Source organism: Sceloporus occidentalis, unplaced genomic scaffold, assembly GCF_023333645.1.
Source record: "Sceloporus occidentalis isolate IW3139 unplaced genomic scaffold, rSceOcc1.0.p SCAF_5, whole genome shotgun sequence".
Taxonomy (NCBI): Eukaryota; Metazoa; Chordata; class Lepidosauria; order Squamata; family Phrynosomatidae; genus Sceloporus; species Sceloporus occidentalis.
This window is the reverse complement of record NW_028316985.1, coordinates 13,028,662-13,100,750: the sequence shown is the minus strand read 5'-3', so window position 1 is coordinate 13,100,750 and position 72,089 is coordinate 13,028,662. Positions and strand designations below refer to the sequence as shown.

Genomic DNA, 72,089 nt, shown 5'->3' with positions numbered 1-72,089 from the left:
TTACAAGAGCCTTTAAAAGAAAGTCCTTATTCTCTAGTTCTAGGGCACTCTGTGGTATAGCTCTAGAAACCCTATGAGAGTTCCAGAAATTGTACCATTTGCACTTCTAGGAAGCTTCCTAGACCACTGTTAGATGTGTGAAAAAGTCCTGTGTGTCCCATAGACAGGATTTTATTAAAGAAAGATTAAAAAGACATTGACAGGAAGGGGATTTAGCTGCAGCCTCCATGAGAAGTAACAGGGGAACCCATGCCTCCTTGCAGGATTGGGGAAGGCATAGTGTGGGACCTCATTTCTCCCATTCAAAAAGCAATGGCATGTGTCAGTTGTTACCCTGAGATGGAACAAATTGTATATAATGCATTATTGTGTGGCACATTATCTCCAAGATCTGTGCAAATGTAACAAATTAAAACGGAATGGTTCTCAATGTTAGGTGACTAGGGATGATTCTGGAGAAACTATGGGGGAACAACTGCCACTGAATGGAGTTCTGCTCCTTCAGGAGCTGCTGACAGAAGCAAATGATTGATTCTTACACTAATCATTCCCATGATATCAGCAAGTTCCCTAAATAGCCTTTAAAAGTTCATCTGAAAGCTAAACACTGAGTAATTGTTGCCCCTTAGTAACTTAACTATAATTATCTACCGCTGAAGGTGCTACCATGAACAATCAACCTAAGATCTTCTGTATATAACCTATCTGTATGGTCGTCACTGGTCACTTTACAGTGTTTTCCTGAGAGTTTCTTATGCACATTTTCTTATCCAAGCATAAAGCAGGTGATGATTAAATGCTTGTGGCGGTGATGATGTGCTTCCAAGTCATTTCCAAATTATCATGACCCTAAGGCAAATTTAGCATGGGGCTCTCTTGGTATAATAATAATTAATTAATAATTTGTTCTATTTATATACCGTTATTCCAAAGATCATAGCGGTGAACAGCAAGTAAGCTAATTAGCAAGTAAGCTAATTTGCCCCCAACAGTCTGGGTACTCATTTTAGCGACCTCAGAAGGATGCAAGCCTGAGTCGACCTTGGGCCCTTTTGCTGGTCTTGAACTCACAACCTTGTGGTTTTGAGTGAATGGCTGCAGTACAGGCATTTAACCACTGCGCCACCAGGGTTAAAACATTCCGTTTTAATTTGTTACATTTGCACAGATCTTGGAGATAATGTGCCACACAATAATGCATTATATACAATTTGTTCCATCTCGGGGTAACAGCTGACACATGCCATTGCTTTTTGAATGGGAGAAATGAGGTCCCACACTATGCCTTCCCCAATCCTGCAAGGAGGCATGGGTTCCCCTGTGGAAAGTCAAGTGCCAGGTAGTCAGAAATGCAGCTGAATCCCCTTCCTGTCAATGTATGATTTTTATTTTAGAGGAGTTTGCCTTTGTCTTCCTCTGAGACTGAAAGGATGTGACTTGTCCAAGATCACCCAGTGGGTTTCCATGGTTGAGTGGGGATTTGAACCCTGGGTTCCTGAGTCCAGCACTCTATACATGCTGGCTCTCAAAATAGTAATCCGCTGTTGTTGTTGTTGTTGCTCTGCTTTCAAGTCATTCCTGACTTATGCAACTTTAAAACAGAAATCCTTTGAAAGAGTTTGTTAACAACTTTTGTATATGCCCCAATAACAGTGATAGTGTTGCTCTGGATAAGAGTAAAAAGAGCTTACTTTTGCACTAGATAATAACAGCTTCAGAAAATGCAAAAATAAATTAGCATGCTGAAGAATCAACACCAACAAATCTTACAAAAGTCCTTTCCAAAGAAGCTAAAAGTGTGTGAATCAATCAAAACCAAGCTCATAAAATTCTGTGTATATGATCCTTGTCTACTGGAAGCAAAATTTACTTTGGGGTAGATGGTGTGAAAAAATATTTTCTAGAGCATGCTATCCAATAACTGGAAGAAAACAGAACAAATGTATTGGTTTTAATACAACAGAGATATTGCCATCATACACTGAGCTTTGGCATTCTAGTCAACTTTTCAGGGTGCAAGATTGTCCTCTGAAGACTACCATTACTTTGATGGAATTTTGTCAGATCCTGGAGTTTTTACATACCTCATTGTCATATGCTTTAACATCTCGCTTTAACTCTCTGCTAGCTTCTTTTGGCCTCCAACCACACTCCAACTCTTCAACTCATTCTCTTGGTCACTGTCTTGACCTAGTTCTTGCTGCAAACTGCGCCATTTCTGACTACCTGGCACTTGACTTTCCACTATCTGACCATCATTTAATCTCCTTTGCTCTCACTTATACTCCTCCTCCTCGCCATACTATTCAACGCCTTTTTCGTGATCTTCAATCTGTTGACTCTAACCATCTTGGTCTGACCCTGGATTCATCTCTCTCTTCCCTAAATCTCGGGGAGTCTGCTGATTCAGCAATGTCTTTATTTAACTCCACTCTTTCCTCGACTCTTGACCATCTTGCCCCTGTCTCTGTTCGCACTTCTTCCTCCAAGACTAGACCTCAGCCCTGGCTTACCCCCAACATTAAGTTTCTCCGGTCCTGCTCTAGAGCGGCCGAACGTCTTTGGAGAAAGTCCAAAGAGTGGGCTGATTTTATCCATTTCAAATTTGTTCTTTCGTCCTTTTTCACGCGCCCTATCTATGGCTAAACAGAATTATTACAAATCATTGATCTCTGCCAATGAGAGGTGCCCGCAGCGTTTGTTCTCCACCTTCAACTCTTTGCTTAAACCTCCCTCTCCTCCTGTCTCTTCATCTTTCTCTCCTAATGACTTTGCTAACTATTTCATCTCTAAGATTACCACTATTCGCTCTGAGATAGTCCCTCCTGATTCTTCTTCTGCTCTTAATCTATCGCCTTCGCCTAACAAATCTAATCTTCTATCGCCTTCGCCTAACAAATTTTCTGTCTTTCCTCCTGCCTCCTTGGATGAACTCTCTACACTTCTGAACTCTTCCAAACCTGCTACCTGTCCTCTTGATCCTATTCCTACTCGTCTTCTAATCTCTATAGCTCCCTCCTTTCTGCCCTCGCTTCTCCATATCTTCAATCTCTCTCTCTCTACAGGCTCCTTCCCTTCGGACTTCAAACATGCTCTCATTTCCCCAATTCTGAAAAAACCTTCTCTTGACCCCTCCTCTTTGTCTAGCTATCGTCCGATTTCTCTTCTCCCCTTTCTTTCTAAGGTTTTGGAACGGGTTGTTTATTCGCGCTGTCTCAAGTTTCTCGAAACCAACTCCATCCTTGATCCCTATCAGTCTGGTTTCCGCCCAAGGCATTCCACAGAGACAGCTCTCACAAAGATCTCGAATGACCTTTTACAGGCCAAGGCTAATGGCCTTTACTCTGTTCTCATTCTTCTCGATTTGTCTGCAGCCTTCGACACTGTTGATCACTGTCTCCTAATTGACATACTCTCTGACCTTGGGTTCTCAGACTCTGTTCTCGACTGGTTTAGATCTTACTTGTCTGGCAGATCTTTTGCAGTAGTTGCAGGGGGTCAGACTTCTTCTCCTGTTCCCTTATCTGTTGGAGTTCCCCAGGGCTCTGTTCTGGGTCCCCTTCTGTTTTCTCTCTACACACTGTCCTTAGGAAAACTCATCAGCTCTTTTGGCTTTTCCTACCATCTGTATGCCGATGACACCCAGCTGTATCTTTCTGCCCCTGACCTTTCTCCAAGGCTTGAACAGCAAGTCTCGTCTTGCCTTACAGCTGTCTCACAGTGGATGCGCCATCGGCGTTTGAAGCTCAACATGTCCAAGACGGAGCTTCTTGTCTTTCCTCCTAAGCCCAACCTTCAACACTCCTTTTCTGTCTCTGTGGACAACATTTCCATTCAACCAGTCCAGCAAGCCCGCAGTCTTGGCTTTATCTTTGACTCTTCTCTGTCGTGTATCCCTCAGATCAAGACCACAGCCAAGGCTTGTAGATTCTTTTTGTACAATATTGCCAAAATCCGACCTTATCTCTCCACCTCTTCTGCCAAGATCCTGGTCCATGCCCTAGTGATCTCACGACTTGATTACTGTAATGTCCTCCTGGCTGGACTTCCTCTTTCTCACCTCCGTCCTTTAATCTCTGCCCAGCATTCAGCTGCACGCATTATCACTTCCACCCACCGCTCTGACCACATCTCTCCTGTGTTGGCATCCCTTCACTGGCTCCCTCTCCCTTTCCGCATTCAGTATAAGCTCCTGCTGTTGACATTCAAAGCCCTCCATGGACTGGCCCCTCCTTACTTATCAGACCTTCTTTCTCCTCACCTTCCCACTCGGGCCCTCCGTTCTGGTAGTCAAGGGTTCCTGTCTCAGCCCAGGATTTCCTCTGCCCCATCCCGGATTCGCCCCTTTTCACTTGCTGCCCCTCACTCCTGGAACCTTCTTCCCCCACAAGCAAGAGTCATCACTTCTTTAACCAGCTTCAAAACAGAGTTGAAAACCATCCTGTTCAGAGAAGCCTTCCCAGACATCGCATAATTGTCGCTTACTATCTGATGTTCTGTTGTTGACTGTTTATTGATCCATTTCCTGTATTGCTATGTACTGTATATGTATTATCCTACTTGTGAGTATGTATTTTCCCTGGATAATGATTAACCTTCCATTTTGAAGCCAAGCCCTCCCTCCTGTCCATCTGCCTTGGTCCAGGCCTCGGAGGTTGAGAGGAACTGCTGGACCTCTTACCCTTTCCTGTCACCACTCCCTTCTCCTTCTGTGTCATGTCTTTTTAGATTGTAAGCCTGAGGGCAGGGAACCGTCTAACTAAAAAAATTGCATGTACAGCGCTGTGTAAATTTACAGCGCTTCATAAATAAAGGTTAATAATAATAATAATAATAATAATAATAATAATTGCTTCAATGATTCTCTTGAAAATAGGTGTTTTTGTGGACCTTGACCTCTACAGATTTTCCAGACTATACTTTTTATTATCAAAAAGAGGAGGGTGAATTGCCTCTCCCAGAAACTTCCAAGAGTGGCAAGTTACCTTCTCAGTAGGCTGCATGGATTCCCTGCATATGCTGCACTGATTTTCAAAAATATTGTTTTTCAAAAGTAATAGTGGCATTTGAACCTCTGTTTCTCTGTTTGTTATATGACATTTTTGGTAATCCATGTGGCCCTTGCAGGTTCATTGGGAAGAAACGTATTCCAGGGCCCATCCAGTAGCCTACTCCTGCTAAATGTCAAGGGAATGACAGCAAACAACATGGAAAAATTATTTTTTGGTCGAATGTTCCTCAAATCCTGTAGTTAGTAAGGGTCCTAGGAGTTATATTCTAAAAAGTAACTTTTCATGCTATGGACAAAAACAATGGGCCTTTATTTATTTGGTTGGTTGGTTGGTTGGTTGGTTGGTTGGTTGGTTGGCTGCTTGATTGCTTGATTGCTTGCTTGCTGGCATTTTAGATGTGTTGGTAGAATTCATAAAACTGTTTGTGTCCCATCCAAGAGTAGGGGGAAACCTGTCCATTTCAGTTCTTGTTAATGAACGTTTGTGACTGATAATACATGTTTTCATTTAAGACAATAACTTTCCATGTTTATGCATTAAGTATTAATGTGCATTCCACATTATTTAAAAAAATACTTTGAGTCAATACAATTCACAAAGGACTCCCCCAAATGAGTTCTCACAATATAGCTTTTTGGCTTTTGCAAGTTATTGTCGCTGCTGCATCCACTGCTTCCATCCTTCTGGGAAGCTGTTTGTAGAGATTTATCGGATTTGAAGTAGGGCTCTTCCAAAGGTTTTTTTAAAACTAGAGTGCGATTTACTAAGGTAATCCTACAGTTTGAGGAGCAAATTGTCTGCACTCTTAAAATTCTTAGTTATGGTGTTACAGTGCAAAAGTGCCAGTTCACCAATACACTGATGGAATATAACTCTATTTTTTTAAAGGCGGAGAAAGAGATTTTTGTTGTGATACATCTCAAAAGTAGAAAGAAACCCACACAAGAGTGGGAATAAAATATTATTGCCGCTGCCAGGAATTGTCAGAAAATAATCCCAGAAAAGAGGAAATCCATCTGGATATTTTTAAAAACCTTTGAGAACTACAGCAACAAATACCACACCTTCCTGACATATTTGGCCTATCTGGAGAAGCTCAAAATCTTTTTGTTGTTGTTGTTGTTTACAGAATTTGTACCCACTCAACAGAAAAGGCTCCCAGAGCCCTAAATCCAATTGCTAGTCCCAATTAGAGGTGGCCCATTGTGTCAATGGATTTACATGTGTCTATTTACAATTCAGTAATTGAGTCAGAGGTCTCAGATCTACTGACAAAAATAAACATGCATTTTAAAAGCATGCAGTGAAGTACACTGGTTTAAAACAGTGTGCAACACTGAAAGCAGAGGGTAATTTTGAGGGCCTGCTGGTTTTCACAAGGCTGTCTCTGTTTTATATTTCCAGTCACCGCTTGGAGAAACGGAGGTGCAACACTGCCACATGTGTGACACAACGCTTGGCTGACTTCTTGGTTCGGTCCAGCAACACCATTGGTGCTATCTATTCACCTACCAATGTAGGATCCAACACCTATGGGAAGAGAGACAAAGAACCTCCCAACTATCTACAGCTTTAATGTTGCAACAAGACAGTAATGGGTGCAGTCCTCCTCACTAGAAATTCTTCCTCCTTCCCTTCCTTCCCCCTAGCAATGTATAATCCAGGCCTCCACATATGTTCTCTTTCTTTTAGTGCCACTTCAACAAGTCATTTAATGATTTGGCTGCTTACACAACCTTTTGGTTATTGACTACCTGTTCATTCTTACCAGTGCCTTGTTTTCTTTGTGTGTATTTTATGTATGTGCATGGGTTTGTCATACTGCCTAGGTGGATGATGGCACACAGAGGGGCTCCCAAGTGGTAAGGCTCCAATGGCTAAGATGCTTGTGAAATTCCCCTGTTCAAAAGAAAATAAACCTCACACACCCATGCCACAAGAATCTGAAATGCAGAAGTGCCACAAGTCTTTGGGTTTTCTTTTTCTTTTGTCTTTTTTTTTCAAAAAATTAAAACTGTAAAAAACAACAACATGTGAGATGTATATCTTTGTATGGGAGCAGATTTCTGTCAGGGAAATATCTTGATACACTCACAATAAACTTATTCTTGGAATGTGGAAACTTATGACACCAAAATTGTACTACGGGTCACCACCACGCCGTATCTAAGTAAAACTGTGGTTTTACTTAGCCATGGTCTCTCTAGATATCTAGAGTGTCTCTCATTAGGCAGCTGGAGGTCCTACATGGCTCCATGGCCAATCTCTGCTAGTTTCCCACTGGAGGACCTCCAGATGCCTAGAAAGGTGTCCTCTCTAGGCATTTCCTAGGTCCTCATCACAATTCCATGCTGTGCTACAGCATTCTTCGCATCACCTGCAGTTTCATTTATAAACAGTAAGTCCAGGAACATATTCACTGCAGATACGGTGTGTGTGTGTGTGTGTGTGTGTGTGTGTGTGAGAGAGAGAGAGAGAGAGAGAGAGAGAGAGAGAGAGAGAGAGACTTGTATCTGTACTAAACAAATAGATTGTCCTAAGGGACATTTTCCATGGGCTGGATGATGGAAGCTAGTGGTCCCCACCGATCACATCACTGCCCTTACATCATTTGGGTTTCTGAGCCATCAGTTGAAGGAGAGCTCTTCTCAACTGGCTTCTTGTTTGGAAGCTGGGTTCTCTCTGCCTAGGACTTCCCCAAACAGAAAAGAATCAGATGGTGTGAAGAAGAGAGAAACTTCTACTCCTGTGTTCTCTGAACTGGGGTGGGAAATCTTTGGACTTTAAACCCTAGAAGCAGATGTATCTTGCTATAAAGCAGCAGCTGCTGCTGTTGCTGCTGTTGTGTGCCTTCGAGCCATTTCATATTTATGATGACCCTAAGGTGAACATATCACAGGGTTTTCTTGACAAAGTTTGTTGAAAAGGGGCTTGCCTTTTCCTTCCTTGGAGGCTGAGAGAGTGTGTCTTGCCCAAGGTCACCTAGGCTGAGAGGAAATTCAAACCCTGATCTCCAGAGTTGTAGTCAGGCACTCAAACCACTACAGCATGTTTGCTTTCTAGAGCAGCCACTAATACCATTAAATCTGAGGAACCTGTTTCTTAAATGATAGGTCTTCTTAAATAAATATGTACGTAAAAATGCAAATTTTCAGTGGAGATGAAATAAAGATTTCATCTCCTTCACCTTCATGAAATAAAAATAGGCAATCATTTCTTAAAACCTTCTTGCCATTCAGGCTTGCCATAGAGACCACTATGCATTTAGAAACCTGTCAATAGCATAAGGAAAAGAGGTAGTTACATAAATAAAGAACCAAATCAAATAGCACCAAAGACCCCTGAGTCCAATTTAAAACCTTGAATTGTGAGGTATTCATAAAAAGGTAGAATTTATGTCTACTTTCACTGAACACTGTAGTGCAAACCTGATCCCACATGAAAATGACTTGGGTGAGGTACAATGTAGAGGAAGCAAAGCAATACATTTCAATGAGAGATTAGTTTCATTTTGTAAGAAAAGCTATTTGCAGGATGAAGGAAGGAAATCAAAATACTTTCTCCTCTTACAGCATGCATATTATCAAACCTCTTTCTGCAGCTACAAGGGACCAGTATTCAGAGATCCATGAAGTCAAATACTAGCTGAAGTTCAGGGGAGGGTAAACTTTGAGTCTAATTTGACCTACAGAGTCATAGAATCATAGGCCTGTTACAGACAGCCAAAATAAAGCTGCTTCGAGTCACAGTGGAGGTACAGTGTTTCAATGATGCATGCATCCTAAGAGTCCAGAAGCCACACCAAAGCCACGCTCCAATTCTTAGGGCTGGAGCGTGGCTTTGGTGTGACTTCTGGACTCTTAGGACGCATGCATCATTGAAACATCATACCTCCACTGTGACTCGAAGCAGCTTTATTTTGGCTGTCTGTAAGAGGCCATAGAGTTGGAAGAGACCAGAAGGGCCTTGGTCCAACCCCCCACCATGTACAAATACACAATCCAAACATCTTGACAGATAGCCATCCAGCCTGTGTTTAAACACCTCCAAGGAGACTCCACCATTTTCTGAGGAAGTGTGTTCCACTGCTGAACAACTCCCACTGTCAGGAAGCTCTTCCTAATGTTTAGGTAGTATCTCTTTTTTCCTGTCGTTTGAATCCATTGCTCTGAGTCTTATTCTCTGTGCAGGCGCAGCAGAAAACAAACTTGCTCCATACTCAATATGACATCCCTTCAAATATTTAAGTATGGTTATCATATAACCTCTTAACCTTCTCTTCCCCAGGCTAAACATACCCAGCTCCCTAAATCACCCCTCAGAAGGCACAGTTTCTAGACTTTTCACCATTTTGATTGCTTTCCTCAGGACACACTTGTGGTGCCCAGAATTGGACACACTGTTCCAGGTGAGGTCTGACTAATGCAGAATAGAATGGCACTATTACTTCCCTTGATCTAGAGCAGCGGTTCTCAACCTATGGGCCACAACCCTTTGGGGGTTCAACAGCTCTTTCACAGGGATTGCCTAAGACCATCAGAAAACACATATTTCTGATGGTCTAAGGAACCAAGATGAAAATAATTTTATGGTTGGGGGTCATGACAACATGAGAAACTGCATTAAAGGGTTGTGGCATTTGGAAGGTTGAGAACCATTGATCTAGAGACTATACTGCTATTGATGCAGCCTTAAATCACACCAGCCTTTTAAGCTCCTGCATCACACTGTTGACTCAAATACACCTTGTCTCTAAGGGGCTGTGCAGACCACCTTAAGAGGCGACCTGCAGCCACCTTCTTTTTTGATGGATCGGAGCCACAGCAACCGCATGTGTGGCCCTGATCCAGCCATTCCGGCTCCTTTTTGCACCCTGGAAAGGGAGCAATAGCCACAGCACTGCAGCTTTGTGGTGCTCTTTTGGCAATGTGTCATGCAGACGCAGTGCCAGAGGAGCATCATGATGCCACGCATTGAGCAGTGTAGCTTGTGGCATCACACTGCCCTGGGGGCAGAGTCAGGGCATGTGTCATATGGACGCTATGCCCTGACTCCACCCCCAGGCCAGCCTTTCCCACTGGCGTTCACAGCTCCTAAGACTCCTATATCACCTTCATGTGTACTGTTGTCAAGACAAGTGATACCCATCCTATAGCTGTGCATTTCATGGTTTTCTGCCTAAGTTTCTAACATTTCTCCCTGTTGAACATTTCTCATTGTTAAAATTCATTTTGTTAGTATGGACCCAACTTTCTAATCTGCTAAAGTCATTTTGAATTATGATCCTGCCCTCTGGGGTATTCACTATCCCTCCTAATTTGGTATTATCTAAACATTTGATAAGCATATCCTCAATCCCATCATCCAAGTCATTCCCTATCTGCTCTACAGAGGTCTGAGGGAAAGTTCTGCACCTTTCCCAACCTCCTGCCCACACACACTCACCCTAGTAGAGGGAGAACCCTTGTACATCACCACTAGCCTTCCCAATATAGCACTGGTTTAAGTGGTTATAGGATTGTGGAAGTAGCAGACTAAGGCAAACGATTGTGGAAGGCTGGTACAGTGGACCCTTGTTATACGCTGGGGTTTGGTTCCAAGATCCCCCGTGTATAACAAAATCCGTGTATACTCAAGTCCCATTAAATATAATGACATAGCAAAATGGTGTCCCTTATAAAAAATGGAAAATCAAGGTTTGATATTTGAAATTTATACTTTTTTTGAACATTTTCAAACCGTGTATGCTTGAATCTGTGTATGAGAAATCCGTGTATAAGAAGGGCTGACTGTATAAGCCCACAATGTATTCCAAAGCTGATATCCATATTCATGATAGTATGAGTCCCTAGTAACCACGCTTTTGAAAGAGTGAAGATAGACTTTGAAGAGGGGAAAGACATAAATAACTGTGGGCTTTCAGAAGATGTAATTGACCACATTGTGTTACTTATTAGTAATGCTACACATTGCAACTAACATTATTTGGGGGCTGATGTTGCATGTGTGTGACCTCTTGTCTTACAACTCCATTCATCTGAGGAAATAGATTAGTCTTCGAAAACCTATGCAGCAACATCTTTCTCTCAGTCTCAAAGGTGCTACAAGATTCCTTTGCAAGTTGTGGATATTATCTCTCTCTCCTTCTTTCCCTCTGCCCTGTTTTGAAAAAGAAAAGAACTACAACTTGCATCATATTTCATGCACCAGTCAAATCAGAATCATCATATTGAAAGTCATTTAGTATTGTGTTAATCAGAATAACCAACAAAGACTAATTCAAACCACAGGGTGAGATAAATCAATTAAAAGACTAATCATTCTGCAGCTTTGTTCTCCTTTTGTGATGCTAAAAGGTTTCTCTAACAATGGAAGATATAGAAATTATTCCAGTCATGTCTGCAGGTTTGTGTCACTATCAGTGCTGAAAACTCATTTTCAGTTTCTCTTTAAATTCTCCAATTACTACCAAGTGTTAGTTACATTTTAGGATAGAAAAAGAACTCTCAGGGGGACTACAGGATAAATACTGCACTATATGTACTTTCTAGAAAGGTAGGGCACCTCATAGCCTTTATCTCTGAGGATATTTTCTTGCTAATGTAGAATGTGCCTGCACTACAGGAGATTATCACACTCAGAAGGGATAGGGATGAGACTGCTCTCCCATCCTTATCCTGTCCATGTTTTGGGGGGGGGGGGGAGGAAGGATCACGTGAAAGCCTTTCATATCATACATGCTGATGATATGCATGCTGATATCATACATTATCCTGTCATTGAAATGCATTCAATTAATGTGAACTCCCATTAATGCAAAATGCCAGGGCAATGCCACTTCAATGATGGGACAATGACAGGATCCATGCGATGTCCTTTGAAAGGCTTTCGCACGATCATTGTCACTCACACTTTCCGAATGGGATAATATCCAGATAAGCACAATGTCGTATGAAAGCCCTTCCCATAATCACGTGGGAAGGATGGGACAGAACAATTACGTCCCATCCCACGAGTGATAATCTCCACAGTTATAGCAGTTCAGTATCACTTTAGTGGCAATTGGCTCCATCCTATTGTATCCTGGGATATGTAGTTTGGTGTGTTACTCAGGTAAATCATGGTGGGGTAAGTGCAGCCCTTTGCATGTGGGAAAGCCCTCTACTGGACCTCAAATTGACTCCCATGTACCATAGGGCATTCAGCCCCCCCCCCCCCGCAAATTTGATGTGGGGAGGGTGCAGCCCTTCAACATGTTCAGGGGGCAATGTGGCCTTCTGAGACCCAACAGATCTGAGATGTGAACATAGGTGGGTAGGAGGGGCTTTCTAGCAGAGAATTTTAAATACCTCATCAAGCTGCAAGGATTCCAAAGGACAGGGCCGTGACAGTTAAAGCAGTACTGTATTAGATTCCCTCCAACTATTCTGATATGAGATTAACAGCCTCAGTTAATCTTCTGTCTTCCCACTTCCTCAGCTGTTTGTAAAATGTCCTGGTTTCTCTCTCTTCTTCCCATTTTTCCCCTTTGTCTTTGTCTTGAGTTCGGTCGGTGCAAACTGAGTTCGACACGCAAATTGCATTCGGTTTAATTCATAGAAGAGAAGGGCGTGGAACCTTATTCATCCCAGCAGACTCATGGAAAAGCAAACTGCTGCAGCATTTCCTTGCTTGTCATCTTCCTCATTAATAACATTTGCCATCTTGACGGTATTCTGATGTTGTCTTGGTGTCATCTGATGTGTCTTGGTTTTTATCTGTGAAATATTGGAGAATATGCAATCACCCACCCACTGTAACTGGACAGGAGCGTTCTAGCAGAGAATTCTAAATACCTTACCAAACTACGTGGATCCTAAAGGACAGAACCATGGCAGTTAAAGTGGTGTGAAACTGCTGTAACTCTGTAGTGCAGATACATGGTGTGAATGCAGGTTGAGGCTGATTGTACAGGTAGAAACCTGCCACTTGTCATGTGAGCCTGGGGGAGAGGAATCACAGTACTTTCATTTGGAAGAAAGAAAATGTTATATTTTACAATGGCCCATTGAGTCATGTCGGTCTCGCTTCCATTAAGCATCAGCAAGGAGATTCCGGTGAGATGGGGAAAAGGCCCATAAATGTCATGTCATCTCCATTGTATTAGATTTATTTCTATGACACCTTTGTTGTTTAAGGGAGCACTGAGATTGGGTAGCTCTGACTAATCCTATGCGTGCAAATTACTGGGGGAAGAAATCAGCTTCTTGTCAAGCCCAGATACTTTATAAACCCAGAACTTCCTTCTCCTCCTCCTGCATTTCCATCAGTGGAATTGCAACAGTGAGGTGGAAAGGGGGAAAAAAGACAAGATAGATATATGCCTCATTTGTACTTTATCTAAACAAAAACAACAAAACATCAGTTGCTATCTTTGTTGGTGTCAAACAGACATCCAATTTAAATTTCACACAGTTTTTAGTATAATCACCAACTGTAACTATTCTTTTACGTCATCTTTAGCTAAAGTTAGATATTGCTCTTGTTTGCTCCTGAAGAGTTACAGAGCTCTCATTTTCCTCATTTCAGTTCTTTTACTTTCCTACTTTTGCAAGTAGTAAGTAGGGTACAAAGGGAGACACTAATGTAAAGGAGTTCATGTAAGGGAGACACTACTGTAGTTTCTCAGGGCCCTTTCATATGACATAATTACAGCACTATGATTCCAGTTTAACTGCCACGGTGGCATAGTATGGAATCCTGAGCTTTGTAGTCTGGGGATGCACTTGGTCTCTCTGTACGAGAATTATAAATGCCTTTCCCTAATATGCTAAGGCAGGCTTACTGCTGAACATTAAGAAAACAAATAATGACCATAGAGGACTTATATAAATTTGCTTTAGATCAGGAAATTGAAATAAAGATTTCCCATATCATGGATCAATCACTGACCAGAATGGAAGGTGGAGCCAAGAAATCAAAAGAATTGACTAAAACTGGGTCAACTATGAAAGAACTAGACAAGATCCTGAAGTGCAAAGATACACAACTAAACATTAGTTAGGACTGTGCATAGCATCATAGCATCACATTTTTCATCACTATGTATGGGGTGAAAGCTGAACAGTGAAGAAGGCTGATAGAAAGAGAATGAAGTCATTCGAGATGTGGTGCTTAGAGAGGGGCTCTGTAGGTGCTGTGGACAACTAATATAATAAATGGGACTTAGAATAAATCCCTAGAGGCCAGGATGACTAGCCAGGGTTTAAAGGTCTTCCCAAATGTATCTTGGTGCAGAATGGTTGCGTTCTAGGGATAGAAAGAATATTCAACATTATTCATTCCCAGGATCAAGAACTAGTTTCCCAACAGTTGGTAATAGTCCAGCAAGAATTTTCTGTACAATTTTCTACTGTTATTTAACATCAAAGCAACAAAAAATTGACATGCCAGAGTGTTGCTCAGTAATTATTCTATGTAGGAAAAAAACACAAGAAGGGGCTGCGTTTTTTTTTTTTTTTTAAACTGCTTTCTGATAAGAAAATGGGTTTCTTGCCCAGAAAAGTCTGGTTCCTATGCAGGAAATTTATTTTCTTTACAAAAAGAAAAAAATTTGAGCAAGAAAACAGAAGAATTCTTGTGCAACACTTGGGGGTGTTCAAATATGGGGGAATACTGTGGAGTAATATTCATGTTCTCCTGCAGTGAGGAGAAAACTACTGAGGTGCAAGGATGAGATTTATATCTCAATTGCCTTCTCATCAATGAATACGCCTATTGTAATTCTGGTATGTATAAAATTTCCTATGTCTGACATGATGTCTACCAGCAAAGACCTGCCTGCTATCCCCTAGTGTAGAAATATTATTCATGAAATGGAGAATGATTCTTCAAGGATACCCATTACAAAGAAAATCATCTGAAGCCTTTTTTTATTTGAACTAAACTATGGTCCCGAACAGACAGGCCAAAATAAAGCTGCTTTGGGCCACTTTGGAAGTGTGCTGTTTAAATGATGCATGCATCCTAAGAGGTCTGAAACCACGCCAAAGCAGCTTTGGCACACCTTCTGGCCTCCTAAGATGTGTGTGTCATTTAAACAGCATACCTCCAAAGTGACCCAAAACAGCTTCATTTTGGCCTGTCTGTTCGGGCCCTTAGTTAACAAATTGATAGCTCATTTACAAATACATCCTTTATAAGCCAGAACATTCCCAATGAATAATAGAACATTCCTGATGAATAATTATTATTATTATTATTATTATTATTATTATTCTTTATTTATATAGTGCTGTAGATTTGCACAGCGCTGTACATAAAACAATAAATATATAAGAGTAAACCTGCCTATGGTGTACAATCTAAGAAATAATAGAATAACACATATAAAATACATAGGAATACAGGAAATGGTACGATAAAACAGGCAACAAAAAGAACATCAAATAGCAAGTGACAATTATGCAATGCCTGGGAACGCTTCTCTGAACAGGATGGTCTTCAACTCCGTTTTGAAGCTGGTTAAAGAATAAGAAGAGCACTTCTCTTGAGAGTCTGCAGATTTACTTCCACATATATGGAGACCTGTCTTAGCAAAGTACAATGTCCTTAAGATTGAAAAGCAGTTGCTTTGGGCCAGAAATCAATACAAATTATAACTGAACCAGAAATCAGATTAAATGTATTGGTCTCATTTTGTTTTATGTAATTAGTCATTGCTGGAGATTGAAGTTCTTTGTTGTTCAGAGTGAAGAACTGTACAATGTCATGAATTACACTAGCTGGCTTGCTCATGCCTTATGCATCACAATAATATAAGCCATTACTCATTAATGGGACTTTTCTTGAGATTCTTAATTTGGAAGGTCTAATGCAACTTTTGGTCTTTTAGATGAGTTCAAACTTCACACATCTAGTACATTTTGTACTTGTATTCCATTGGCTATAGGTGGTGATTCTTTAATGGACTAATCAAGTCTTAAATAACAGGGAAGAATAATGGACTATGGTCAACATGACCGATAATTGGAGAGATATAGCCACTAGCCCCCAACATTAATATGTCAACAGGACATTAAGATATTTCTTTTGTATATATAAAAAAGTCTTCCTATGTGACTTTTGAACCTAAGTATCGATGGCATATTTTAACAGAACATACTGTGCCAAGAGAAACATGGACAAAATTAATCACTTCCTTGGTATCACTTCCTAAATAAAGAAAGGAAAAACCAGATGGGAAGCATATTCATGGTACCTGAAAACATGGCTTGGTGGCCAATACTCAACTGTACATTGCATTTAAGTCTCTGAGCTCACAAAAAACTGCACACTTGAATGAGTAATCTCTATGGGTTATCTCTCTATAAATAGAATCATAGAGTTGGAAGAGACCCCAAGGGCCATCTAGTCCAACCCCCTGCCATGTAGGAACTCTCAATCAAAGCATCCCCGACAGATGGTCATCCAGCCTCTGCTTAAAGACCACCAAGGAAGGAGACTCCACCACACTTCGAGGGAGTGTGTTCCACTGTCGAACAGCCCTTGCTGTCAAGAAGTTCCTCCTAATGTTGAGGTGGAATCTCTTTTCCTGTAGCTTGCATCCATTGTTCTGGGTCCTGTTCTCTGGTGCAGCAGAAAACAAGCTTGCTTCCTTCTCAGTATGACATCCCTTCAAATATTTAAACAGGGCTATCATATCACCTCTTAATCTTCTCTCCTCCAGGCTAAACATCCCCAGCTCCCTAAGTCATCCTCATAGTTGTTCCTCCCTAAGTTGTTCCAGATCCTTCACCATGTGTAGTACCCCTGTGCCTAGTTCTTCATCAATTTTTACCAGTATATCTAGTGCTGGGATTCTGCACACATTACCCCCCTCTTGCAAAGCCAAGCTGAATATACCCTAAACTAACTGAAGAGACTACAAGCCCCATACATTTAGGGTAACAATGGGGACAGATATAGGACCAGTTAAAAATAGAGATAGTGCCAGTTAGGAAGAGGAGAGTGAAAGAAACCTGAATAGAGTTTTCATGGGAGCTGAGAAATGTGGAAACAGTTCAGGGAGAAATATTACTTTGTCTGAAACTGAGGTGCTACAATGTGCGGAACCAGCCTAAGCCTATATGAGGCTTATCACATGTATTATTAAACCAGCTTACCTCTATCTGGCTTAAGGGTTAATTCAGGCAGCACCCTGATCTTATCACACACTTTTTACTGCATCCCAGGGCCATCCTCACTTGCAGAGCCGCTCCTCCTGTCTTTTTGAATCCAGGCTTATGTCAACTTCCAGGTTTTGTCTGAGAAAGCTGTACCCTTTGAACATTCAGCTACCTAGGCTCTGCTATCTTGCCTTATGGAGTAGAGATTTCACTACCCTAATCTCAGTACAGTTGGCCCTCCATATTTGCAAGTTTGACTTTTGTGAATTTGATTATTCATGGATTATTTGCTGCCACCTCTGCTTCTGCTCTTTGCCATTTTTAATAGGGACTGGAAGCCTTGCAAGACAGAGAGACTGAACAACATTTGTAAGTCCCTATTAAAAATGGTGTAGGGCAGCAGTGGAGGTTTGAAGGAACCCTGTCACCTAGAAGGCATCCATGGAGGGTTGAATCTATGGGTCATATTTTTTGTGTATGTTAAATATGATCTGGGATGGCCTACAGTTATTTGTGGTTTTCCACTTTTTCAGGGGTCCTGTGTCCCAAACCCCAGTGAATGTGGAGGGATGACTGTAGTCCTAGTTCAGCACAACACGCTACGCATTCAACCCCTCTCTCAAGAACAGGAAACATTTTGCATCTAGCAATTGTAGGGCATTATGGTGAGGTAAATCAGGTCTAAATCAATATAATGAAATCAGACTTTTTTCTTTCTTTTTTAAAAAAATGTTTGAAGGATCACAATAAATCCTGGAGCTAAAAGCTGAAATTTCCATAAGGTCATATTTCCAGATCAAAATAAAAAATACAGAATTGCTAAGGTTGCTGTCATCCTGCCAAAAGAATTTTTTATTTGAAACACTGAGGTCCCATATTGGTTTGATTTTTAGAACGTTTTCTACAAGGTTAACAACAGATTGACCTTTTCACATAAATCTTGTAAAGTTGCAGGAAACCACTTATGATAGAGCCAAACAGACCCCCACAAATGCCTCCAGAGCTTTGGACTAAGTCACAACTGTATGGCTCTTGATGATCAGGAGCAAGGGAGGTAGACAAGAATGAATCATCAACACAAATGAATGGCAAATAAAAATATCTGTATTTAGTATTTGTCAAGAAGGGATCAAATATCCAAGCTTTGAACCAGACTATTTATAAATACAGATCAATCTGAGATGGATAACAGCTCATTTGGCCCATTGGTTCTGCTTCTATTGTCTTGTCTGAATTTAATTTCATATTTTTATAATGCTCACGTGGTAAAAGACATAGGCCTGTTACAGACTGCCAAAATAAAGCTGCATCGGGTCTCTTTGAAGGTATGCTGTTTAAATGATGCATGCATCTGAAGAATCTGGAAGCTGCACCAAAGCTGCACTCCAGTGCTTAGGAATGGAGTGTGGCTTTGGCGCGACCTCCGGACTCTTAGGACCCATGCATCAATTAAACAGCATACCTCCAAAGAGACCCAAAGCAGCTTTATTTTGGCAGTCTGTAACAGGCCATACTGTCTTTCTGATAAAGCACTCAGGGTAGTTTATGGCTCACCATCTGAGACATAATACCCCACAAACACACACACACACACACAGGAAGACATATGAGATGAGAGATTTTAGTTTCTGAAGTCTTTTGTTTCTGAAATGTAACTAAAGTATTATTTATAATAACCAGATGAAATGGTCACTGCAGAAGACAATTTGGGGAAAGGAAGCACCAAGTGGTATACTTTGCCCAGCTAATGAAGGCAGCCTCATTTTCAAACCAGAATGGCCATTGTGTAAGACAGTTCAGGGAGAGGAGAAGCCAAATGCAGCTGAATCGAATTGATCTCAGCCAACACGCTGCAGTGGTTTGAGTATTGGAGCAGGACAGGGACGTAGCCAGGATTTTAGGAAGGGGGGGGGTCCAGACTAAGTGCCACCATTATAATGGGGCTTGGGTGCGGTGGCACAGCAGCACGCACCATTCATTTTTCTAATGGGGGGGTCCAGACCCCAAGAACCCCCCCTTGGCTACGTCCCTGAGCAGGACCACAAAAGACCAGGGAGCTTTAGCACCACTAAAAAAAACCACCTGGTTTGCCTCTCCCAAGTTGAATTCTAATTCAGGAGGCAGTCGGGTTCTATCGCACATAATTCACATGTAATCCTCGCTTTTTTAGTTTGGTGAAAACTCCCGACTTTGAAAAGCAGCTTATTGAGTGCTCCTGGGATTTGGCCTGCAGAACTGTGTTTGTCCAGCAGATTCGGCAGCAAATTACATGTAATACAACCCGGCTGCCTCCTGAATTAGAATTCAGCTCAGGAGAGGTATGCCAGGTTTTTTAAGTGGTGCGATAAACTCTCATAATTTGAACCTCCATTCACCAGAGGAAACCTATTGAGTAACCTTGGGAAAGTCACACTCTTTCAGGCCCAGAAGATAATGGCACACCCCTCTGAACAAATTCAAGAAAACCTTACCAAGAAAACCCTAAGATAAGTTCATCATGAATCAGAAAGAATTTGAAAGCCTATTGCTCCAACCCTATGGAGCAATACATCAACAGAGGAAAAGTCTGGCAGTCCAAAGTCAAAGCAAAAACTAGGGCCCGTTCCGCATGGGCGGAAAGTACGTGCACGTCAAGTACTAGGGTTAGAAAGGGGCATCCTTTCCGGACACCCCTAACCCTAGTATGTGCCGAGCGCATACAAAATGGCGGTGCCCATTCTACATGGGCGCTGCCATTTTGACGTCACAGATGCCTAGTGTCCACACATCGTGCAGCAGAAATGACGCCGTGAGTGCACCACTGGCGCTTTGCGGCGCCATTTCCATGCTGCAAAAAGAAGCCACTTTTTGAGGCTTCTTTTTGCTGAGCAAAGGAGTCACACGGTTTGTTTGCTGCGGCTCCTTCACACAGCAATCACGGGCGCCAGCAGAGTGCCTTTTTGGGGCGCTCTGGAAAGCGCCCAGGATAAAATTTAACAAAAAAAACCACCCAAAACTCAGTCCTAGGCCAGATAATTTATAAACCATCCCAACAAGAAGCACAACTTACAAGAACCAAAACTCATCTAGAGACATTGGTTCCAGAAATTTGAGAACAGAATTTTTTTCTGTCTGAGTTGCCCAAATCACACTCAGAGCTCAGGTGCAGGTGCTCAAGCATTAAGGCTTCCTACAAGCAGACCCTTCACTTGAGAAGACCTCTTACTCATGAGGAGCCCTCTTTTATCAAGAAAGCCACCACTCAAGTTGAGCAACCATCCTGATAACCTCAAGCTAAAGAGCTGCCTTCACTTACTACTTCATCACATGAGCCCCATTCTTGCCACAATCAGGCAAATTAATGAGGCAAATCAACCTCCTCTGAAATAACTTGCCAAGGAAATCTCATGATATATTCACCTTAGGGTCACCATCAGTTGGAAATGACTTGAAGGCACATAACAACAGAGAAGGAGACCCCACCATTTCTCTAGATAATTGGTTCCGAACTGTTCTTACCATCACGTAAATTTACAGCGCTTTATAAATAAAAGTTAATAATAAATAAAGTTAATAATCACGTAGTTCCTTCTAAGGTTAAATTGAAATCTACTCTCCTGTAACTTAAAACCATTAGACTCATAGAATCATAGAATGATAAAGTTGGAAGATGCCACAAGGGCCAACCAGTCCAACCCCCTGCCATGCAGGAACTCACAATCAAAGCACCCCCCAACAGATGACCATCCAATCTCTGTTTAAAAACTTCTAAAGAAGGAGACTCCAGCACACTCCAAAGGAGTGCGATCCGAATAGCTTTTACTGTCAGGACTTTCTTCTTAATGTTGAGGTGGACTCTCTTTTCCTATTGAGAAGGGGCCAATGTGACCTGGTCCCACCCACTGGGGCAGCAGAGAATAAGCCTGTACCCTCCTCTCTGTGACAGCCCTTTAGGGATTTAAACAGTGCAGTTACATCACCCCTCCATTTTCTCTTCAACAGACTGAATAAACTCAATTCCTTCAACCTTTTTTCATGTTTCGTTCTCCATACCTCTTTTATCATCTTTGTTGCCCTTCTCTGTACCTGCTGCACATCCTTCTTCAAATGAGGCTCCCAGCCCTGAATGCAATACATCAGTCTGATCCGATGGAGACTGTCATCTTAATACAGTCAGTACCATTGTTTATATTCTTTTATGTATTCTAATCTATATTCTTTTTCTGTATTATAAACTATTTCCACAGAAACCTCCCATATAGTCTGGCTGACTTAAATATGCTTAGGGCTATAGATTTTAACAGGCTAGGTCTCAAACTTAATTCTCTCTGGCCCAAGTAATTTGCACGCCTCTCTTCAACAGTAATTTGTTCTTGTCTTTTTTTAAATCATTGCAAGTACTGTCTGAAACAATTTCCATTACCCCCTGAAGACAAGGAAAGAAAATGAAAAAAAAAATCCCAGGAGAAAAGAGTTCTGACTTTCCTTATTAAGGGCTTTATTGAAATATGCTGAAAATACTGAAAGCGAAAAGGACTGAGGTGTTTGTGACTGCATCAGTGTTTGTATTATTAGGGGAACTCAGTGAATGCAGGTTTTCTTAACCACACTCTGATGTTGCTTGGTTGGCCACATATGTCCCAGTTTTCATCTGCGAAATGCTGGAAGGTATGACGTCCTGAGACTCAGATTGTCTTTTACATCTGTTTCATTTAATATTTCCAGTTCTTCCTGCTTTTGTTACACTGAAAGTAATGTCATTTGCAACAAAGGCTACTGTGCAGGAACAACAGTAGCAGTTAAGCCCCCAACACACCTCTTTCACCAAATCCTCTGTATATCTAGAGTTGGAATTGCTGGGCCATTTTGTGCATGCTTGCACAAAAATATAGGCCTGTTACAAACAGGCCTAAAAGTGTGTGCTCCGCGCGTGCTAGGGTTAGAAAGGGACGTCCTTTCCGGACGCCCCCAACCCTAGCACGCGCGGAGCGCGCACAAAATGGCGGCAGCCGTTCCACACAGCCGCTGCCATTACGATGTCACGACCACGCTGCCTCTATACGGGGCGGCGCGGACATGACGTTGTCAAGCCGCACCAAGGCACATAGTACGCCCCTTCCCTGGCCGCAAAAGTAGCTCCAAACGGAGCTCCTTTTGCTGTTTGCGTCGCTGGGCGCAGCCTTCAGAAGCCCCAAGGACACCCCTTTCCAGGCTGCAGGGAAAGGGCCTTTTGCCGCTTCCCTGCAGTCTGGAAAGCAGCGGATCGGGGCCTCAGCGGCTGCCGCTCTGGCTGCTGAGGCCCTGATCCGGCGGGGAAAGGGGCGGGTGCAGGCCGCCGCTTTTCGGCGGTCTGTAACCCACCATAGAATCATAAACCCATAGACCCATAGAGTTGGAAGAGATCCCGAGGGCCATTCAGTCCAACCCCATTCCATACAGGAATACACAAAGTACCCTCGACAGATGGCCATCCAGCCTCTGTTTAAAAACTTCGAAAGAAGGAGGCTCCACCACACTTCAAGGCAGCATACAGTAGTCCATTGTAAAACAATTCTGACTGTCAGGACATTTGTGCTAATGTTGAGGTGGAATCTCTTTTCCTGTAGTTTGAATCCACTGCTCTGTGTCCTATTCTCTGAAGCAGTCAAAAACAAGCTTGTTCCATCCTCAATGACAATATGGCATCTCTTCAGATATTTAAACAGGGATATCATATCACCCCTTAACCTTCTCTTCCCTAGACTAAACATACCCAGCTCATAAGTCTCTCCTCATAGGATATGATTTCCAGACCCTTCCCCATTTTGGTTGCCCTCCTCTAGATACGCTCCAACTTCTCAATATCCTTTTTGAATTGTGATCCCCAGAATTGGACACAGTATTCCAAATGAGGCCTGACCAAAGTAGAATAGAGTGGCACTGTTATTTCCCTCGATCTAGACACTATACTTCTATTGATGCAGCCTAGAACTGCATTGGCTTTTTTAGGTGCTGCATCACACTGTTGGCTCTTGATTCTAGCCCCATACTGTTTATGCTATGTTCGTGTTTAGTATTTTCAAACAATTTGGAGTGTTTATAGCGTCTCACACCTTCTACGGTTTCATAGATGAAAACCAGGACACATGAGGGTGAGCAACACTAGTGTGGTGTCAAAAAGGTGTGACCAGGCCAAAAGAGACCAAAAGTTATTAATGAGGAAGAACACATAAAAACTACTATTTTGAGCAGAGAAACCTTGGAATTTAGGTAATGAGTTTAGAAAAAAAAACCAGGGGAAAAACCCAAATGAGCCTACTGGGAAGGGCAAAACCTTGTTCCCGCCTCTGCAAGTGAAAAGGTAAGCCAACAGAGGATTAACCAGAAGTCCCCCTCCTTGATCAGGACAGTTGGAAGATATGCCAACTTAAGAAGCCTACAAATGTCAAACTGCTCAATATATTTGCTTTGCAGCAGAACAACGTATTTTGAACAACAACTCCAAATCCCCTCCAATGTATTGGGAAATGTATTCCAAAAAGTAGCTTTTCCAAATTCTGCTCTAGTGAAAAGTTGAGACATTTGGCAAAAAGCGAAGGTTGGTTCCTTCCTGTAACCAAGCCACAACACCTACTGACATTTTATTCTCATTTCACACTAGTCCCAAAGTTCAATTTAGCTTTTATATTTGCAGATGCAGATTCAGCCTTCATAAAATTTTTAAAAGGCTCCTGTACCGTGAAGCTCATTTTACAAAGTATATCCAAGTCGGTTTGGCTTTGGGGATAGAAAAAGCTATATTTGTCCAAACTTGATATAACTATACAACCCTTTATCATAAAGGTTACTATGCAGGAGTAAAATACATCAATTTATCCAAGTGAGGGAATTCCTGATTATATTTTCGCCGTCCTATGCTGATGAGAAAAACCTCATTGCTGTATTTCATTTCTTGCAGTGCATGCCTGTCCAATTTCTTGTATTATTTAGATCAGGTTGTTTGTATTGGCAGCAGGGACTACAACTGAGAACGAGTAATATTTAGTTTATGGTAAACTGTCTAGCAATTTCTTCAGCTGGAAATTACATTTAGCCCTGGAAAGCAATGTTGCTTTTAAAATAATAGAACAAAACAAAAATATTTATGATTAACAGTGTACAACTTCTTGGGCCATAACTCACTTATTGATACTATTTTCTACTCAGCCCACTTCTGAACAGTAGAAACAGTCTTCAATTTCCACTGAGGAAAAAGAGGAAATTGAGAGTTTGGGTGTATTTTTAATAGCAAATATATAGATTAAGCAGGTATAATAGTGGGTGAGAGAACATGTTTACAGATAAGAAAGATCCAATATTATCCTGAGCATTTCTGTCAAAACCTGCCAAACACATAGAGTATAAACTGTTGTAGACCTTCAAGTGATGCAGTTGCTTTCCTAATTCGCTCCAACTTTAGGAATAGTGCTTTTCCAAAGTACATCCCTGGCAGAGTAGTGAAATTGCTAGGTAATATCATGCCAATGTCCCAGTCACCCCAAATGACCTGTTACCATTTCCTTTTGCTTACAGAAACTATGGCGCGTTACACACGCGCCGAAAGTGTTAGGTTTAGGAAGGGGCGTATTAGGGTTAGAAAGGGGCGTCTATTCTAGACACCCCTCAACTCTAGTATGGACTGGGTCCATACAAAATGGCGGTGCCCGTTCACATGGGAGCCACCAACTTGACGTCGCAGACGCATAGCGTCCGGATGTCGCACGGCGGAAGTGACACCGCAAGTGTGCAACTAGTGCCTTGCAGTGCCACTTCCAGGGTGCAGAAAGAAGTGCCATTTTCTGGCTTGTTTTTTGCTGCATCCTGGAACCACGCAGTTTGGCCGCTGCGGTTCCTGGACGCAGCAACCGGCGGCGCCGGCAGACCACCGCTTTCAGGCGGTCTGTAATGCGCCTATGAATCCTTCTTTTTCTGGGTTCTGTTTATGTGATGAGGATCATAGAAGATGGCATCATCTGGAAGGCACGTTCAGTCCTATTTAGTAAGTAAGAAAGCCTATGAGAATTCTGGCTAGACTGAACCTCTGCAGAAACACAGCTGGGAAATTCCATATTTGAATAATCTTCTACAGAAAGAAAAAACTCCCTATGCAACTCTTCTATGCAGTCTCTTATGTAAAGAAAGCTAGTGTGTCAAAAAAGTAGGCATTAAATGCATGATCCATGAGAGGAATGTTCTACGTACATTTTAAAGTATTCTACTCAGAGTAGTCTTCTGTCCGATAGAGAACACTCTTTTGAACTGGGTAGAAATTGGAATACAAGAGACTGTGCTAGAATGGGGCATTCTTTATAGCGAGGCTGAAACCAAAAGCAGTGCAATGCGTTAGAAATTATGGACAGATTGTTCAACTGATTTCAGACATTACTAAACAAAAGGTCCAACCCACCCCAGAGCTGCTTCTCTTGTCAATATTCCAATCTGCCATATATACTCGACTATAGGTCAAGAAATGTTTGACCCAAAATGGACTCCAAAATCATGGGTCGACTTATATATGGGGCAATAATACTGCTTATAAAGTTCCTAAAAGAAGTGCCCACCCTTCCTTCGTAGCCAGGGATCTTTAAGGTAAAGGTAGTCCCTTATCTTTACCTGTTCGGGCTGTTTGACAGTGGAACACACTCCCTCAGAGTGTAGTGGAGTCTCCTTCTTTGGAGGTCTTTAAACAGAGGCTTGATGGCCATCTGTCAGGGATGCTTTGATTGAGAGTTCCTGCATGGCAGGGGGTTGGACTGGATGGCCCTTGTGGTCTCTTCCAAGTCTATGATTCTATGAATGTCTAGTCGTAACTGATTGTAGGGGGAGGTGCACATCTCCATTTCTAAGCCGAAGAGCCAGCATTGTTTGAGGACTATTCTGGTGGTCATGTGGCCAGCATGACGGCACCAAATGCTGTTACCTTCCCACTAGAGTGTTACCTATTTGCATCTGCATGCTTTTGAACTGGTAGTTTGGCAGAGTGAGGGGGCAGGAAGGGGCTAGTTTTGAATTTTTTATTGCATTCTGTATGTATTTTTATTACTGTAACCTGCCCGGATTCCTTGTGATTGGGCGGGCTATAAATAAATAATTTATTATTATTATTATTATTATTATTATTATTATTATTATCTGGGACTAGTGATGGGAGCTCACCCCATCATGTGGCACTTGGGCCTTGAATTGCCAACTTTCCGATCCTCCAATCTGGTGTCTTAACCACTAAGCCACCGCATCCCCATTTTTAAACAGCTCCCCATTTGAGTCCCCGCATGCTCTCCTCTCTCTGTGTGTGTCTTATCCCTCAGCCTTCCTTCATGTTCGTAGCCAGAGCTAACAAACAGCTGGTGAGGCAAGGAAAAGAGAGATTATACCAAGGCTTGTACCCTCTTTTGTAAGCCATTAGTCTTGGAAATCCTGGAGGTGAAGGGAAGAGAGAGACAGAGAGGTTTGTACCCCATTTTGCAAGTCATGAGCCTAGGAAATCCTAGGGGTGAAGGGAGGGGAGGTGTGTGTGTACGCACGTTGAGGTTTGTTTCCTTATTTTCCATGCCGACACTGTGACCCTTGGGAGAGGTCCAGAGTGGGAGAAGTACGGAGGGAAGTGGTGCTTTGTTTCCCCCTTTAGATCTTTTGTAACATGCCCCAGTGTTTGACCCTTGACTTATCCATGGGTCATATCAAAATCCATGATTTTGGCCCCCAAAACTGCCCTCGGCTTATACATGAGGTCAACTTAAACACAAGTATATATGGTAATAATAAATGTCTCTGTCACAAAGAAAGCATAGCTTTTTTAGCTGCTACAGCTTGATTAAGTATTGCCAGAAACTGGAAGCTAGGTCATCTGTCCATGGATCAATGGTGGATGAAGTTCTGGGAAGGATGGTTAATGGAGAAGCTTACAGATGATGTCAGGGGAACCTTTGAGGCAAGAAACCGTACCCAGTTCAAGGAAAAGCTGCCTCTTATAGAATATATAAACTCCAACTCTGATGCTCATGTCCCACCACAGCATCACAGGAGATTTTGGTCTGGAGCACTGAATGAGATCTCAGTTTTGTAAATTTGTATTTTAGCTTGTGTTTTTAAAGCAGAATGGTGAGTTAATTGTGTTTTACCTTTTGCAAACAATAAATTTATTTAAATGTTTAAAAATGCCATTTTTATGCCACCCTCTGTTGATGAAGACAAAAACCTCTACCAAGGAAGGCTCACAAAAACACAAATACCAGAAAAGAAAAGAAAAAAGAAATCCTTGAAAAACACATTTTAGAACTCAATCACATGAAATGTTGTTCTTTTATTAATCTATTAAAGCCAAAAAACCATTCAGAACAAAACACAATGTCCTGGAATGGCAACTTCCAAGTAGGTCAAACCAGTTCACCAGTCACACATGAATGGATGAGCGTAATGCAACAAATAAACAAAAGTCCACATTCCAATGCCTATTCTGTGTGTGTGTGTGTGTGTGTGTAAATGGCCTGGAACATCAACTTTCCACCGAGCCACATGAAGCCAATTTGTGATTTAGATGATTGAGCTCTAATGTCAGAAACATTCAGGCCACTGTATTCCCAATTACCATGTAGAGATGTGAGAGCTGGATAGTGAAAGAAGCAGACAGAAAGAAAATCAACTCATTTGAAATGTGGTGCTGGAGAAGCGTACTTAGGAGACCATGGACAGCCAAGAAGACAAACAAATGGGTTCTTGAACACATCAGACCAGGGCTCTCCTGGGAAACAAAGATGATCAAGTTGAGACCATGGTACTTTGGGCACATCATGAGAAGGCACGGATCACTAGAAAAAACAATAATGTTAGGAAAGGTCGAAGGTAGAAGAAAGTGAGGAAGACCACAAGCCAGATGGATAGACTCGATCAGGGGGGTTGTGCGCAGGGGCTTGCAGGGTCTGGGCAGGGCAGTGGAGGATAGGGATTCTTGGAGATGTCTCACCCACGAGGTCGCTATGAGTTGGAACCGACTCGAGGGCAGCTAACAACAACAATGCAATATGTTTTTTAAAAACCTGCACAGAAACCACATTGACATACCCATTCCATAAGATCCATATTTTGGAAAACAACCTGGAGCACTAATGTCTGTATAGACCAAATCAACCATGGTCACCAGTCTTGGATACCTTGATGGGAATGGTGCAATAAGACATAAAAAATTCATTTTGGTACCTGTTCCGGGTATAAAAGTCCATGTTTCAAAGCAGCCCAGAAAGCCAGCTTTCCCAGTAAGGACACCAACTTGGTTGCCCACCTATGCGTAGATGAACTAATGCAACAAGCCAGAAAAAACAAATAGACAAAAACCTCCCCTAAGATCTGAAGTGTCTGGCTTGGCAAAATATTCCATAAAGCATCCTGGAATGCCAGCTTCCCAGCACCAACCAAATTCAGACACAATGTGATGCAAGTGGTGCAAGAAGCCATAAAACCACCAATGAAATCACATCTGTTCATTTTATTTTTATTTTTGGCAGTCTATGGCATGATACAATTCTCCTTCAGGACTGCATTTCAAATAAACTCTCTTCCTGTCATTTTTTTTCACTGCCCAGATTTTGCAAATACACAGAGATATCAGAAGTACTATAGTATGGATGATCCTGATGTTGGTATTTAAGCATATGCCTTTACACTTCAGGATCTTGTCTAGTTCCTTCATAGCTGCCTTTCCAAACCTTACTGTTCTGGTTCCTTAACTATAGTCTCCATTTTGCTTGATGTCTGATGCAGTGGATCCGCACACTGCAGAAATAATCCAGTTTGACACCACTTTAACTGCCATGGCTCATGCTGTAGGTATTCTGGGATTTGTAGTTTTGTGAGTTATTTAACCGCCTCTGTCAGATGGCACCGGTGCCACAACCAACTACAAATCCCAGGACTCCATAGCAAGGAGCCATGGCAGTTAAAGTGGTCTCAAAGTGGATTATTTCTGCAGTGCAGATGCAGCCAGAGAAGGCTAAAAAGCTTACAAACTACAAAACCCAGAATTTCATAGCACTGAGCTGCAGCAGTTAAAGTGGTGTCAAACTGCATTAATTCTGCAGTGTTACCACAGGCTGCATCCGCACTGCAGAAATAGTCCAGCTTGACACCAGTTTAACTGCCGTGGCTCAATGCTATGGAATTCTGGGATCTATAGTTTTGTGAGCTATTTCACCTTCTCCGTCAGAGAGCTCTGGTACCACAACAAACTACAGATCCCAGGCCTCCATAGCCTTGAGCTATGGTAGTTAAGGCTGTGTCAACCTGGATTATTTCTGCAGTTGAGCTGGACTGATTCACTCAAGGAAGCCACAGCTTCTCTCTTTCTTTCTTGTGGTCTTATGCCACAACAAACTACAGTTCCCAGGATTCCATAACACTGAGCCATGGCAGTTAAACTGGTGTCAAACTGGATTATTTCTGCAGTGCGTATGCAGCCACAAACTGTCATCGTTTCCCTTAAAAAAATTGTTCTTAATTCTCATTTAAGAATCTGGCCATTAGGGGGCAGCAGAGAGTCACCTAACTCAGACGAGCAAAAAAAACAAAACCAGAAACGCAAACGGAGCCTCATGAGCCTCGGAGGGACCCGTAGTCAAGGAGTGACGAGAAAGCAGTGAGAAGACTGAGAAGCAGAGGCTGTCATGGCCACCGGTTCTGGGCCTCTTCTTCCTGAAGTCCCCCGGAGTGGATTTCTCGTAGTGGGCGGAGGAATCGCCGGAGTAACGTGCGCCGAGAGGGTAATAGCTCTTGCCTGCGAGCTGCGGTCCGCTCTCGGTCTCCCTCCCTCAGCTCACCTGACAGCTCTGTTGCTTGGAGACGGCACTTCCGGGTTGCTTCATAGATTTAATAATAGCAGAGTCACGAGTCGCATGCTGTGCTTCCGAGTTGACTTCAGATTGCAAGCCTGACATACAGACCACTTTAACTGCCCCTGCCTCAGTGCTAGGGAATCCTGGGAACTGTAGTTTATTGTGGCACCAGAGCTCTCTGACAGAGGAAGGCTGAACGTCTCACAAAACTACAACCCCCAGAACTAACTCAATAGCACTGAGCCATGGCAGTTAAAGTGGTGTCAAAGTGGATTATTATTCCTGAAGTGTGGATGCACCCCCAGAGGAGATATCTAAACGCCTAAAGCAATCATCCATCTTGAGACCACTTTAACTGCCCTGGCTCAATGCTAGGGGATTTTGGGAAATGTAGTTTTGTGAGGCATTGAGCCTTCTCTGTCAGAGAGAGCTCTGTGCCCCAATAAACTACAATTCCCAGGATTCCCTAGCACTGATCCAGGGGCAGTTAAAGTGGTCTCAAGATGGATCATGTCTGCAGTCTTGTTTTGGCCCCTCAGTGAAAGGGAGAAGTTGCTAACATGAGCATTTGTAGATTTGAGCCTCTTTCCTCAGATGTAGGGACCAGGAAATGGCATCTCCAAACCCTTGAACCATTCAGTGCCACCTATAGCCTTTTTTGTGGGATTTTAGGGCTATGTGGCCGTGTTCCAAAAAGAGTTTGTTTCTGATGTTTCGCCAGCATCTGTGGCTGGCATCTCCAGAGAACACTCATCGCAGTATTCAGCTGAATGTTAATCGTGGGTGACGGCAATAGATGAGTTGTTTAAAAACTCCCTGAGTGTCTGAAGGGACATGGATCTAGCACTAGTTTCAGAAACTGCCTCTGAATGTTAACATAAAAACTTTTCTCTCTTCTTACTAGCTGGCTACAGAGTTTCCCACCGACGATATTTTATTAGTCACAGCATCTCCGGTTATAAAAGCAGTTGTGAATTACAGACAGGTAAGGTGAATTTAATGCTGCTTCTTTGGAATTTAGGGGATTATGCAGTTCCTTACAATGGAGTTTATCACACGGGAGGAATTTCTCTTAATTTCAAATGAAAAGAAAGTGGGACCAGAACGCATTCACTTGAATTCACTAGTTCAGCGAATTTACGTGAATTCAAATTGCATTCGAACTGACTTCCCATTGCCCAAAAATAGCTTGCCATTGCCTGAAATTGTGTGTGATCACTTCTCACGCAATAACGTGAAACCCCATGATTGCGTTTGGACTGACTCCCCATTGCCCGAAATTGCATGTGGTAGTCTATCACGCAATAATGTTAAACCCCATGATTGCATTCAGATTGCCATTGGATTATACTTCCAATTTCCCTTGTCTGATAACATCCAATGCTGGCACAGTCCACTTCTTGGATCAGCCATCCACCTCAAGCTGCCAAACCCAGGCCTGTGGAGGGCCGAAGCATCTCATAGCCAGTATCCCTGAAGGAATGGCCACTGAGACTCCTTGCACAAGGCTTCAGGAGTGAACCAGTGGCTAAATCAGAGGCCAGGGCAAAGGAACTGGTGTGGTGAGTAGGGATCAGAATGCTGCTTTGGGATTTGAGAGCTCCAGCATTTCATCTCCACATTGAGCCCTGAAAATGAGTGGCTGGCTTTAGGCAATTCTCCTTCTCTCTCTTTTTCTCGGCCTGATCTGCCTCACAGAGAGGTTGTCATGATGAGTGGAAAGAAAGAGAGCTGCTTAGATTGCCATTGAATGAAAGGTGGGATATAGATGTAACTATGGACCTTATCACACGGTGGCACTTACGTGGGTAAAATGTTGCTGAACTGTTGCAGAAGCGCAAAGTTGGGATTATCCGTCACACTTCTAAAATGGAACCGAGGCTTCCCGCTTTGCTTCCATTGATGAAGCGTTTGCAGAAAAGCCTTTTTTTTAAATAACGGGATATCCTATTATTAAAAAAATGGCTTATCCATGAACACTTCATCGACAGAAGGAAAACGGGAAGCCTCAATTATGTTTTAGAAGTGAGATGAAGAGTTCCACCTTTGTGCTTCTGCAACAGTTCAACAATGTTTTACCCACGTAAGAGCCTCTGTGTAATAATCCCCTATGGTCCAAAACACACTGCTGAAGTAATCCAGTTTGAGACCACTTTAGTTGCCCTGACTCAGTGCTAGGGAATTCTGGGAAGTATAGTTTTGTGAAGCATTTAGCCTTCTCTGTCAGAGAGTTCTGGTGCCACAATAAAGTACAATTCCCATGATTCCCTAACACTGAGTCAGGGCAGTTAAAGCAGTGTCAAACTGGATTATTTCTGCAGTGTGTTCTGGACCATAGGGGAAATAATTGTTCCGTTCATTATAAACTCCCAAAGTAGTTGCAAATTCTAGCCAGGGATGGCAAATGGCCTCAAGCAGCTAGTTGATTGCAGGATCTCACCTGCTTTGGTTTGTTTGATGAGTAAGGGGAAGGAATTGACAGTGTTTGCATTTGTGTGATGTGTGGCTTAGTGATGAACACTTAGAACAGAACATTTTTATTGCTACAAAGATGTGGGAAATGACACCAAATTAAATCTGGAAGGGACAGATTTTAAATCTAAAATTTAAGGACGTTTGGATGGTGGCCAGAAAGAGTGATAAGACGCAGTCAGCAGGTAGAGCACTTAGGGTAGGACAATATATCCATCCCAAGCTCTCCTCTGCTAGAGCTGCTGTTTTTGGCAAGAGCCAGCCTTCACTCAGCATTTTGGACATAGAAAGCTTGGGAGTCTTCATCATACTACATTTACTTCTAGACTAGATTATTTTAAAGTGTGCTACAAAAGTCTGCCTTTGCAAACAGGTGCAAACTTCAGTTTATCCAAAACAGAGCAGCTAGACTTGTGTTTGGCATTTATGGGTTGTATCGCATAACCCCAGTCTATATATCAGCTCCATAGGCTTTCTGTTTCTTTCCAATACTAGATAGTATCAGTACTTTCCAAAGTACTGATGCTACCTAGAAATGTCAAAATCTTAAATGTTTTAGTACCGGTCTACATTAAGAACAATTTGTTTCCATATTGACCTTCCTGAGAATTTAGTTCAAGTTGCAGCATAATGGTTTTCCTCTCTACCTCTTGTCCTTGCAACAACCTGTGAAGTATGCTAAATTGAGAGATGAAGAGAATGGGAAGCTAGGATTCTGCACTATATAGCCTCTTAAAATAATCTATACTGTGCATCTCCTGCACTTTACTTCCAGTTTATTTAAATTCATTTATATCCTGTCTTTTACATCAGATGGCATACATGGATTTCTGAGATGATCCCCTATCCCAGCCTCTGACAAGAACAAATTGGATTTAATGTTAGCAAACAGCTCATCCTGTCCTAGGAAAGCATGTTTATACATATGCTCAAGGCAAATAGTATGAAGACAAGTGCACAGATCTGTTTTATGATACAATAATTGCAATTCCAATAGGAAATCATATTTGTGCTGCTAAAAAGAAATAATTGTTACCAGGTGATGTAGCCAAATTAATCTTTTTACCAGCAGCATTCTAATTTCCCCCTCCATCATTTTGTTTTGATATTTATGAAAACTCATTACATGCCATATCATACACTAAATAATGACTGTCCTAAATAGTTGGTTGATAATTTATCCATTATGAAGATTGTCTAATGTATAGTGGTAGATCCTGACTGGAAACTGGAATAGTACTCAAAGTGGTTTATTCTTTTTAACAGGTCTCCAGAACTTTAGAAGAATTTGATGTTGAGGAACAAGCAAACCATGTCTTAGAAAAGCGCTACCCTAACATTAAAGTTATACAGTCAGCTGTAAAACGACTGAAAAGTGAAGAACATGTAAGGGGATGCTTCATCTTTACATCTTCCTGAGTAATACAAAATAATTTTCAATCTATTGTTGTAAAACATGGATAATTTAAATTTAATTATTAAGATTAATAAGTATTGTTGACAGTGCAATTCTGAATGACATGCTCTATATGCTTACTGGGCTGATACATAAGACAGAAGAATCATGGACAGCACTAACTGTTTGACAGAACAAAAATGCTTTCCCCTGTAGTAAGATCAATACATCTCTTTAATAGATGGTTTAGCGCTTTGGGAAAATAGAAAGGCCAAACTAACTATGCAGTATTAGACTTGTGATTGAATCTTCTGACGTCTTTCATCAAAGAGAAAGCTACTTTGGGAGAACCAGTTTGGATTGAGGCTGAGGGAGGGTGTTATTTTCTCCCTCTTCGAGCTGCTAAAACAGAGAATTAAGGTACAGGTGAGAGACAGCATAACTTGAACGACTGGTGTGATAAGAAAATGCTCCCCCCTTAGGGTTGCCATAATTCTCTACTAAAAACCGGGACAAAATGTAGGACAAAATTTAGACCAAAATATAGGATAATTGTAGGATAAAATTTAGTCCAAAATGTAGGACATTTAAGGTCCTCCATTTTTCTTAAATGTCCTACATTTTGGGCTAAACTTTATCCTACAATTGTCCTATATTTTGGGCTAAATTTTGTCCTACGTTTTGTCCCAGTTTTTATTAGAGAATTATGGCAACCCTATGCCCCCTCCCTCTTGCACTGCTCTATTTCTAATTCACATCCCCCCTCGGTTTAAATGAAATAAAAGAGAAAGAGAGTTCTGATCATGGATCTCTTACATCATGCATAGCTTGCCTCCCAATATAGCTGTGCAATATTCTGGAAAGAACATTCAGGGTTGCCAAGTTAAATAATGGACAGGGCTCTTGTGATTTATTAGCTGTGTAAAAAAGGAAATTCCAGCAGGTGATACATACATGGCAAGCAGTGCCTGCTGAAATTCCCTCTCTTACACAACCATTAAAGATACAGAAACCCTATCTGCTATTTAGTCTGGCAGCCCTAATTCAGGGTATAAAATGCAAAGTGATATCCAATTCACTATGTTTACTGGGGCTTCTTTGCATGTGTGTATAACAGAGGATTTGATGGGAGTTATTCATGCAAGAAGAAGGTTGAACATGGGAGAAATTAATGCACACATATTAGGGTTCCCTTCCTCTCTCAGAATTTGAGGGAGTCCTCCAGAGCAGTCTCTGATGCAGGATAACAAAAATGCAGTCTGAAGAAAGTACTGAGGAAGCTTGAAGAAACTCCTGGTGCACCGTACAGGGTTAATTGGATATCGGCCTTGATCTTTAAATTTGAAGTGACACTTGAATTAGGAGGTGAAATTAAGTTTATTAAATTACAGAAGCTGCTAAAAATCCAGAGTCTAACCTAGCACTTTCAATAATGTGTTTTCCCCCCACAAAGATCCATACTGCCACCAAGAGGAAATATTTAAGCATTGGATTTGGTGCTTCCCACCCATGAGACCATGAACCTTCATATTTGCTCCTATCACTTCATAGATAAGTCCTTGACCTAGAAACCAGGGAGACACATAAGGCTATTGAAGGAGTAGTTTCAAATAAATAATTTCAGATGGACTGTTTGTGAGCAATCAGCATGGTGTAAAGCAGCTTGGTGTCCTCCAGATATGGTGAACCGCAGCTCCATTTAGACCCACCCCACTTGGCTAATGGTCAGGACTTTGGAGAATTGAGTTCAGAATTGCCTATGGCTGGGAAAAACTGGCATAAAGTATTGCATACTAGAAGCAATTGCTGCCCAGTACACTTTAGAAAGCACTCTCAACAGATGGGTTACTTAGTTCAATACCAATTTTTCTAACTTCTTTTGTAATCAAATATTTTAATTCCTCAAATGTGGCCAGCATACAAGAAAAAGCCAATCTAGAAATATACAATCTGGAAAATGTTATCACAGCTATCTCTTTGAAAACTCTGTCAGTATGTCTGTTGTGTGATAGTATTATACATATCAGTTGTTCTGCCTCCTTGAATGAGGATAGACTCGTATCATTGTGTATCTGGAGACTTAGCAATAGGGAATTTGCCACCCCTTTCGAAAAGTGACCTTTAGAGGGAACTTTCTAAAGATAATAAATAATCATATATTAGAAAATAACAATTTGTTAGTGGTATTGTAAATATAATCCGATCATGGCTGTTGTTGCTTTGATGAAATAAAGTTTAGCTGGTAGATGGAAACATAAATCCACATCTAAATGCCATCTGTTAGCCAGATGTACATTCATATCTACATTGACAGTCCAACACTACTAAATGACAATTCCATTTTCAAATACCTTGAGAATGGGTTTGGTCTGACTGGTAATCATTAGCTTTGCCAGCAAAACTGGCAACAAAATGTATCACCACTCCATAAATGACATGGTCTTTTGAAGGAAGAAATATGCTTTTATGTCAGTTGTTTTCTATGATTTAAACAACAATTTAACAAGTGATTTGTAAATTCATTTTCGTTGAATTATTTTCTTGTTCATTAGAGTCTTTGAACCAACTGAACTTGCTTTGATTAAACTATTTACACCAATCATTCCCTTATTTATCTCCCATTTTATATCTGGTTGCAGAAAATAGTTACAGAGGCTGACAAAGAATATGTTTATGAAAAACTTTGTCTGTGTGCTGGAGCGAAGCCAAAACTGATTATTCAAGAAAACCCATTTGTGTTGGGAATCCGAGATACAGACAGTGCTGCGGTAATGTTGTTTGTCTTTGTGCTTTCAAATGTATCACAATTGAGAATATTGTCAGAAATGGCTAGGAATGTGGCAATACTTTGCTCAGCTTTCTTCTTTCAAATCTTTATAGGTTTATATACTGTAATGATTAAAAATAGTGTAAAGATGGGAAAAGATACAAAATGAGCAAATGAAACCATCAAGGGACTAGAGTATCTTACTTATGAAGATAGGCTCAATGCATTTGGATTATTTTGTGGTGGTGGAGAAATTATTATGGTGGAGAAAGCGTCTGTTCTCATGATTTGACCTCATTGGCAAAGCAAAATACTTCTCTATACATGATCTATGCAGTTAGTTCCAGAAAGATGAAATTCATGTCCTCTAATTTGCATCCTTTCAAATATGGATTAGACCAGTGATGGCGAACCTTTTACGGTTCACGTGCTGGGGGCGGGTCTTCTACCCCCAGGATGGGGGCTGGGTGCCAGGGGCGGGGCTTTCACCCTCCAGGGGTTGGGGCTTCTGCCCTCCTTTTCCTGGCCTCCAGCTGTCCAGAGGGAGGGAGTCTCTGGCTCCTCTCCTAGCATTTGCAAGCCTCTGAGGGTCCCTTTGGGACTCTCGGAGACAGCAAATAGGCCTTGGGGGACAGCAAGCTGTCCTCCGCAGTTTGCCGGCTTCTGAGGGTCCCTTTTGGGGCCGTCAGAGGCCGGCAAACAGGCCTCAGAGGATGGCGCCCAGCGGCGGGAGCTATTGGGCTCTGGCTTCTGCAATTTGCCAGCCTCTGAGGGTCCTGGGGAGACACCTCAGGACCAGCAAAGGCCTGTGAGGCAGCCCAGGAGCCAGCACGCCACCATTCCTGAGCCTCCCCATGGGCCTTTCCTCCCTCAGAGCTCTCCCTCTGGAGGGAGCCCTGGGTAAGGAAGGGCCCGTGAGGCAACCCAAGACCCGGCACGGAGCCATCCTGAGCAGCCCCATAGCCGTTCCTCCCCCAGAGTTCTCTGTCTGGAGGGAGATCTGAGGGAGGAAGGGCCCATGAGGCAGCCCAGGATCCAGTATGGAGCCATCCTAGGCTGTCCCATGGCGGTTCCTTCCCAGAGTTCTTTCTCCAGTGGGAGGTCTGAGGGAGAAAGGGCCCATGAGGGAGACCATGACCCGGCACGGCACCATTGCTCCACCTCATGGGCCTTTCCCTGCCCCCAGCTTTCTGGAGACAGTTGGAGGCTGGGAAAGGTCTCTGGGGAGGAGCAACTGGCATGCGCTGGTCGCTCTTCCTCCTCCTCCTCCCCCCGACCTTTTCCCAGCCTCCAGTTGTCTCCAATAGGCAGCTGAAGGCCGGGAAGAGGCTGGGAGGAGGAGTCAGATGCGCCACATCTGGCTCCTTCTCCCCAGTGCCATTTTCTGCCTTCCCGCTGTCTCTCAGAGACAGCGGGAGGCCCAAAAATGGCGGGGAGGAAAAGGAATGGGCACGCGCGTCCCTGTTTCTCCTTTCCCCAGTGCATATGCCTGGCGAAACGGCCCAGAGTGCCACTTCTGGCACGCGTGCCATAGGTTCGCCATCACGGGATTAGAAATTCTAACGGGAAGATGGGCCTGTCAGCTACTGCTAAGCAGTCCATAGACCTACCACTTGTATACAAACGGTTCCTAAAATAATCTCATATTACAAATTGTGAGCTAGGATCAATCTCTAAACTTTTCCTGAAGAAGACTGGTGTGGTTTGTGTATGTCTGAGTTTTATCAGCTTGCTAAAAGTAAAAAAAGAACATCCCTGGACAGTGGAGGCAGGGAGCCCTACAGCACCGGGGGGAAATGTAAATTATGGAGAAAAAGAGAGCAACAGGGAGTGGGAGAGGATTTTTATACATCCTTACAGTCCAGGCAAGCACATCACACATAACACTGTTAAGAGGGTAGTTTTATTTAGATATAGGCCAGAATTCAGATAGGAATAGCTGTATGTGTAAGTGTCCCTTACAACTACAGAGGTCTTTTCTCATGTGCTGGAAAGGTTGGTATTACCGTCCTCTCCATGCAACACTCAAAGCCTCTCTTCCAGCCTACTTTAAAGCCCCCAAACCATCTCATACAGGCTTTTGTGCCGCAATGTAAACAGACATGATTGGAGAAGCATCTGGTAATCCCTCCCTCCATATGCTGGTGGACCCCAGCTGATCTCAGCACCAATGTGACTGTTGTATGTCTGGATATGGAGGGATTGCCAGACCTTCTCCAATCTTGCCCGATCATGTTGCAGCACAGAGTGTCTTCTATGAGACAACTTTGGGGCTTTAAAGTAGGTGGGATGGTATATGGGTCAACACAGCATAAGATCCACAGGCATTTCATTACACCATGCTGAGATGTTGAACTGAGATAGATCAGAGCAAATGGTGAGTTGGGTCTTCAGCACTTGAAAGCTTAGGAGCAACTTCCTTTACTATTTGACCACTTATGTGAGATTCAGTTTAGTCTGTCTTGAAAACAAATGGAGCTTACTTGGTATCTAAAGCATGTTCATAAGGACTTTTTTGTTGCAAATGCAGGATTTTCAGAAACGTTTGGCAAAAGCAAAAAGAATAGTCATTGTGGGAAATGGCGGTATTGCACTTGAACTGGTGTAAGTAAGCTCTTTTTTTGGTTGAATGGATTGAAGAACTTAATGTGATAAATAACCAATTTGTGCTGCTAGAATCATAGAATCATAGAGTTGGAAGAGACCACAAGGGCCATCCAGTCCAACCTCTTGCTATGCTGGAAATCTCCATCAAAGCATACCCGACAGATAGCCATCCAGCCTCCGTTTAAAGACCTCCAAGGAGAGAGAGTCCACCACTCTCGGAGGAAGTGTGTTCCTGCCTTTACTGTCAGGAAGTTCCCTCCTATTGTTGAGATGGAATCTCTTTTCCTGTAGCTTGCATCCATTGTTCCGGGTCCTAGTCTCTGGAGCAGCAGAAAACAAGCTTGCTCCCTCCTCAATATGACATCCCTTCAAATATTTTAACAGGGCTATCATATCACCTCTTAACTTTCTCTTCTCCAGGCTAAACGTCCCCAGCTCCTTAAGTCATTCCTTATAGGGCATTGTTTCCAGACCCTTCACCATATTAGTTGCCCTCCTTTGGATACACTCCATTTTCTCCACATCCTTTTTAAATTGTGGTGCCCAAAACTGGACACAGTATTCCAGGTGTGGCCTGACCAGAGTAGAATAGAGTGGCACTATTACTTCTTTTTGATCTAGACACTATACTTTTATTGGTGCAGCCTAAAATTGCATTAGCCTTGTTAGTTGCCGCATCTCACTGTTGACTCATGTTCAACTTGTGGATGTGGTCCCACATCCCTTTCACATGTAGTCTCGTTCAGCCAGGTGTCACCCATCCTATATCTATGCATTTCATTTATACCATATATATACTCAAGTATAAGTCAACCTCATGTATACGTCAATGTCAAGTTTTGGGGCCAAAATTATGGATTCTGACATGACCCATGGATAAGTTGAGGATAAATCTTAGGGAGACTGCTGGGTCAGAGGAGAGCCCACACTTCCTCCTTGTCTCCAGCCTGGAGTCAGAAGACAGGCTTGAGGGGGAAGAGCCCACCCTTCCTCCTTCTCTCTTTAATATTTCATAAAATATTAAAATGCATTTTTAAAACTCATTTTTAAAATTTATAAATCATTCAATTTTTAAAAAATTATATTCATACCTTTTAACACTTTTGTATTCTTTTTGTTTAGTATTGTTTTTAAATTTATTGTTAGCTGCTTGAGTCCTTATTATCAAGAAAAAGATGGAATATAAATGAATATTAACAATAATAATAATAATAATAATCCTTAACCCTCACCATTTGCTTTGTTCCCCTATCTACCTACCACTTTCAGCTATAAGAATGGTAACTGAGCCAGTGTCTCTTCTTTTCTATTTAAAAATTTCCTTTTAGGTATGAAATTGAAGGTTGTGAAGTTATTTGGGCCATCAAAGACAAAGCAATTGGAAATACCTTCTTTGATGCAGGAGCAGCTGAATTTCTGATTCCAAAACTGAGTGCTGAAAAGCCAGAGCCTCCTCTTGCTTGTAAAAGAACAAAATATACAACAGCAGGTAGAGTCTCCACTACAGTACATGACATTCTAACTGGCTCGTGTGTGTATTCAGGATCTAAAATTGTGTGGAACCATCACATCAGCCCAGTGCATACACTTCCAATATTTTTGATCTGATCTAACATATCGTTTGAATCTATGTACTGGGAAACATTGTGAAGAAGAACCCAAAATCCCAATAGCATGTCACATAGCATATACAAAGGCAGAATATTTTTAAATGTCATAAATAATGGCATCAGGGTGTGAAATGGATCTTTAGTAACTTTGTTAATGTTCCAATGGCTTTACTATATATTAAGGGTACTTTTTAAATAAAATGCTCTAATTTTCACTCAAAAAGAAAAGGAAGTCATATTTTACATACAGCATATCAGCAGTGGTCCCTGGGTTTTCAAGAGAATGCCTCTGAAGGGAACAGAAAAGAAGAACATTAGCACCTGAGCCCCTCATCTATGACACTTTTATATGGTTATCTTAAAGAGTTTTTTTTTTTTCCTTTCAGAAAGTAAGATGGAAGAGAGAGCCACAGCAGGATCCGGAAGAACTGGCAGTGCCCTAGGCCCTGATTGGCATGAAGGCTTGCAGCTTAAGGGGGCCAAAGAGGTATTATTTTTTCTTTAATAAATTCTGGATTTCTCCTCTGATCAGTGATCACTTGAGGCAGTCTGTTGGTGAAAAGAGTAACTTATATAAACTATGAAATCCAAGCAGCTTATAGTGCGATAATATTGATGTTTAATGATAAAATTAGAGGGGTATTGGTTATGAAAAGCTTAGTAGAACAATATTGTCTTTCTCAGCTGTCTGGAGGATAATAAAAGGAAGAAATGAGCCAAATCTTCCTGGAAAGGGAGTTCCATAACAATGGTGCTGCTAACAAAGGCCCCTGTTTGGAGCACTCACCTACCTCCCCTATCAAAGAAATGGGAGACTTAGTATTTAAGTGAAAAACATATTACTTTTCTTTCAAAGCCCCATTTGGGCATTCAGTTTCATGTAATTAACAATCAGATGATGAGGAGAGCAAGGTGGCATCCTCTGAGCCTGACCTGAAATGTTGTATTGCTGTTTCACTCTGTCACCTACATTGTGGAGGGAATGTCTGAAGGAGGAAGCCTACTCTTAAGTAGTTATACATACGTACACACACACACATCAGTACCAGTGATAGAGAGCCCTTTTGCATCACAGGGACAAACATTAAATATAAAGCAGGTTCCCTTTCTTCAAACATTTCCCTACAGCACTTGGCTAGAACTGATGAGTGTGGCCCCACATTCTACCTTAGGCTTATTTCTCAGTTACTTTGATACTAGTCCATCAGTTACCAGCATCATGTTACTCACTTAGGTATGCGTGAGTGCAGTTTACTTATGCCTAAGTTCTTTTTTAGAAGGGACACAGAGGGCTGTTGATTTGCCCTTGTGCTCTTTCCAAAAACCTTCCACCTCCTGGCAGCTATCAAACCCTGGAAGGATCTACATCTGTTTCTTCTTGCCAGAGGGAAGAGAAGAAGACCCCACACATACTGAATGGTGGATGAATGCAGAAGTGTATGTGCCAGAACTATGCACACATGTAGGAACTTGACTGGTGCGTGGGGAAATACAAGCACTGCAGCTGAAATGGTTTGACAGTCAAGAATTGAAAATATTGGTTTCTTCTAAAACAGGCATGACCAGACCTCACATTTCTGCATCTTGTTTCCCATTCAATCTACTTGCTTTAAAGCTGTGTTCCTACTATAGAAATCCCAGAGTTCCAAGAAAGATTACTTGATGTTCCTTGCTGAAAGAGATACACATCTTTCTGGACAATCTATCTTGGGTTCACCTGAGGAATAGATGCAGATTCTCTGTCATCGGAATGTTTATACATGTGACTCCTATATTTCACATACACCTTATCCATGTAATTTGTGTTCTGTAATGCTAAACTGGACAAATGTTGATCAGATTAGGCAAAGCAAATTTTTGGCCTAGAATAATAAAAAAAAGTCCTCTCTGTGTTTCATCATAAGCAACATCTTGTAAAGAATGTATTCATAATTGTGGTGTTTAATGAATATAATTGTCCATCTTATTTAGCTTTCCCATAAAGTTCATATTGAACATCTGTGTGAAATTAAGAATACATACCTCCAGGAGGAATTTCTTCAGTCTCAGAAGGTTTCCTTAGCTTTTCCCAAAGCTCAGCAGGACAAGAGGAATGTGGAAACAGATGAAGGTAAATAGTACAGATTTCCTTTTTTTTTAAAAAAATGCTTCTGTAGTACACAAGACAACATGAGCTAATTGACATGGAAGATTCATCAGACCTTATATATAGTGGGAACCCTCTCTCTAAACTGTCATTATAGCTGACAAGGTTTGTAGTTGGTTGGAGAGTAAAGTTCTGCTCCCTTTCTTGCCAGATGAGGATTTTTCTGCTGTGCCATTACAAAATTACAGGAAGGAAATTACCAAGTAAAGTATGGCCTGTGATCACACGCTGATTCTTGGAATTTTGAGGTTTCATCTATTTGTTTCCCAATCTAGCCCAATATCGTCCACTCTGACTGATATCAGAGTTTCTTCCCTCACATCATCATTTGGCACCTGCTCCTTTTAACCGGTGAAGTTTTACAATGAATTTCCCGGGAGAACCTTCTGTCTGCCAAGTGTGTGCTCTGCTACTGAGCTACTGTCCCTTTCCAGATAAAATGCTTGTTGTACGAGCTCACCAAATAAATAAATAAAAATCCAGGGTTCAACTGAGAGTTCTCAGATTGTTCCCTCTCAGTGACAACAGGTGAATGTTAGGGTGATTGCTTCAAGTTTTTACCCATTCAGAAACCTTTGCCATCATTCTCAGCTTGCTTCAGTTATCCTTAGTTAGTTTGGCTGTGTATTATCCCATTGACTAGGTTGCCAGGAGAGAAAATGTAGCCCACAGGCATGGGACTGTATTTTTTGTTCTCTGAAGCCCACTCCCCTCCCCCAAATTAAAAAAAATGTGTGGATTTTTTTTGGGGGGGGAGTCAAAATTGGCTCAAACGTGACAGTTCTGCATCCAGTCCCCCCCCCCCCCAAATTCTCCAGTGTTCTCCCTCCAAAAAACAAAACATTGACTGAAAAAGAATCCCAAAAGTGATGTGGCACCACATTTAGCAGTGTCAAAAGTGTTGGTATAACCTCTGCAGGCAGCACGGGAGTGACAAATGGCCCCTGCCCTCTCCATAGTTGTCTACCCTTGCACTAATTGGCTGGGATTGTCCATGTGACTAATCTGAGAAAAAGTGGATACTGTGATCAGAAGAAGAGAATAATACCAGAAGAAGAGAATAATAGCCGGCAGTGGTAAATAATGGCACTAAATTGCTAGGAGTGAAAGTTGTGATGCTTTTACAATTTAAGAAGGTTTTCGAGGACTGTTCTCCTCTCTCTCCACTAGCACTATTTTTGATGTGAAAAATGAAATAGTAACCTTAGGGAAACAACTTGAAGACATACAGCAGCAACAACAAGATTAGTAAAGCCATGCTGATATGGACCATTATTGTGACCTGTTCTAAGGCAATCTTAATGGAAGAGGAGAACATCTGGATGTATACCTTCTTAATACTGTGTCTTGTTTTATGATTGGATTCCAATTCTCTTACAGTGAGTCAGTCTTATGCTTGAACTTTCATTCTTTCAGAGCTTTGGCCCGTATATGTGGAATTAACCAATGGGAAGATATATGGCTGTGACTTCATTGTTAGTGCAACCGGAGTGCTCCCAAATGTCCAGCCATTCCTTGATGGTAATAATGTAAGTAAAGATTACTGTTGAAAATGACCAAAATCTGCTGTTTTTTAAATATACACTTATCCCTCGGCAATCGCGGGCTTTCCATTTCGTGTACCTCGGTCTTTTGCGAATGGCAAGCACCAAGGGACAAAATGGCATGTGTGCCCACAGTGCACACACAGGGCCGTGCGCAGGAGCACACAGCCATTCAAGCCAATGGGGACTGAATACTTGCAATTTTTCATTTTTGCAGGGGGGTCTGAAACAGATCCCCCGCAAAACAGAGCGGGGACTGTAACTTGAATTACATTTTCACTGCTTATCTGTATTATTTTTAGGGCAGTGGTTCTTAGCCTTCCTAATACCGTGACCCTTTAATACAGTTCCTCATGTTGTGGTGACCCCAACCATACAATTATTTTCATTGCTACATGCAAATATGTGTTTTCTGATGGTCTTAGACGACCTCTGTGAAAGGGTCGTTCGACCCCCAAAAGGGTCTCAACCCACATGTTGGGAACCACTGTTTTAGGGATACAAAATAATAATAATAATAATAATAATAATAATAATAATAATGCTGGCTATTTGATGTATATTATTATTATTATTATTATTATTAATCCCTTTAAATGACTATAATTGTAACATTTAATTGTAAGAGCTCAGTCTATTTAATAGAACAATTTATATTTATGAGTGCTTTTTTTGAACAGAACTCTTGAAATGTCACAATACAGTTAATAATAATAATAATAATAATAAAATTTTTATTTATATCCCGCCCTTCCTGCGATCAGGGCGGCTTACAACAGAGATTAAAACAATCCATACAATACAAAAGATTAAAATACAAATACACCAGCCCTCCATTTAAAATAACAGGCATAAAAGCCCCATAGCCCAACCTCTTGGCCACGGAAGAGGAGGGAGGCCCACAGGATTTTAGTCGGGGAATGCCTGTTGGAACAGGAAGGTTTTCAGGTCCTTCCTGAATTGGGCCAGGGTGGTAGTCGAGCGGAGCTCAGTGGGCAGCGTATTCCAAAGGGCTGGGGCAGCCGTGGAGAATGTCCTCCGTGTGGTGGAGGCTAACCTAGCCCCAGGCACCTTCAGTAATTGCTGCCCAGACGTTCTGAGGGTGCGAGGCGGAATGTACGGGGAGAGGCGGTCCTTTAGGTATCCTGGGCCCAAGCCATTTAGGGCTTTATAGGTGATCACCAACACCTTATATTGAGCTCGGAAGCGGATAGGCAGCCAATGGAGGTCTTTCAAAACCGGTGTTATATGGCTGGTCCTGGGAGCACCAGTGACCAGCCGGGCTGCCATATTCTGCACCATTTGCAGCTTCCGAGTTTGGTATAAGGGTTGCCCCATGTAGAGTACATTGCAGAAATCCAGTCTCGAAGTTACCAGAGCATGTACAACAGTTTCTAGGTCCCTCTGGGCCAGGTATGGGCGCAGCTGGCGAATAAGCCGAAGCTGATAACAGGTGCTCTTGACCGTCGCATTCACCTGAGCTGTCAGGTGAAGCGACGAGTCAAGAAGCACCCCCAAACTGCGCACGGAGTCCTTCACAGGGAGCGTGACCCCGTTCAGGACAGGTGGAACCACCGCCATTCCTGGACCAGGAGAACCTATCACTAGTACCTCCGTTTTCTCTGGATTCAATTTGAGTCGGTTTTCCCTCATCCAGCCCATTACTGACTCTAGACAGGCCACGAGAGGAGAGACGCCATCCCCAGTCACTGCATCAGTCGGAGACATAGAGAAAATGATTTGGGTGTCATCAGCGTACTGATAACCCCGCGCCCCATGTCTCCGGATGATCTCTCCCAGCGGTTTCATGTAAATGTTAAATAGCATGGGAGACAGAATGGCTCCTTGAGGAACCCCAGTTTTAAGGGGCCTCTCGTCAGAGCACACGTCTCCCAGCTGCACCATCTGGGACCTTCCGGAGAGGTAGGACCGGAACCACTGGAGCGCAGTGCCCCCGATCCCCACCTCTGCCAGGCGCCCCAGAAGGATACCATGGTCTATGGTATCGAAAGCCGCTGAGATGTCCAAGAGCACCAACAGGGACACGCTTCCCCTGTCGATGCCCAGACGGAGATCATCGACCAAGGCGACCATGGCCGTCTCAACCCCGTAACCCGCCCGGAAGCCAGTTTGAAATGGGTCCAGATAATCCGTTGTTTTTTGATGTGAAAAATGAAATATCTGACTGCCTTCGGTATTCAGAGAGCAGTGAAACCAAAGTCAGATATTTCAGTTGGCCCCACATTCACTGGAGTTAGGGGCACAGGACTTCTGTGAAAGTGAAAAAACTGCAAATAAAAAAACCACTGTGTTTTTACCTGAGAAAACACCTCTCTGGGGGTCTCTAGATTCTCCAGCACAATTCTATGCTCAACACCAGCCTGAAGATGACCAAGACTGTAGGACCTACAAATGCCTAGAGAAGTGTTTTCTCTAGTAATCTCCAAGTCCTCCAGTGCAACTCTGTGGTCAGTTTCCAACAAAGTTACTCTGGATGACCTAGAAATTCCTAAAGAACCTGTGTACAATTCCTAGTTCTGATCTAAGAGCTCATATATTTTGGGAGGCTTGTAGAAGTGAGTGTGCTAGGAAAACCTTGCCTGTTACTTACAGTTTAAGATATAGACCAAGAGGTGCTATCTGTACACAATGGTCTGAATCCTATTCGTTAATCCCAACTAGAGTTGTTCCATTTAATATATTGTTGACTAGTGAGTCATTTCCACTGATCTGATCGATTTGATTTATGCTGGTTGGGACCAACAATAGGATTCAGATCTGTATACTCATTGTATTTGGACCTTGAAAGCAGCTATAGTGAATTTTCTCTGCCTTTTCTTGCCCTGTTAATTGGTTTCACTGCTCTCTGAATACCGAAGGCAGTCAGATATTCTCTACCAATCAAGAGTGCATGACTGACACGGGTGATTGCCAAGGTATTTAGATCTTTCACAGGCCTGCCAATGAATGAGCTGGATGTTGGTAACTAAACTGAAATGAGATGCAGTTGCATCTTGATAAGCTGCCACTTTTAAAAACAGGCAGAGAAATCTTATTAAGTGACATGTTCAGTTTTCTGTGTTTTCAGTTTGCTCTAGGTGAGGATGGAGGTTTAAAAGTGGACAAATACATGCACACATCACTGCCAGATATCTATGCAGCAGGGGACATCTGCACAACATCATGGGAGCCCAGTCCACTTTGGCAGCAGGTAAAGCATGTGCTGATTGTACTTCCTAATTGTGGTTTATTTTCCTCCCCGCACACTCTACCCTGCCAAAAATGCTAGAGAGAGGTCTTATAAGCCTAGCATGGGTTGAGATGTGAGGCTGATGAGAGATGCCTGAATATTGTGGGAGCAGGGGCACTTTATTTAAACAAAACTCTACTCACAGCTGTGTTTCCCAATGTTCAGGGAAATCTCCCCACCCACCATCCTGGAGGGACAAGTGAACTCAGTTCTGAGTTTTGTTCCTTGTTCAGCCACTCCTACACCAATTGCACACAAAGAGGATGTTTGGTAGAAAATAAAACCCTAAATGTGGAGAACTCCCAAAACAGTCCAGTGAGGACTAAGCATGCTCAATGGGTACAAAATGCTTACTAGTTGAATAATAAGAAATGATCAATCTGATGTTGAAGGGAAGAAAACAGAAAGGTGTATTCTGGCAGATTGGCTGGAATCCTGAGTAGAAACACTGTTGTCTTATAAAAGAGTGCTCTTGGGGTAAAGCTTTACTTGTTAAGTTTCCAGAATGGAATAGATTTTTAAAGTACAGTAGGCCCTTCACATTTGTTAAGGGCACAGGACCCCTGTGAAAGTTCAAATAAAAAAGCACTACTTTTTTAATCTGAGAGAACACCTCTCTAGGAATCTCTAGGTCCTCCAGTGCAAATTTATAGTTCATGTCTGCCAGAAGTTGACCATAGAATCATGGTAGAGGACCTACAAATGCCTAGGGAAGTGTTTTTATAGTTATCTTTAGCTCCTCCAGTGCAACTCTATGGTCAACTTCCAGCAAAATTTCTCTGGAGGACCTTCAGGCCTGTTACAGACAGCCAAAATAAAGCTGCTTCGAGTCACAGTGGAGGTATGGTGTTTCAATGATGCAAGCGTCCTAAGAGTCCAGAAGCCACACCAAAGCCACGCTCCAGTCCTTAGGGCTGGAGCATGGCTTTGGTGTGGCTTCTGGACTCTTAGGACGCATGCATCATTGAAACACCATACCTCCACTGTGACTCGAAGCAGCTTTATTTTGGCTGTCTGTAACAGGCCAGAGATTCCTAGAGAGAACATACTAATCTGTAGTTTCCTGATGAGCTGAACACTTGATATTTGGCTATAGGAATATATGCATATCTTACCCAGTTTCCTGCACCATGATACATTTGTATGTGTTCCCTTGTTCATATTGTTTCAGATGAGACTTTGGACCCAAGCTAGGCAGATGGGATGGTATGCTGCAAAATGTATGGTTGCTGATACTCTTGGGGAACCTATCGACATGGATTTCAGCTTTGAACTCTTTGCTCATGTTACAAAATTTTTCAACTACAAGGTAAATTAATTACATTGAAATGACTGCAACACAAGAGGTGTGTTGCTGCTTTGCAGTAGCTTCCTGGCAATTTTGTATCTGCTTGGTTTAGTTCCAGGACCCTACATGGATATTCAAGCCCCATTAAATACAGTGGCATAATGAAATGGCATGGCATAGTGGTTTGAGTGTTAAACTACAATCCTGGAGACAAGGGTTTGATTTCCAGCTCAACCATGAAACGCACTGGGTGACCTTGGGCAAGTTACAGGCTTTCAGCCTCAGGGGAAAACAATGACAACCATCCTCTGAACAGCTCTTGCCAAGGAAAGCCCATGACAGGTTTGCCTTAGAGTTGCCATAAGTCAGAAATGAAGTGAAGGTACACAACAGCAATATAAAATAGCAAAATCAATGTTTGCTTTTTGAAATTTATATATTTTTGGAATATTTTCAAGTGGATGGTTGAATCCATGGATATGGAGGGCTAACTGTAATTGCATTTGAAGGTCAGCCAACCATGTCAGCGTGTAGCCCAGAAGTATACATTTGTAAGCATCACCATGCAGTCCATAACTTGTTTTTTTCTCTCTCCCTCTCCCTCTAGGTTGTGCTGCTAGGAAAATACAATGCTCAAGGACTGGGTTCAGACCATGAACTGATGTTGAGGTGCACCAAAGGACAGGAGTATGTCAAAGTAGTGATGCAGAATGGACGAATGCTGGGAGCAGTGTTGATTGGAGAAACAGACCTGGAAGAAACCTTTGAGAACTTGATTCTAAATCAGATGGATCTTTCACGCTATGGTGAAGATCTCCTGGATCCAAATATTGACATTGAGGATTATTTTGACTGAGCTTCTGAAAATAATAGCATCTGTGGCTTCCTATAATGTTTGATAAATAGAAGTTTTTTTCCAAAAAAAAAAAAAAAAAAAGAATGGGGGAGGGTCATTGCTTGTATGCCAGCATGCAAGCCCAGGAAAACCAGACACTGAAGAGTGATAGAGGACAATCGTTTATTTTATAATACAGAGTTTAAATGGAATTTACAGTGCCTTAATTTGTGAGGTTGTTCAAAAGTCACCTATTAGCATTGTAGAATCTCCTTTTCAGAGGAACCGGCACATAGCATGATACCCAAGTTAATTAGGTTAATTTATTTAAAGTGTTTGTATCCTTCTTGCTTATCAGATAGCATACCGCAAGGGTAAGTGTTTTCTTCAAACTCCACTATGGTAATATGGCCAAAAAGCCAATATCCATTTTGCTTAAAAGGTTAATGAATCCATTAAAAAAAGAAAAAAGAAATAAAACCTCTAGTGAAATAACAATAAAAATAATAAACCAACAATGCACTAAAAACAATTTAAAATGCAAAGAGTAAGTGTCTAAACAACTTACTTGAAAGATATAGGGGTGTCATGGCAACTGTCCCCTGAACAAATCTTGCCAAAAAACACCCCATGATAGGTTCGCTTTAGGGTCGTCTTGAAATAACTTGAAGGCACACAACACAGAGACATAAATCAGGAAGGACTGCAATTCAGAGATTAAGAGTGACATAAGAGAAATCCCCATATCATCAGGCAGTGATGCCCTCAAAAGGCCCAGTCCTACAGATCTTAATAAACAGGCAGGATCATAATGAGATAGAAGGTCTTTCAGAGACACAAGCCTTAATAACTTTTGCATCTTGACCACATGTATCTTGAATACATGTATCTTGGCTGTCATCTGTGAAATGTGGGATGGTATATAATAAGTGGATTTAATATAAATAGAAGCAAGCAATAGAGGTTTAAGGTGTGGGGCAGTCATCATGTTATGAGAAGTCCTGCCTGCATTATTTGGCACTGACTTGTAAAAAAAGAAGAGAAGATTATGTGAAATAAATGGCTCTCATGTTGGTCACTGAAGAAGATGAGATAAACTGAAATACATCTGGCCTTGTTCAAACTTTGTCCACACTGTTATCTGTCCATTAATCCATTAATACAGAGATACTTACTCTGATCTGATCTATACATATACGTGAGTATTTTAGCTTGTGAGTTCTTCCTTATTAATAAGTTTTGCCATCTTGACCACCATCCTGATGTTACTTGGTCACATGTGCCCCAGTTTTCATTTGTGAAATACCTGAAAGTATGAATCCATCCTGTCAGAATACTAGAAGTGATCATTCCAACCCGCTTCTAGGGTATGCAGTTTTTATTCATATACAGCAGGGGCAGGCACTTTGGGCAGATCCAGTAGCTGCGGCATCCCACACTGGGGTGTCATCCAGTGTGGGAAGGGGGGCTGAAAGGGCACACTATCACCTCCCTGTCTGGTGTGGCTTTACACACAAGTAAAACCAGGCAGGGCAGGGAGGAAGGGCCTGTCCCTCCCTGCTGTGTGTGGGCCTCTGAGCTGGGTGTCACCGCTCTTCTGGGATGTCACCCGGTGTGGTCTGTACCCCCCACCCTGGTGACACCATTGTCCAGTAGCCAGTCCCCCCCCCCCTTCCATAGGACTCTCACTGGCATTCAAAAAGGCCAAACAAAGTACAGTCAGCCTTTCTTATACACGGATTTTTTACACGGATTCAAACATCCATGGTTTGAAAATGTTCCAAAAAAGTATAAATATCAAATATCAAACCTTGATTTTCCATTTTTTATAAGAGACACCATTTTGCTGTGTCATTAATTTAATGGGATTTGAGCATCCACTGATTTTATTATCCAAAAGGGATCTTGGAACCAAACCCCAGCATATAACAAGGGTCCACTGTAAAACAGGAAGTCACTAGAAAAAATTCAAAGTGCCTTTGGGGGAAAAAATTAATCTTAAAAAGTAAGGTGTATTTAAAACATTAACTGTGATTCTTGGAGGCTTCTTAGGTTTTGCCAATTTATTCAGAGCTGTTTAAAAAAACAGTAAAAACAAGGAAAGACATCACTATTAGTAGAACAAAGAAAATGATTTTGTTTTCTTTCATGCTCAATAGTGGCTGGCACAGATAAATGACTCATTCCCATAAAAAAGAACTTTGGGTGGGGAAAGAACAGATACTGGAATGAACAGATACTGTCTTAAATCAATGTCTTCCTGGCACATAACCTTTAAAAACAGGTTAGGTGAAGTAACTAAGGAGTGAGTGAACTACCAGGATTCAAATCCCTGTTCACGTATGGAAACCTACAGGGTGAACTTATGTATGTCACATACTCTCAGCCTTCAGAAAACTCCATAAATCAGAAATGACTTGACAGCAGAGATGAGAGGAAAGGTTAAAAAAAAGGGGGGGTGGTTTCTGGATTTGTTTTGGTAGAGAAGACTAGAGAATAGTGATTTGGTTAAGCCTACATAGTAAGTTTGTTGCTGTGATGAGAATTAAATATTTCACTTTCAAATATGCTTCACTGGTTTATATGAGAGTTTCAGACAATATCTTCTGCTTATAACCAGCCTCTTGCTTTCCAAGTGCTTCTTTTATCTTTTTCTCCTGATCACAGAAAGTTTTCTGAGGAACAAGCGGAAACATTTGTAGAATACCATAATTGCAAGAACAGTAGGTTTACAGGTCATGTATCAAGTCCCTTAATTATACCAGCTGATTTCCTCTGTTCGGGGGATAGTCTGTCTTCTCCACCCTGCCTTCCCTTGGAGTTGGTTCCTCTCCTTCCTTCTTTTTCAGTGCACAACTCCATCACACGTCACACAACACTCCTCTCTGTGTCACATCACACACACAGAGAAAACAGAGCACAAGCAAGCGCACCAGAGGCAAGAGTGAGGTCAGGAGAGAAACGAAACCATAAAGAAGGGAGGGCAGGAAGAGTGGAGGGGGTTGGTCTGCTTTCTGTGATTTTCTGAAAAAGAGAAGTCCCTGTGACTACCAGAAAACAGCTGACTTTCTTGCTGGATGGCTGCTTTTTCTCCACTAGGGAACAAGGAAGAGCAGCAAGAAGTCATGGCTGGCATAGATGTCAAGTGTGGTGAGTCGAGGGTATGGCAGTTGTGGTGTAGCATTTTGTTTTTTGTTTGTTTGTTTTGAATATCTTTATTCAACATCTATAAATTCATACGTTTTAGAATAATCGTTATTACATATTGTATGTATTTACAACTTCAAATATTTATACTGTACATTGTATATTGTATATTGTATATACATGTATATTGTCATGTTGTGATTTTCTATAGTTAATCACTCCTCCCTCTCTCCCTATTTAACATACAATATATTTCGTTTGGTTCTTGTTAAAGCTGAGATAATCCATTATTCTTTCTATAACACTTACTATTCTTTCTTTGATCTGTGTTTTATCACAAAATATTTTTAATCAGTATCTGTATATCATGATAAACATCTATCTAACCTCTTTATATCATATTTCTATTTTAATGATTTGCTATTTTATCTACTATTAGTGTCGGAGGCAAACAGTAACTATTTTTGTTATGTTTAACCATATTTCTTTGTCGAAACAGGTGTTTATAGTTTCATTTCAATTTTCTTTAATTTTCTTTTTCTAATATATTATTTTTCTTTCTGTGTTTATACATACATTAGAACATACCTACCTACCTACATACATTAGTATTTACATTAATTTTTATTTTATTCATATTGTTTTTGGTAATTTATCCGATGTAGTTGTGAATTTTCTTTTTTGTTGTTTAAGTCCAACGTATTTTACAAAAATTTGTTAATAACTCCCAGTCTCTGTTCCATCCTTCTTTCCATTTTCCATGTAATACCAATTATGTCAAAACATTTTCTTAACCATTCCATCTAGTGTTGGTATTGTGGTGTAGCATTTTGAATGTGCACTTCACATTCAGAGTTGGGATGTGACAGTTTATTTGGACTGGGTTTTATTAAACCATAAGCTTTTTGTGGGCTATACATAGGGATGCCATATCTCGGCTGCGCCCGTGCTTGTAACGGTTTTGGGGGTACTGGCACGGTCACGGTCCGGTTCCTTCTAAATCACAGGTTTGGGCCCTGGCTGGCAGCCATCGCGCCTAAAGGGAACACTCATCCCCTTGAGGCTGGCTGGCCAATGGCACAGCAGCTGGGGCGGAGCTGTTTCCAGCCCCACTCTGCCATTGGCCAGCCTCAAGGAGGAGGTGGACCCTTGGAGGAGGAGGAGGAGGAGGAGGGAGACTCTGGGCCAGCCAGGGGGAGGGGAAAGTGCCCTTTCTTGGAGCATGGCAAGGAGGAGGAGGAGGAGGAGGAGGAGGAGGAGGAGGTGGGTGCCCATTTTCAAAGGTTTTTTCCCCCCCAAAGTGCACTTTCTGTGTACAGTAGAGTCTTGGTGAAGAAGCATGGGACATCGGATTGGGGACAAAAGTCCCTCGCCTTGCCTCCTCCCTCCCTCCCTCCCTAGTTCCCTACTTACCTTCCCTGCTTGGGTCAGGCTTCTCCCTTTGGCCTGAGGAAAATGAAGCCTCCGAGGAGAAGCCTGGGGCTGTCCTCCACAGCCGCTGAGTCCTCGCCTTCCCTGCTCCCTTCCCTTCCCTTCAAAGGGCTCCAAAGAGAGCCCTTTGGAGGAAACGGGAGGTCTGGGAAGAGCAGGACTGGGCCAGTGCCCAGGTCCCTCCTCTCCTTTCCTGTCTCCCTTCCCTTCAAAGAGCTCCAAAGAGCCCTTTGAAGGATAGGGGAAGTCTGGGAAGAGGAGAGCGGCCTCGGAGGACAGGCCTGGGCCAAGCACACAAGCCCCTCTGAGGAGCCTGCGTCCTCGGTCTAGGCTTGTCCTCCGTGGCCTTGGAGGACAGGCCTGGGCCGAGCACACAAGTCCCTCAGGAGCCTGCGTCCTCGGTCTAGGCTTGTCCTCCGCTGCCCAGGCTCCACCTTTCTGGGGATTTCCTCTCCCCCGAAGGGGTTGGGGGGAATAGGGTTGCCATTTCACGGTGGTGGGCGGGACTTTCCCGCCCCCTGGGGGGCGTGCCCGGTCCCTTCCTGCCCCCGCTCCCATTCCCAGGTGGCTGCCCAACTCTGAGCTCCCAGAGCTGCTGCCTGCCTTCTATAGAGTGCTGCCTGTGCAGCTTGTCTGGAGCAGCAGCAGGAGGACTGAAACCAGCAGGGGCGGGGTCTGCAGCCCTCTGCTTCCTTATTTGGGCATGATGCTCCAAATTCCAAGCGGAGAGGGCTTTGTAGGCAAGTTGCTTTTTGTTCTTCCCCTCTTTCTCTTTCTCTTTCTCTTTCCCCTCCTTCTCTTCTTCTTGTTATTCCGTTTTTTTCTTCTCCTCCTCTTCCCCTCCTCTTCCTCCTCTCCTTTTTCTTCCTTTCTTCCCCCTCCTCATCTTCTTTTTCTCTTTCTTCCTCTCTCTAAGCCCCCCTCCTCTTCTTCTCAGGGGTCCAGGGCTTCTCAAGGCTTTGCCCCCATTAGAAAAGAAAAAAAGGCTTTGGATCTGTCCCATAAATCCCTCCTAAGTTGAGACATACCTGGGAAAAAGAGGGGGTGAGGGGTTTGGGGGGTTTGGAGGGGGCAAGGAAAAGGAGGAAGGGGGGAATTCCTAAGAAGGCTTGGGAGTGAGAAATGTAGTTTTCAATGGCACAAGGGACTGCCTGTGATCTTGCAAATGCTATGCCTGCTTGGAAGTGGGAAATGTAGTTTGCAATGGCACAAGGGACTGCCTGTGATCTTGCAAATGCTATGCCTGCTTGGAAGTGGGAAATGTAGTTTGCAATGGCACAAGGGACTGCCTATGATCCTGCAAATGCTATGCCTGCTTGGAAGTGGGAAATGTAGTTTGCAATGGCATAAGGGACTGCCTGTGATCTTGCAAATGCTATGCCTGCTTGGAAGTGGGAAATGTAGTTTGCAGTGGCACAAGGGACTGCCTGTGATCTTGCAAATGCTATGCCTGCTTGGAAGTGGGAAATGTAGTTTGCAGTGGCACAAGGGACTGCCTGTGATCTTGCAAATGCTATGCCTGCTTGGGAGTGGGAAATGTAGTTTGCAGTGGCACAAGGGACTGCCTGTGATCTTGCAAATGCTATGCCTGCTTGGGAGTGGGAAATGTTCTTGTAGAATGGGGGGGGGGATGTTTGGCCAGAAAGAGAAGTACATTTCAGCCTTCTGTCTAGGAATAATGCCAAAATGTCCTCCATTTTGAGCATGCCTAAGAAACATGCATTTATATTAACATTTTAAAAAAATTATCAATTTTTTCATGTGTCCTCCATTTTTTAAAAAACGTGTCCTACATTTGAAAATGTGGCCCTACATTTGTCCTACATTTGTCCCGGTTTGGAGGTCCTGCCTTATGGCAACCCTAGGGGGGAAGGAAAGTGAAGCTGGGAGGGAGAGGCTTGGATCTGCTAAAAAAATAAATAAATAAGTGTCCTACATTTGAAAATTTTGTCCTACATTTGTCCCGGTTTGGAGGTCCTGATTTATGGCAACCCTAGCTATACATGATGTCTAGGAAGCAAACAGTCCTAGAAGGGTTGTTGCAGCCACATACAGAAGTGAATGGAGGGGAGAGTGTCAGATACACCAAACATCCCATTGTATTTTCCAGAAGTAGGCCAGGGGTAGGATGTGACACGAGACTGCATTGACTGGAGATCTTAAAAACTATTTTTCTTCAATTTCTGCATTTGATCCTCTGTGGGAATATCTGATGTCCCACTTTTTCAGATGCTTTTGAAATGTCCCAGTTTCTCTTGCCTTCCTCCCCTTTCCCCCTTAGTCTTCAGCTTACTTCAAGTGCCACAAACAGCGTACAAAAGTGCAAAAAGAAAGTAGTTTGTAGTCAGTTAACAGCAGAGAGGAGAGGAAGGTGTGACGTGTTGCTTTTCCCATTAGGTTTAGGTGACGGCTTAAGCCTTTTTTAGTTTGTGTGTTCCTCTTATCACAGAAAATTCACAGTGGCCTGTTACAGACAGGCCAAAATAAAGCTGCTTCGAGTCACTTTGGAGGTATGGTATTTCAATGATGCATGAGTCCTAAGAGTCCAAAAGCCACACCAAAGCTGCATTACAGTCCTTAGGACTGGAGCATGGCTTTGGTGCGGCTTTTGGACTCTTAGGACACATGCATCATTGAAATACCATACCTCCAAAGTGACTCGAAGCAGCTTTATTTTGGCCTGTCTGTAACAGGCCTGAGGAAAAGGATGAAACATCTGTAGAGTACCATCATCACGTGAAAAGCAGGTTAGCACATCATGTTCCTAGTCCTTAAATTATACTGGCTGATGTCTCCCCTGGTTGGGAGGAAATGTTCCCCACCCTGCCCTCCTTTGGATTTGGTTCTTCTCCTTCCTTTTTTTTTTTTTTTCTTCAGTGCACAACTCCATCAGACGTCACGCAACACTCCTTGCTCTCTCTTTCTGTCATACAGAGGACAGACCACAAGCAAGGGCTCAGGAGGCAAGAATTGGGAAATGAGAGAAACGAAACCAAAAGGGAGGGCAGGAAGAGGGGGGTTGGTCTGTATGTGGTGCGTCTCTCTGACAAAGATGATCAGATTGTGCTGTGATAACCAGAAATCATCTTACTTTCTTGCTGATTGACTCTTTTCACCCTTGTTCTGTTTTTTCTACACAGTAGGACATTGAGGAAGAGCAGCAACAAATCACGGCTGGTGGAGACATCAAGTGAGATGAATCTGGAGCGCGTGGTGGTATTGTAGCATTTTGAATGTGTGGTTCAACTTCAGGGTTGGGAAGTGGTGATTTGTTTAGATTTTTGTGGGCTACATATGCTGGCTGTAGAGTAACATTTCCTGGCTCTGACCAATTTATAGAAGCAATGGAGGTGGGAGTGAGTGGGGAGGGAAGGAACGAGCTTTTGTGAAAGAGAGTGACTAGAATGCTTCCAGAAGGAAGATGGTGGTGGTGCAGTCTCGTAGTCCTAACAAACAATAGTGTGGGTTGTTTTATTTTTAAATTATTTTTCTGCCTCATGGATATCTTTTGGAAGGACTAAGCTGGAGGGAGAAGTGGGAAAATACAGGAGGGTTAGCAGTGGAAGGTAGCAGTAGTGGATTGTTGGATCCCCAATAGTATTCCATGGGCAAGACAAGGCAGTTCAGTGGTACAGTTAGACCCTTCTGGAATTCAGCCTTGGTCTTACCCCATTTCTGAGACCCACTGATATCAATGGTATTCCTGAGTTGCCACTAACAAATCATGCTCATTTCAGAGGGTCTCCTTTAAGGACTATTTATTCCCTTATATAGAAATGCCCAGATTGGGCTCTGGGTTGTGCACTGGGAAGCAGCAACAGGGCACAAGAAGAAATGGGTGACACAGCTGCCAAGGTTAGTAAATAGTTCGCCTCAGCAAAGTTGGACAGTGCTGTAAGTAGAACTGGAAACCAACACAGACAGGGTTTTGGTTTTAGTTTTTGACTTGAGGAAGGAGCAGAGAAGCTTGAGGAAGAGGGGCAACCTTAACAGTAGGCAGAGTGAAGCCACCACCTCAGGTGACAGATGCAGGGACATCAGTAGCGGCCATCTAACCATTCCTCCTAATTCTCCTAAACTGTTTGCTGGAAGACAGAGCTATAGTGCTGTGCTACACCCAGCCCGTCTTGCACCATTTACATTCACTTGCTGTCTTTGGGGAGTCAGCATGATATAGTGGTTTGAGTGTTGGGATATGACTCTGGAGAACAAAGTTTGAATCCCCGCTCAGCCATGAAATCCACTGGTTGACCCAGAGCAAGTCACTCTCTAAAGAAGCTTGCCAAGAAAACCCCATGATAGGTTTGCCTTGGGGTCACCATAAGTTGGAAACAACTTGAAAGCCCACATCTACAACTATCCTTGGGAGCAAGGGAGGACATTATCCCAATGCTAATGTTGAACCAGTCCAGTTTGCTTCTATACATGGAATTGGGGAAGGAACATCATTTGCCTCAAGCAGCAAAATTTCTTGGACTAATCCTGTTAAGGAGGTGGAGGTGGAAGTAGAGTTGAGAGGAAGGACTATGACCTGAGGAAAACTTGGCAAAGAGGAGGCTTTCACTATTGCCATTCTAGAGCTATCTTAAGATGTGCTCCTCACTTCAAAAATCTCAAAGCAGTTTATAATAATGAAGCATTTTAAAAAAAACATGATATCACAACAAAACAATGATCCAACAGACCAAGATCTGTACAAGATTTGAAAAATCATTAGGGGGGATGGTCTTCTCATTGTTTTCTACTTTATCTCAGTTTAACTTCAGCCTTTCCATCCATTTACTTCCTCAAGTTCTAGCTGTTCTAGCTACAGAATAATATTGAGATTTTATTTAATTCTGGGTTTGTCCAGAATGGACAAAACTCACAGGAAGTTTCAAGATTTTACAGTACTCTTGTTTTTATCTGCCTATTCATGGCTTTCCATCCAAACTCTTCCTTGAAATATCCTAGGTTCTCTTCCCTGCCTCCATCCCCCTCCCACTGAGCACATGTCACATCTAGACTCCAGCAACATTTCAGAAATGGACAAAAGTCTTTTATAATCCCAGGAGTTCCCCGGGAATACTTCAGGATGGGTATAACATCATGTATCTCTCCAAAACAAAAACAGTTTGTATAGGAACAAAACTTTCAAATAATCCCCCCCCCCCCCCCCCCGGTCTGGATTGATTCTCAGAGTGATTGAATGTGAACTTATCTGACTAGATATATATCAGGCAAAGTGTGTGTAGAAGCAGAGACTGGAACTAAATTATTAAGTCATTGTCTAGAGATTTCACCTAACTTTATAGATTTAGCAATTAATGTTGAAGTAAAAAATATGCTTTAGTGACTCAGGTCATTAGGGTGGAAGGCTGGCTCCCTCAGAGAAGAAATATTATTTTCTGGAAATGTTCCACTTAGCGCTGTTGGTATGCAGGCTCTGTGATTGTTTTCAGATGACAGCAGGGAGGGTGGAGGGGAAAAAGAGAACTTTTTGCTCAGATTGCTCAATTGGTGATGCAGAAGAACAGCTAAATTTAGGGGGAAAGTCAAACAGAATAATGTAAAAGGAGGGGAAAGGTGTGTTTTGGAATGGAGTGAAGGTGAGAGGAATAATTTGCTTAGTAGAAGACCAAAGCCCTCAAAGAACTAGGGACTTTTCAGGGGTCTGCATGAAAAAGGAAGTGCTTAGAGTCTTAGGAGCATTACTCTCTTCAGTAACGTCTTTCTTTACTTGATTGCATTCTGGACTGGTTTCTGTTGAAAGCATTGTATAATATACAGTGCATCCATGTCATATGTGGGCGCACTATACACGGCTTCCAACTTATGTGGAAGCCACGCGACAATAAAAGCAATGGCGTGTGCACTGCCACATGCACGCACCCCGTTGTTTCCTATGGGGCACGAGCATATGCGGATTTGCCCTTATGCGGAGAGATCCAGAATGGATCCCCCTCATAAGAGGAGGACCCACTGTCTAATTATTATGTAATATTATTTTAAGTGAGCTGCAGTGAACCCAAATGTGAGTCTTCAGTGTATTACTCACACGGTGCCAAGATCTTGGAAAATTAAATGAAAGATTTTCCTCCAACCCATCTCCTGCTTCTTTCTCTTTTGGCTCCTCCATCTCACTTTCTTTCTCATTCAGACCCTTCTATCTTTTCCTTCTCCTTCCCTACTCACTTTTATTGATATAACAGGTAACATGAGTGCAGGGAAGATCATTTCAACTGAAGATGCCATAGATTGTTTTGGTACCCAAAAGCTGGGGGTTTCAGGAGGGCACCCACCAATTAATATATTTTAGGAGAATTGTAATAGCTCAAATAAAAGTACATCTTGGCTGGAGCAAAGTTCAGTCTGGGATCATTCCCTTTCTACATCGATTCCAAACCACACAGAACTCCAGAGGCAATTCCAAATAAGGTTTCTTATTTTTGTTAGGAAAGTAATCAACACACACACACACACACACACACACACACACACACCCAGGAACTAATGAAACAAAGGTGGGAGGAGTTAAGTTGTAGACTTTGCTAATGGGAATACTATTCTGAAGCATAGCTCCAATTGAGGGATGTCCAGAATAGAGATGCCTCAAGAGCCGCCATGGCGGGGTGATGGTGGTGGTGAGTTTATTGAGGAATCTAGTAGAAGTTGGACAGAGGTTCTGTTGTGCTTCAAACTAGACCAAATTGCTAGTGCCAAAGCATCTACATTTATACTCAAAATCATATCCCAGGCCAGTATTCTCAGGATGAATGGATTACCTAATTGCTAAATGGTTTTCCCAGGACCGTAGTAGTTTGAGTGTTGGAATAGGAGTCTGGGAGACAAGAGTTCAAATCCTCACTCAGCCATGAAAACCCACTAGGTGCCCTTCAGCAAGTAACACTTTCTTAACCTCAGAGGAAGACAATGGCAAACCTTCTCTGAACACATCTTACCAAGAGAACCCATGATATGTATGCCTTAGGGTCACCATATGTTAGAAATGACTTGCAGGCGCACAACAACAATAAAAGAGTGCATGGAACTGATTAATCTCCTAGCTCAGCACAGTGCTTTAGTGTTAGATGTACTTTCATATGTAGATTGTGGGATATCTGGTTTATTCATTCAGTGGTTAGGAAAAAGTAATTTATAGGTTTTTGTGGGTTTTCGGGCTATGTGGCCATGTTCACTAAGAGTTTATTCTCACCAGCTTATGTGGCTGGCATCTTCAGAGAATACTTCACAGAATTTCCAGTATTCTCTAAAGATGCCCACCACAGGTGCTGGTGAAACATCAGAAATAAACTCTTCTAGAACATGGCCACATAGCTCGAAAAACCCACAAAAAACTATGGATGCCAGCCATGAAAGCCTTCGACTTCATAAAAAGTAATTTGCTTTTCAGATGCATTTTCCTGCCTGCACAAAACCTACTTCAACAAGGTTTTTGGTAGCTATGATCTCTGAAACAGTTTGGATGGCTAAGATTATTCATTAGGAAGTGGATAGTGTTTCTGAGAGAAATGGACACAAAAATTCACAGGTGTGTTCTCATATGTGTATTACATGCAAGAATAATTTAAGATATGCATGCAGCCCCATTACAGCCCTATGAATGCAAGAATTCACCAGTCACTACTGCTAAGGCTTCTGCTTTTGCGTAATAAATGAAAAATGCAAGACACTTAGCCTTTTAAAGCTCTCTCTCTTTTCTTATAAGCCTGGTACAAATGGTGCTAAAGCACCGTGCTGACACTGTACTAGGGTTAAGGGACCACACAGCAACCTCACAGTCCCTAACCCTGGTATGGCACGGCGCCGTAACAATGGCAGCGCCCTGCGTACACGGGTGCCACCATTGTTACATAAGTGCTGCGCGGCATCCGCACATTGCCATGCGGCGCTTACATAACAAGTGAACCAGTGGTGCACTTGTTACACCGCCCCTGCGGCTTTAAAAGAACCCATTTTTTGCAGGTTCTTTTTTCTCCTCAGGGAAGCTGCGTGGTTTGGCAGCTACGGCTTCCCTGTGGAGGAAAAAAAGCCACCACCGCTCCAGTCATACAGTCAGATATGTACTGGGCCATAGTCTGTGAAATATAAGCTTCTGTTTTTACAATCCCCTCTTTTATATGTCTGTACTTGATGTTTTGTATTGACAATTAATGTAGTGTGTGTGGACGTATGTTTGTATTTAATAGGAGAAATCCAAATGCCAGTGAAATTTCCTCAAGGTGTGACAGGTTGGGCTGGGAACAAGTCTGGAAGGTTAAATCACTTTGGACTTGTAAAGATTTCTTGAGACTGATGTACTCTGTTTTCTTCCAAATAGGCTAAGCTTCCAACAGCACTCAACAGGCAAGGCACCCTCAGGTGACTGTTTGAGGAGAAAAGCAACAGCAAATCAAAGCTCCTTAGAACAATTTTTACTTTGAACTCACCACCTCCGAAGTCCTTTGGTCCAGAAGATCCCAATAAACAAAACACACCATTGGCTAAAGACATGATGAGTACAAACAGTCCTGAAGATGCTGTGACTGACTGTCCACTGAACATAAGGCAAAAAGAGGCTTTGGAGCCTCTCTCTAAAAAACAAAAAATGGACATTCTGGATAGTTCCAATCCTGATATTTTCTCTAATGAGTTCAAGTTGACTTTAAAGGGTAAGAAATTAACCGGTGACAAGGAAAATGCAACCCTCACAAAAGGAGTGAAGTCCAGACAGAAAAGTAGTGTAACAGCTTTAAACATTTTAAATAAAGTCATAAATATGGACAGAACTGGATGAAAGCAAACAAACTGAAGCGTAATCCAGACAAAACAGAAGAGCTCCTGGTCAGTGAAAAGACAGATCCAAGAACAGATATTCAGTCTGTGTTAGATGGGTTTATGCTCCCCCTGAAAACTCAGGTTTGAAGACCCAGATATCAGCAATTACCAGGAGCATTTTTACACAGTTAAACCTAGTACACTAACTGTGCCCATTCCTGGAGAAGTCAGATCTGGTCACGGTGGTGTATGCCTTAGTTACATCCTGTTTGGATTACTGTAATGTGCTTAACATGGAGCTGCCTTTGAAAAGTGCTCAGAAACATGAGCTGACCCAAAGAGCTGCAGCCAGGTTGTTAATGGGTGCTGGCTATAGAGAGCACTCAACTCCCTTGTTGCATCAGTTTCATTGGCTGATGGTCTGGTTCCAGGCACAATTCAAAGTGCTGATTTTGAGCAATACAGCCCTATGCGGTTTGGGTCCAAGTTATCTCCCTTTATGAGCCCACAAGAGCATTGAGATCATTGGAAGGGGCCCTTCTCTCTGTCCTACCACCCTCTTTGATGGCGGAGAAGAGAGAGAGCCTTCTAGTGGCTGCTCCCAGATTCTGGAACTCCCTACCTAGCAGAAAAAAACAGCAGATAAAAACATTCTTATGCCACCAGGCTTTTTCAATCTGATAAAGGTTGGACTTTAAATACTGTGTGAGGTTTATATAGAGTTTTGTATAGGGTTTTTAATATATTTTAAATTTTAATATGTAATATTTTTAACTTTTAAAAATTGTTTAATTATTTTTTAAATTTTGTATCTTTATTGTAATGCTTTTTAAAACTTGTACTGATATTAGCTGCCTTGAGTCCCTATACTGGAAGAAAGGTGGAATATACATAAATAAATAATAACTGTCTCTATTTCAGATCCTATTGTCTTCAACTGTAACCTTGCTGTGGAAAGCCCCAAGGACTTGTCAAATGAGGAAGCCCCTACCATCTTATCAAACACAAATACCAATGTTGGTGTGTCCAAGGGAGATTCTCCAGCTGACACAGAAAGTTCACAGTCACCAAGAATTCACCTGCAAAGGTTAGATCAGTGGGAACGCCATGCTTTTCAGTTACTAGTAGCCCAGTATGGAGTATCATTCAGGATTAACAATCTGGAACGATTAAGTGATCCCTTCCAAGCACAAGAGAAGTTCCATGACATTCTACAGCAACTGATTGATGAATTTAATGAGAAAGTACACTATGATGACTTAGTTCAACTATGTCTAGACAGCGATCAGTTAAGCGTTCCTTTTATCTTTGTAAAGAGGCACAAGGAACACTTGTCTGCTGTGGACTTCCTCAACAACATTGCAGATTTGTCACAGAGCAATAGAGAGATCCACCTTGATGGCACATTACGACTTGTTGTCACAGTGATCAGAAATAAGGGTGGGTGTGGGCGTAGAGTTATAGGATCTATACTTTACAGTGAAGTAATACGTAAGAAGAAAATGCATTTAGTGGATCTAAATAACAGAGGCAATAATCTGTGTTTTGCTGGAAGTCTCTATGCAGTTATGACAACTGAGAAGCACACTGATGCTAACTTGATGGAAAATGCTAGACGTTTATATGAGGAGCTTGGCATTTCAGCTGAGAGAAGAATAACACTGAGTGATGTAGTGACCTTTGAGAGACATTTAAAAGTAAATATAGGTGTGGTCCATAATGTCAATGATGAGTGGAAGATCTTTAGGTCAGAAGAAGGCCCAATATACGAACAAACATATTTCCTATTGCTATATGATGAACACTATTATGGGATTCGAAATATAAAAGGATTCTTCGGTATGAAAAACTATTGCAGTGTGTGTGGTACTGTCTACAGCCACAGCCATAAATGCAAGTACCAATGCTCTCTGTGTTTAGAAAGAAATTGTGAACCAGGATTTGGGAAATGTTGCCCTAATTGTAAACTGTTTTGCAAGTCTGAGACCTGCTTGAAAAGACATAATGTTTTGGCATCAGAAAAAAAGGTCAAGTGCAAGAAAACAAGGCGTGAAAGGAAGTGCTGCAAACAGTGTCAGAATCCAGTTGTCGATATCAACACTCATCTATGCTTCATGTACCCTCTCAAAAATCCTAAAATATCAAACAAATATATCTTCTATGATATTGAATGCTTACAGGAGGCAGGCAATCACACCCCCATCTATATTTTTGCCATGTGCTTAGAAAAGGGTGTTACATGGGTGTTCAAAGGAACAAAGTGTGTTTCAGATTTTGTTAGTAAATTTATTAAACCAAAATACAGAGGCTACACTTTCATAGCCCATTATGCCATGCGTTACGATAGCTATTTTATTGTCCGACAGCTGTTGACTGAAAGACAAAAGATAAAGCTCATAGCACAGGCTAGCAAGCTGATTTGTGTAACTGTGATTAAACTAGGCATAAGATTTATAGACAGTTCAAATTTCCTCCCCATGAAGTTAGCACAACTTCCTCAAGCTATGGGTTTTGAAGGAAGCAAGAGCTTTTTCCCACATATTTTTAATACAACAGAGAATTTAAACTATGTAGGGCCTATGCCTACAATGGAGAACTATGGTATTGATAGCATGATGCCACTGGAGAAAGCAACATTTCTTTCATGGTACAGGGACAATGAAAACAACACCTTTAATCTACAAAAAGAACTTGCATCTTACTGTCAGCAAAACGTCAAAATTTTGAGGAAGGCTTGTACCTTGTATAGAGAAGAAATTATAGCAATGACTGTTACGGAAGAAGCTGCCAACACAAATAGCAATAAACAGCACAAATCAGGAATAGACCCTTTCCAGTTAGTAACCCTTGCTGGTGTTTCAATGGCTATGTATAAATATATGTTCTTACAGCCAAACACCATAGCAATTCTTCCACATGACAACTACCATAGACAGACTAAGAGATATTCTACCCCTGCAATACAATGGCTTATGTATTTGGAACATACAGAAGGCATTGAGATTAAACATGCTCTGAAAGGTGGGGAGGAAAAAGTAGGCAGATACTTTCTTGATGGGTATGCAGAGGTCAAGGGGTGCCGTACTGCCTTTGAGTTTAATGGATGTTTTTTTCATGGTTGTTCCATCTGCTATGAACAGAATGCCCAGAATCCTATCACGGGCACAACATATTGTGAACTTAAAAAGAACATGGAGAAAAAACATAGCTATCTCAGTACAAAAGGCTTTGTAGTCAGAAATATTTGGGAGCATGAATGGAAGGAGATGCTAGAATCTGATAAGAATCTTAGAGCATTTCTCTCTAAAAACAAACTGCCAATCCCTCTGCAGCCCAGAGATGCTTTCTTTGGGGGCAGAACAAATGCTGTCTCCCTATACTACAAAGCAAAGCATGGGGAGGAAATCCACTATTATGACTTCACTAGTTTATACCCATTCGTTAACAAAACCAAAGAATACCCAATTGGGCACCCTAGCATAATTTATAAAGACTTTAGGCCACTTTCTGAGTATTTTGGAATTGCAAAAGTTAAAGTGCTTCCCCCACGACGCCTTTTTTTCCCTGTGTTGCCTACTAAGATGGGGGGTAAGCTTATCTTTACTCTCTGCCGTACATGTGCAGAAACCAAACAGTGGGAACCCTGTGCTCACAGAGATGAGGAACGAGCTCTTGAAGGAACGTGGTGCACTGTGGAACTCCTGAAGGCTATAGAGAAGTCCTATAGAATAATCAGCATTTCTGAAATATGGCATTTTGAACAACGATCTAAAGATCTGTTTTCAGAATATGTCAACAAGAACCTACGCCAGAAACAAGAAGCTTCTGGGTACCCTAGCTGGTGTACAGATGCAGAAAAGAAGAACAAATACATCAACACTTTCTATGAGAAAGAAGGTATTCAGTTACGTCCTGATCAGATTGTGAAGAACCCCACAAAGCGCCAAAGTGCTAAATTACTTCTAAACTCCTTATGGGGTAAATTTGGTCAACGTACAAATATGTCTAACACCAGTATTCTAAGAGAACCTTCAGAGGTTCTGAATTATGCATTTTCCACAAAATATGAGGTTACAAGCTTTGATGTTATCAATGATGATGCTGTTATCATTTCCTGGAAATATGCTAAAGACCATTACACACAATCCGGAGACACAAATGCCATAATAGCCTGTTTCACCACTGCTTATGCACGGTTAGAGCTGTATGATGTATTGGACAGATTACAAGACCGCTGCTTGTATTACGACACAGATTCTGTCATATTTGTGAGTCGGCAGGAGGACTGGAAACCACCTTTAGGGGACTTCTTGGGGGATCTGACCAGTGAGATCCCAGCAAATCAATATATTACAGAATTTGTATCTAGTGGACCCAAGTCATATGGGTACAAGTTGTCAGATGGTCAGGTTTGTATGAAAGTAAAGGGCATTACTCTGAATGTATCTAACTCTGAAAAAATCAACTTTGACACATTTAAGGACCTAGTCCTAGATTATTGCCCATATAATGACCACCAAAACCCCAAAAACATTTTGGTTAAACAAGATAGAATTGTCAGTACTAAAGGAACCTTACTTATTCAGACCAAGTCCTTTCAGAGAACACTGAGGGTAACATATGATAAGAGAGTGCTCTGCAAAGACTTCAAAAGTTTACCTTATGGATATTGAGGCATTACCTCTGTTATTATTGAAAATAAATGAGGTGTATGCATTTAAGAAACAAGCAGAGATGGTTTGATGTCATATCTGGAAGAGTAGCCAGAGCCTCCCCATCTTTAAGAAGTCTTGCAAAACCCAATCTCCATTACAAGATGGTTAAAATCCATACTCATTTCACATGTTTTTTTAAAGGCTTAATCTTGTGGAATGGATCTCCTCTGTCTTAAAAACATATTTGCTCCTGGCCTGTGGTTTTTGTTTTGTTCTTAATAAATGCACATCTTCTGTGGTCTTATTCTGCTGTATGATATAATTTTTTATTATCTTGAACCCTTAAAAAAAACTCTGGAAATTTGATACATGAAAAATGTTGTGTGAAATATGAATTGCACAGTCCTGTACATATCTGTTCAGAAATAAAGACTGTTCAGGTCACTGGCTCTTTGTTCTGCTATTAGTTGATTTTGACGTAGGGCAACCCTTTAAATGAGAGCCCTCCAAGGTCCTCATTCATCCACTGCCCTCTCAAATCTTGAAAAAACTGGGCCATGCCTTCCTTGATTGAATCAATCCACCTGAAATGTGGTCTCCATCTTTTCCTACTGCCATTGACTTTACCAAGCATTACTGACTTTTCCAATGAATCATGTTATCTCATATAACCGAAGTACAACAGCCTCATTTTAGTCTTTTTTGTTTACCCCTTATAAACCCCAGGTCTAGACTATTTGAAAGACCATATATCTCACATATGAACCCTAAGATTTTCAGGAGAAGGCTTCCTCTTGGCCCTGCCACCATCACAGGCTCACTTGGTGAGGACACAAGAGAGAGCCTTCTCAGTGGAACTTCTTAGTTCCATCCTCTGGAACTCCCTTCTGTGAAAGGCTAGACAGGCCCCTTCCCTTCTTTCCTTTCGCTGGCAGGTGAAAACTTTTTCCCCCAGCAGGCTTTTAATACATAATAGTGCACTTGAGGCTTCTTCTTGGGGTGTTTGTTTTGGTATGCTTTTTATGATTTAATATTTTTAACCTAGTATTTTAAAGGATTTTACATGTTTAACTTATGATATTAATGTGGTGTTTTAATTGCATTTTAAAATTGTACTCTTTTATTAAATCTTTTATGAGCTGCCTTAGGTCCAAGAAAGGCAGCATATAAAATAGATACAATTAAAAAGATATATGTAAAGTGTCAAATAAAACAAAACTTTAATAAAGTTGTTTTTAATCATTGGAATGTGTATCACTGGTGGAATACAAAGTAATCTAAGATCTTTTGGCTATTGTAACAAAAGCATTCCAGTACAGATTTTAATTGTTGTTCTTTGTGCCTAACAGTAACATTTATACTCAACAGTATTATTACAATTGCCACTACTAGCACAATTATTACAGTGGGCCCTTGCCCACTGTATGGGACGCGCTGCCCCTTGCACCTCGCGCGCTCCCCACGGCTTGAGCGCGTACACTCAAGTCCGCGTAAAGCGCGCCCGCATATAACGCGGGTGCACTGTACTTCTATTTAATCCTAAGACTAGTTTTGCAATTTGGAATGTTCTCAAAACGTACCACAGATAATAAATGTACTAACAAAATGTCTGTAACTCTATAAATGTTCTTCTTATAAAACATAGGCTTTTTGTTTCTTGATAATTCTGTCACAGTTCAACAGATACAAAAAGTTGAAAACTACTGCTATAATCTTTGCAGTGGAAAATAAACTTTAAATGGTTTTCAACAAATTAACTGTTGTACCTGTGTGACCTATCTCTGTGTGAGTCATAATAAAAATGGGGATGGGGAGCAGACAAGGTTTTTTAATCCTATAGGAGGGGTATTTTATTTATAAATGTGATCTTGAACATGCTTAGACATATTGCTTAAAGATAAGGCACCCGAGCAACCTAATGCAGTAGAATATGGATCCAAAATAAATTCAGCAGCAGAATATAAAATATTTCTGCATGAAAAACAAGACGGTAAAAATGTAGAAGTGCTGGCCAGTGGCACCACTAGGGTTGGTGTCACCCAGTAAGGTAACTCATGGCATCACCCTCCCATTGAGCTGCCCTTATTTAAACAAAAGAAAACAAAACTAACCCAGATGCCCACCTCTCAGAACCCATTATTAGATCCTACAATAGCCTGCTGTGCAAAATAATCATTTTGCAGAAAAAATATCTCAAATAAGAGCCAACTTGGACACTGATATTATAACAGAAGTGATAGATGAGGTGTCCACAACTCCATGAAAAAGACTATACTGGATTGGTTCAAGTCTGTGAATACTGAGGACGTGGACAAGCTTCTAGGTAGTGGGGAAAAGACAACATGCCCTCTCGATTGTTGCCTTTCATGGCTGGTAGTCCAGGGTGGAGATGTCATAGTAACACATGTGACATACATTATTAACGCATCTCTTAGGGAAGGCCAGTTTCCAAGTTGTTTAAAGGAAGCGGTTGTAAGGACACTTCTGAAAAAGCCTTCCTTGGATCCATTGAACATGAACAACTATAGGCCAGTCTCACATCTTCCATTTTTGAGCAAATTGATTGAGAGGGTCATTGCTCTTCAACTCCAAGTAGTCTTGGATGAAACCAATTATCTGGATCCATTTCAAACCGGCTTTAGGACAAGATATGAAGTTGAGACTGCCATGGTTGCCTTAGTGGAAGATCTTTGTCTGAGCATCAACAGGAAAAGTGTGACCCTGTTAGTGCTTTTGGACCTCTCAGCGGCTTTTGATACCATCAATCATGACATCCTGCTGGGACGCCTGGGAGAGTTGGGGATCGGAGGCACAGCATTGCAGTGGTTCTGATCCTTCCTCTCAGACAGATTCCAGATGGTGATGCTTGGGGACAGTTGCTCATCAAAAAGGGAGCTTAAATATGGTGTCCCTCAAGGCACCATCCTGTCCCAAATGCTATTTAACATATATATTAAGCCGCTGGGAGAGAGCATCCAGAGACATGGGGTAGTTGATGACACCCAGACATAAACTCCTGCTGACCCTCTCTCCCCAACCACACCATCTCTTTTGCTGCGCTCCAACATTTTAAAGGGATGCAGATGAACACCACTGTCAGCAACTCATCTGAGCTATATAACCAATGCTGGCATATAGCAGAGTATAACTGGCAAATTCAGAAACGTGGTTCACAGCCCTCAGTAGACATAACAGCAACAGGATGTCTTCCAGGAACTGAAGTATGCAGGAATCTCCGGGGACTCTCAGCAACCAATGCCAGGCTTCAGCTGATTAACGACCAGACAAGCCAAGTCTCCCGAAGTGCTACCTTTATTTACAGAGTGCTATCCAAATCACCAACGCTATAATACAGATCACATGAATACCAACTCCTACTACAACCCACAAAGCAATCACTGGAAGCTCCTGAGTTTATATAGCCTTCAAATCATGCAGTCTCCCAAACTCAGTTACTTCCTGTGTTACATTCTAAAGTGTACCCTGTGCAATCCAGCTAGATGTTTCATCATCCAGGCTTAGCGCACGCGGGCACCAGAGTGCCCTTGAGCCTATGAGCATCAGCTGTGTATGATCAGCTTTGTCCTTCCACTGCTGGATGCTCATGGTCAGACACACACACATCTAAGCATTTCCCAGTGTGCTGACTTTAACCCCTGCCAACCACAGCCCATTTCTGCCCAAAGGTAGATGTTTGAAGGCCAGTGGTGTCTGTATCCACCTAATGATGTTCCTCATGCTGAAATTCTCAAAATGGCTATAGATGGGGTGCCAGCACTGATAAGACCATCTCTGTTTTAGCAAGTGAACCTACACAATTTGGTGAACAGACATGTAAGAAAGCTTCAGAAGATGACTTTAGAATCGGGGAGTGTAAGAATGGGAGCAGATTTGTCCACAGGTAACCAAACTCCAACCATTGCAAGATTAAAACATTGAAACCAGCACTTTCAATTACGCTCAGAAATGAACTGGAAGCTGGGGCAGATATCAAAGCACAAGCATATGATCATATCAGCCATTCCATTTCTAGTTAGCAGTTACCAATTTAAATTTTAAGACCATTTTTATAGTCAGTGACACATACAATATCCCATTTGTCCAAAGGGTATATAGGCAGAGCATAGCAGTCACAAGATTATCGCTGTCCAGATAGCATTCCAGATAGTAATACCCAAAGATCATGAAATATACTCTTAGCCACT

The 72,089-nt window shown here is 42.1% G+C and overlaps 2 protein-coding genes across 7 annotated transcripts in view; both read left to right on the top strand.

Moving 5' to 3' along the window:
- The window catches only part of LOC149311669 (islet amyloid polypeptide-like), an 11,782-nt gene extending 4,802 nt beyond the window's left edge, over positions 1 to 6,980 (top strand). The window contains exon 4 of the mRNA XM_089526677.1: positions 6,417 to 6,980. Within this exon, the coding sequence (XP_089382803.1) occupies positions 6,417 to 6,588 (172 nt within the window). The 3' untranslated portion in view covers positions 6,589 to 6,980. The remainder of the gene's footprint in view (positions 1 to 6,416) is intronic.
- A 22,799-nt stretch (positions 6,981 to 29,779) lies between these two features.
- LOC149311668 (tRNA ligase complex-associated NAD(P)H dehydrogenase PYROXD1-like) lies at positions 29,780 to 69,126 on the top strand. 6 transcript variants are annotated; one of them, XM_089527633.1, is made up of 15 exons: positions 29,780 to 29,907; positions 30,884 to 30,964; positions 33,718 to 33,837; positions 36,487 to 36,615; positions 39,145 to 39,218; positions 40,550 to 40,710; positions 41,218 to 41,318; positions 42,803 to 42,941; positions 44,394 to 44,506; positions 47,610 to 47,732; positions 48,943 to 49,080; positions 49,667 to 53,044; positions 57,613 to 57,688; positions 61,866 to 62,003; positions 62,793 to 63,957. In XM_089527633.1, exons 1-12 carry the CDS (start codon positions 29,812 to 29,814, stop codon positions 49,913 to 49,915), a joined length of 1,524 nt encoding a protein of 507 aa, XP_089383759.1. In that variant the 5' UTR covers positions 29,780 to 29,811; the 3' UTR covers positions 49,916 to 53,044; positions 57,613 to 57,688; positions 61,866 to 62,003; positions 62,793 to 63,957. The 6 variants fall into 6 exon arrangements, with proteins under 6 accessions (XP_089383759.1, XP_089383754.1, XP_089383758.1 ...); XM_089527628.1 differs by lacking the exons at positions 29,780 to 29,907; positions 30,884 to 30,964; positions 33,718 to 33,837; ... (6 more) ...; positions 47,610 to 47,732; positions 48,943 to 49,080 and adding an exon at positions 64,151 to 69,126 and having other exon boundaries at positions 49,928 to 53,044; positions 57,613 to 57,662; positions 62,793 to 63,123; XM_089527630.1 differs by lacking the exons at positions 29,780 to 29,907; positions 30,884 to 30,964; positions 33,718 to 33,837; ... (8 more) ...; positions 49,667 to 53,044; positions 61,866 to 62,003 and adding exons at positions 57,200 to 57,219; positions 64,151 to 69,126 and having other exon boundaries at positions 57,613 to 57,662; positions 62,793 to 63,123.
- The last annotated feature ends 2,963 nt before the right edge of the window (positions 69,127 to 72,089 follow it).

Excerpts from the sequence above, each read along its gene's own strand:
- LOC149311668 (XM_089527632.1), top strand. The coding sequence starts at position 62,964 with ATGATGAGTACAAACAGTCCTGAAGATGCTGTGACTGACTGTCCACTG. Across the intron at positions 63,124-64,150 it reads GTTCAAGTTGACTTTAAAGG|ATCCTATTGTCTTCAACTGT; the intron begins GTAAGAAATTAA and ends TCTCTATTTCAG.